The sequence below is a fragment of the Scardinius erythrophthalmus genome (genome assembly GCF_964197995.2).
Source record: "Scardinius erythrophthalmus genome assembly, chromosome: 24".
NCBI lineage: Eukaryota > Metazoa > Chordata > Actinopteri > Cypriniformes > Leuciscidae > Scardinius > Scardinius erythrophthalmus.
Genome location: NC_138244.1, coordinates 8,534,276 through 8,606,364, shown reverse-complemented (window position 1 = coordinate 8,606,364; position 72,089 = coordinate 8,534,276). Strand labels below are relative to the sequence as shown.

At 38.2% G+C, this 72,089-nt stretch overlaps 2 protein-coding genes and 1 pseudogene across 3 annotated transcripts; all 3 read right to left on the bottom strand.

Annotated features, from left to right (window-relative positions):
- Positions 1–14,790: 14,790 nt before the first annotated feature.
- On the bottom strand, positions 14,791–15,721 carry LOC308684257 (uncharacterized protein; the record flags this gene model as incomplete). Its single annotated transcript, XM_081355371.1, has 2 exons — positions 14,791–14,820; positions 14,876–15,721. The coding sequence occupies 2 exons, from the start codon at positions 15,719–15,721 to the stop codon at positions 14,791–14,793; spliced, it is 876 nt and encodes a 291-aa protein (XP_081211497.1).
- Positions 15,722–16,112: 391 nt separating this feature from the next.
- LOC308684256 lies at positions 16,113–21,081 on the bottom strand (annotated as a pseudogene). Its single transcript has 6 exons — positions 21,059–21,081; positions 19,456–19,722; positions 18,854–19,008; positions 17,705–18,438; positions 16,752–17,205; positions 16,113–16,188 (listed from the first exon to the last, which is right to left on the bottom strand). The product of its transcript is annotated as an uncharacterized misc_RNA (transcript).
- Position 21,082: 1 nt separating this feature from the next.
- muc2.1 (mucin 2.1) lies at positions 21,083–60,275 on the bottom strand (the record flags this gene model as incomplete). Its single annotated transcript, XM_081355370.1, has 70 exons — positions 21,083–21,127; positions 21,631–21,762; positions 23,742–23,880; positions 23,977–24,091; positions 24,249–24,320; positions 24,450–24,490; positions 24,589–24,835; positions 24,994–25,132; positions 25,236–25,330; positions 25,899–26,033; positions 28,387–28,456; positions 28,568–28,706; positions 28,797–28,914; positions 29,201–29,326; positions 29,412–29,622; positions 29,844–29,923; positions 30,029–30,116; positions 30,224–30,338; positions 30,445–30,715; positions 30,805–30,843; positions 31,624–31,698; positions 33,864–34,009; positions 34,119–34,242; positions 34,335–34,374; positions 34,481–34,609; positions 34,984–35,082; positions 35,168–35,290; positions 35,423–35,463; positions 35,595–35,699; positions 35,785–35,962; positions 36,683–36,714; positions 36,870–36,970; positions 37,178–37,247; positions 37,407–37,582; positions 37,669–37,879; positions 37,998–38,181; positions 38,282–38,529; positions 38,995–39,169; positions 39,354–39,476; positions 39,538–39,775; positions 39,881–43,292; positions 43,383–44,371; positions 44,488–44,891; positions 44,938–46,034; positions 46,118–46,186; positions 48,552–48,680; positions 48,810–48,966; positions 49,052–49,291; positions 49,420–49,599; positions 49,948–50,052; positions 50,165–50,303; positions 50,751–50,902; positions 51,004–51,104; positions 51,626–51,678; positions 51,775–52,030; positions 52,902–53,028; positions 53,139–53,233; positions 53,772–53,936; positions 54,030–54,167; positions 54,267–54,333; positions 54,881–54,994; positions 55,136–55,274; positions 55,436–55,550; positions 56,080–56,205; positions 56,744–56,969; positions 57,091–57,212; positions 57,388–57,478; positions 58,593–58,707; positions 58,815–59,076; positions 60,203–60,275. The coding sequence occupies 70 exons, from the start codon at positions 60,273–60,275 to the stop codon at positions 21,083–21,085; spliced, it is 14,493 nt and encodes a 4,830-aa protein (XP_081211496.1).
- Positions 60,276–72,089: the final 11,814 nt, after the last annotated feature.

Genomic DNA, 72,089 nt, shown 5'->3' with positions numbered 1-72,089 from the left:
CAGTTAAAGATCCATGAATCCCCAGGCTACAAAAGAAGGTGAACATTAGTGACACTTAGTTAATGCTAGCTAGTTTTGATTATTAATAGGCTGACTAAATTGAGTAAAATGAGTAATGGTTAGCTTGTGGCAATGTAGTTAATTATTAACTGCATTTTCAATCCTACCTTGAGGTACAGTAGGACCCTAGAACAAATAAGTTACAAAAACCACAATCCTACATGGTATTTTTAATGTTGCTTTTGAAGGAAAATGTAACCCACAACAGAGACATACCAGTCTAGGTAATCCATCAGGGCCCATACAATCTACAAGGAGGGATTGATACAAAATTAACAAAAGTATGGCATAAAGAGCATTCATCTATAAACACAGAGAGTAAATGAAGTAACATTTCTTACCGCAGGTAGGTGTACATTTATCTGTCGTTGAACTAACACGATATGTGTTGTCAGGACAGAAACAACCTTCCATGAATGTATTTTGACAATTTTTGTCTTGGCAATCTTTCTCCACAAACTTATCATTGTATCTGGTATTTAAACACAATAGAAGACTGTTACATACTGTAATATTTGGAGCATTTAGTATTACATTTACTCTACACAAAGATGATGTTATGTCATGACTAGAGATTAGACCATTACCTTGTACTGCAGGTTTTTTCAATTTTAGGCCCACATGCCTTGTAGACTTTGTTACTTGGGCACTTGTATTCTGTTATGGAAACAAACAATTAATAAATTCAGAGTCCTCTTGTAAGTGCAAATGTGTTAGGTATGTTTACTATATCAACATAATGAATTGCCACAGTTGAGGAGTATTAAAGTGGAGTATTAAAATGAAAAGATGCCTTAAAAATACTAAAAGAAAATACTCTGCTATAAAGTACTGCAATGGTGGGTTAATTTTTGCCGTTTTACCGCATAGCCCTTTGAGGTCAGCTGAGTTTTTCCAGTCCACACAAACAGACTGCTGGCCACATTGCTGTGCATAAGCGTCCAGGCTGATACATGCAACAGACTTATTTTTAAGGGCACACACATCATATTTGCATGCTTCATAATAGCTTTGATATGGAACAACCCCATGGCATATTTCAAATAATCTGTGAAGAAAATACAAAATTGTTACTTTTTGAATAATAGGCCTAATTGTATGGAAAAGGCAGTTCACAGGCATTGTAAATTTCCTTTTGTGTTCAACAGAAGAAAGAGTTTTTGGAATGACAGCATTTTCATTGTTTGGATGAAACATTCTAGTCAAGTCCCAAAATAGATAAATAGCCCTGGATAAGATGCAGTAGGCATTTTTGAGGAAAAGTACTTCAAGTGTTGTTTCTATATGATTTTTAGGTGCTGAATCCATTTCTGCCGTATAACAAGTTGTAAACATCACTGTTTTGGCATAAACAATAAAAACAAAATGGCTGCCAAAATTAACTGCAAAAATGTATTGCAGTTTAAACATTAAACATTAGAACTAAACTATGCATTCTCAGAATATTTAAACATGTAAACAATGAAAAAACAACATTAACAGTTTTTAATGGCTGCTGGAATTATGCCAAGGTACCAAGGTACACTGGGAAGCATATATCAGTGGAAATATGCAGTTATGCCCAGCCCGAAGGGGGGGACTTGGAATACACATGACCCCAGGGGGCTGCATATTGAGAATCACTGGGGTGTCCAGCCGCAGGTGGAATATTTCAAACCCAGGGGTGGCAAGGTGGCTTGCCAAGGGAAAGACACATGCTCAGAGAGGCTTAACAGTGGAGGTCGCACAGAGGCCATGTTAGGTGTCGCCCAGCCTGCAGCTCTACAGATGTCTGTTAGCGAGGTGCCATGCGCTAGAGCCCAAGAGGATGCCACACTCCGGGTGGAGTGGACCATCACACCAAAGGGGCATGGTCGACCATGCTGCTGGTAAGCCAAAGCAATGGCATCCACTATCCAGTGAGACAACCTTTGTTTGGAGAGAGCCTTTCCCTTCAGCTTCCCACCATGACAGACAAAGAGCTGGTCTGAAGTCCTGAAACACTGCTTTCTGTCTACGTAAGCACGGAGGGTGCGTACTGGGCAGAGCAGTGCCAAGGCTGGGTCTGCGTCCTCCAAGGGCAGCGCTTGCAGGTTCACCACCTGATCTCGAAAGGGTGTGGTGGGAACCTTGGGCACATATCCAGGCCAGGGTCTCAGGATCACGTGAGAGTTAACCGGTCCAAATTCCAGGCACGCTCTGTCAACCGAAAATGCCTGCAGGTCCCCTACCCTCTTGATGGAGGCCAATGCAACCAGGAGCGCTGTCTTCATTGACAGGAACTTAAGCTCCACTGATTGCAGAGGCTCAAAGGGAGCACTCTGAAGGGTAGTTAGAACCACTGAGAGGTCCTAAGAGGGAACGAGAGGAGGGCGAGGAGGATTCAGTCTCCTCGCTCCCCTCAGGAACCTGGTGATCAGGTCGTGCTTTCCTAGAGACTTACCATCAACTGCGTCGTGATGTGCGGCAATGGCGGCACTATACACTTTCAGGGTGGAGGGAGACAGCGTTCGCTCCAACCCTTCTTGCAGGAAGGAAAGCACGACACTGATCGGGCATTTCGTGGGTTCTTGAAGTTTAGAAGAACACCAGTTCACGAAGAGGTTCCACTTCAACGCATAGAGATGTCTCGTGGACGATGCTCTAGCGGAAGTGATGGTAGCCACCACCGCAGGTGGTAGGGTACTCAAACCTGCCTCGTCCCGTCCAGGAGCCACACGTGGAGTTTTCAAAGATCGGGACGAGGGTGCCATAAGGTGAGCAGGTCCTTCCTCAGGGGATTTGGCCAGGGAGGTGCTGTCGCGAGGAGTACTAGTTCTGGGAACCAGGTGCAGTTGTGCCAATACGGGGCAACCAAAATTACCTGCTCCTCGTCCTCCCTGATCTTGCGCAAAGTCTGCGCAAGAAGGCTCACTGGGGGAAACGCATACTTGCAGAGGCCCCGCGGCCAGCTGTGCACCAGTGCATCCGTGCCGAGCGTGTCCTTGGTCAGAGAATGACTCCATATGAGGAGGTGGCGGGCAAGTTGCGACATACAGCGGGAGCACAGACCACCTTGTCGGTTGATGTACGCTACTGTCGTGGTATTGTCTGATCGGACTAATACGTGCTGACCCATGAGCAACGCACAGAAGCGGTGCAGGGCGAGACGTACGGCCTGCAACTCAAGGCAATTGACATGCCAAAGGCGCTGGGAAAACTGAGGTTCGTCCACGGGGTGAAGGTCTGACGGCAGGTCGAAGTCACTGGGACTCGGAGCGTGCCGTGTTGCCATGCCCTCGCTCGTAAGCTGCGCACACATGGCGACCGAGTCAATTTCCATACCATGCACGGAGCAGAGTTTGCTCTTCTCCCAGTCGACCCGAAGGCCCAGACAAGCTAGGTGCCGGAGCACTAGGTCCCTGTGTTCACAAACCTTGTCTCGAGAGTGAGCTAGGATCAGCCAGTCGTCGAGAGGAACAAGGGCTGCTTCGACAACCCTCGTGAAGACGCGAGGAGACAGGGCTAGCCCGAAAGGGAGAACTGCGTACTGGTATGCCTGCCCCTCAAATTATATATTTATATATATATATATATATATATATATATATATATATATATATATATATATATATATATATATATATATATATATATATATATTTAAATATATATATATATATATATATATATATATACATACTGGTATGCCTCATTTGCATATGTAAACATGACATTTTAGAAAACTTGTAATACAAAAAATGTCTGTCTCTATGTAAGTGAAAAACTGGAAAGGTTTTATGGTGATATCTATAACTTAAAAAATTTACCCTATCCACCTGTAGTGTTTCGGCTGTGAATAATGCACCTATTGTTTCGATAACAATTACAAGAAAATGGGACCCTTATTTCAATGTTATACGGTGGATCCTTATTCAGGAGACATTGAACTTTCTAAAAATGTGGTATAACAACTTTTCCTCAAAAATGCCTACAGGGTTACACAATCTTGAAGATTCGGACCTGACTATTCCTTTAAAACACTGCAAAATGGTAACCTGAAAACTAAAGTATATCCTGGTTTAATAATACAAAGTTTAATAATGCTGCTACGTGTTACAATCAAACTATGCATTGTCACATAAATTTAATTTGTCAAATTGTTCTTATGATAAATTAGCTCTGAATTTTTTTATTTATTTTTTTGACGTAGGGTTGTATAAAAAAAAAGTCCCACACAAAGATAGTATATAAATTCTGAAATCATTGTCAGGAATGGTCAACAAGCAAAATGTCTTGATAAACAGCCAAATATGGCCAAAATTATGTATCATAGTAGGCAGCATGATTATATAACTTCTGGACCAGTCTATGAGTCAGAAGCAAGTGTTGGAATAGAGCAATCATGCAGTTACAATTATATTTTGAAAGATTAAAGTTTTGGCTTTGCCTTACTTTCCCTTGATGAGTTCACAGGTGCTGTACATTTCCAATTCACAGATTGTTTTATTTTTAGGTACATCAGTAGGAGGATTGCATCCTGGGGGTACCATCCACAACTGTGCCATGCTCTCACAAGATTCGTCAATTGTTCCGTTAGGGAGCCTGCAGTCATTTGCTGTGCTATTGTCACAAACCCCTTAAAAAAACAAGTCAAATTACTTGTTACATCATAAGAAGAATGATATCTACACTATTAGTCGGTCTATTTCATTCTTATCCCAAGGTTACTGTTATCAGCCGGATCCAGGCCATATCCAGATCAGATATAGGATCTGCAACTACAGTATGCACAACCACAGCGCGTTGGGTAGCAGAGGTGAAATGGCTCCCCGACTAAGCCTGGTTTCTCCTAACGTTTTTTTTCTGTCACCTGATGTAGTTTGGGTTCCTTGCCACTGCTGCCTATGGCTTTCTTAGTTGGGGACACCTATTCAACTTAATTATTGATCTTACTGCATTGACACTATTGTATGAGAACTGAACTGAGCTGGACGATGACATCACCATTTTCTCTAGAGCTGCTGTATAGATAAAATTAACTAAATTAATAACTGAGATTTTTACAACTGAACTGAATCAACTGACTGAATAGTGACATAATTGACATAAACAATGAGTAATTTTCCTGCTACCACTGTAAAGCTGCTTTGAAATAACATATATTGTAAAAAGCGCTATATAAAGGTGACTTGACTTAGGATCTGTACTTACCACATTGTCCCTCAGTATTACCATGGAAGTACGAGAATGGGAGTTTGACAGAGACAGCTAGATTACTGACAAAAATCTCAACTTTAATATCAGACACATTCACAAGCACTGCAATGTCAGTAGTGCTGATGATTATATCTCCCAGCTGGAAGGTTGGTGTTATCATTGTATCATTAACATAGACCTGTGGGAAACAAAAGGCATTTTGGAGTTATGATGAAGTCATGTTCTAGAATATAATGTTATTTTGCCATGTGCCATGAACAACATGACAACTCTAGTTCTCAATCAGTGAGTTGCAGTCCATTAAATGAATCTAAAGTCTGTTTTTGATAGTTGATAGACAGCAGAGAAAAACAATGCTAAATGGTTTGCTTAAAAAGAAAATAATAATAAAATGCAACTAATCATATTATGCATAATTAAGAGAGTGAAATAAGTAACCTCACCACCTTTTAAAAGAAAGAAAATGCTTTCCAAATAAGACAGATGCTAAAATGGATGATATGTTACCTATCCACATTCTTGATGATGGTTAGTCAATCATGAACAAAATTATTCAGGGTAAAAGAAAATACAACCCATTACATTAAATATGGTTTCATATGAAATAATGAATAATGGCTTGTGTGGTCCGCATTGTTTTTTATGCAGTTAACAACTGCCTGCAAGTCGTGGTCAGATTTATTGCCACCTTTGGTAAATATGATCAAAGAAGGCAGTGAAAGTAAATCTGCATTGTTAAAATTTCATTGGTACTTTCAACAAGTAAAACAAATGTGAAAAATCACATTATTAAATACACTGTTGGTCTCCAAAACGTTGGCCACAATTATTGGTACCCCTAGAAATTATTGAGTAAAATATTTTTTAAAGTACTGTATATATTCCCATTCATATTTACATTTTTAGCATGTCAGTTTGTGAACATGAAATTGTCCAGCTATGATGTCTTGTTTCACAGGATATGAGGAAACACAAAGGCCAAATTCCCTTATCAAAGTTCTGATGTTCAGTAAAAGATTGTTGAGCTTCATAAAGTAGGAAGTGGCTATAAGAAAATAGCTAACTCATTGAAAATGCCCATTTCCATCATCAGGGCAATAATTAAGAATTTCCAATCAACAGACAATATTATGAATCTGCCTGGAAGAGGATGAGGTATTGTCTTAATGCAAGGCAAGGAGGATAGTTTAAGTGGCCAAAGACTGATCATGGCTGGAGAATTCCAAAAACGTAAAAAGTATGAACTTTTTGGCCACAAACACACCCGTGTGTTCAATTAAATATACTGCTGTATCTTTAATGCTGAGGGGCTTTTTTGCTGGATATCTTGTTCAGATACTTGGCATCATAGGTTCTATCAAATACCAACAGATAAAAAAAAATTCAAAACCTTATTGCCTCTGCTAGAAATTATATATTGGGCCGTGGTTGGGTCTTCCATCAGGACAATGATCCAAAACAAACATTAGAATCAACAAAACAACAACAATAAATGGATCACTGAGCACAAAATTAAGGTCCTGACATGGCCACCCTAGTCCCGACCTGAACCGAAATAGAAAAGAGTGCATCGACATGGACTTGGAAGGACAAAGATTTGGTATGGAGGAATGGTCTCTGATCTCTTGTCAGGTGTTCTCCAACCTCATCAGGCATTATAGGAGAAGACTCAGAGCTGTTATTAATTTTGTTTGTGAATGAAATTTGTGTGAAGTAGTCATGGCACTCACCTGGACTTTAGTAGTGTTGCTTGTCAGCTTGATTTGATATGATTTGTAATACACAATGACATACTCAGGGCAGGCAAGATTTTCTTTAACATCACAATAAAAGTTTTTAACATGGACACTGATGTTGTATCTTGGGATGATTTCTTGGAACAAAACATATGTGCAGTTTCCTTGGAAAGTATAATATTGTCCATCAAAGGTTGTGTAATGAGGGTCACCCCAGCTGTTGCATCTACCTGTTGTTTGAGAAAAAGCATAAAATATAATATATATATATTTTTATATTACCATTAGGAATAATATTAATACTATTCAAATTTTGCTGAGCATAGATTAAACTCACATTCACACTCATACTTGCAGCAGGAGCCATTGTTATAGTACACTTTCTCAGGTGGAATTCCATTGACACAGTAAAGTGTGGTTTCAAGTATTGGGTCACACTGTATAGGGATTGAGTTGCACAGTTAAAAGTGTACATAAATAACTTAAATATAAAGACAACTGATACATGGGTAGTTGACATAATAGCCTTTGGAAAGCTAGCATGTCCTGGGGTGTGACACTATACTTCATCTAAAACTATTTTAAACAGGATTATGCAAATTATTTATTATTATTGTTATTATACTGCTTTTATAACCTCATTTTGACACAACAAGTCAAAAGTTGTGATTAAAGTTTCAGGGCCCTATTTTAACGATCTGAAACGCAAGTGTCAAAGCGCAAAGCGCAAGTAACTTTGTGGGCGGGTCTTGGCGCTGTTGCTATTTTCCCGGCGGGATAAATGACTCTTGCGCCAGGCGCAAATCTAAAATGGGTTGGTCTGAAGCAGCTTCATTATTCATAGGTGTGGTTTGGGCGTAACGTGAAATAAACCAATCAGAGCGCCATCTCACATTCCCTTTAAGAGCAGACGCGCTTTGTTCTAAAGCGGATTCCTATTGTAACGGCGGATTTGCCAGGCGCGCGCCAGGAGCGGTTCACAGCCGAGGAGACAGACGCTCTCGTCAGGGACGTTGGAGATGGAGAAACTCACTCAAATTAACTTCGGTTAAAAAGGCGTATGATCATTTGGGTAAATGTGTAAGCTAGATGTATGCTTTTATAATAAATTGTCTATCTATCTATCTATCTATCTATCTATCTATCTATCTATCTATCTATCTATCTATCTATCTATCTATCTATCTATCTATCATAATAATGTATGATTTGCAAAAATGAAAACTGCTGCTTCTGTGTAGATGAGAGAATCAAAGTGTATGCGGTATGCGCGTTGTGCACACGCTACATTGATTACGGCCAAGCATGCGCCCTTAAAATAGCATATGAATAACATGCGCAATGCGCCACTGACTTTAAACTATTTTTTCCTGGTTAGTGGCGCAATTGTTTTCTAAACCTGCAAAATAGCATGAAGGAACGTTTGCGCCGTAATACACCTCCTTTTTTGCGCTGAACCGCCCAATGAGCGCAAGTTCATTCCCTAGTTTAGCGACGTGCTTCTGTGGAGGGAAAAACGCACTTTGCGCGGGTGCAAAATAGGAATGATACATGCGTCGATGTACAAAGTCAATTGCGCTGGGTGCAAGATAGGGCCCTCAGTCTGTAATAATGAAATAGGTACTGCAGTCCAAATTCAAAATATCGTAGATTGTTGTTTTTCTCACCACCTGCTCCCCAGACTGGACGGTGCGTTGCCAGTGCAGTTGCTTGAGCAAACAGGCAAATTGACAATGAAAATTGGCAAATTGGCAATGTGCAGTATCACACAGACCAAAACAATTACAGGTAACACTTTAGAATACTGTTCTTTCATTAATGAATAACTACACAGGAAAAAATGAGTAATGCACTATTAACATTGTAGTAACCATTAACTAACAAGAAACTCTGATTAACAAATTAGTAAGTCATAGCATTCAGTCGAATGTGGTAGTTCACTATTAGCTAATCAGTAACTACTATTTTTCATACCTCACTGAAGACTACTAAGAACTACTATATACAGGTTCATAATTAATATTAATAATGCATAATATATAATAAGGTAATGGTAACTCATTAGTAATTAATCAAGTGTTACTACATCCTTCTAAAGGAACTACTAATAATTTGGATCAGTATTCTAAAGTGAAAAACATGATAAATACCTAATATTGACTGAAGTCATTGTAAATTTGAAGGCTTTTGTAAGGTTTTTGATAGTAATGACTCAAGTGTTACTACATCTTTCTAAAGGAACTATTAATTATTTAGATCAGTATTCTAAAGTGAAGATCATGGGAACACACTAGTAATGACTAAAGTGTTACCAAATCCATTGGAAGGAATTACTATTCAAAATCTTACAAAAATCTCAAAAGCTTACCGTGATTTTAGTCAATATTAGATAGTTATCATGTTTTTCACTTCAGAATACTGATCTAAATAATTAGTAGTTCCTTTAGAATAATGTAGTAATACTGGAGTCATTACTAATGGGTTACCATTACCTTTTATTATAAATTATGCATTATTCATGTTAATTATGAACCTGTAGATAATAGTTCTCTGGGAGGTATGAAAAAAATTGTAGTTATTGATTAGCTAATAATGAACTACTACATTCATCTGAGCGCTATTACTTACTAATTTGTTAATCAGAGTTTCTTGTTAGTTAATAGTAGTTACTAGAATGTTAATAATGCGTTACTCGTTTGTCCCTGTGTAATTATTCATTAATGAAGGAACAGTATTCTAAAGTGTTAGCCAAAAACAAACATCCCTGCCTGGAAACGCACATTTCAAAGTAACATAACTGGCTGTAGAAGTATTTTTCAGAGAAACGAGTATGTGATCCTAGCATATTTCCTCAATATATGCAAACATATTATGGTATTTTATGCTTTAGTAGAGTGAAAAAACTTACATACAGCACCTTTAAAATGGCAACAAATTCCTAGTATTACCATCATACTTTGCTACACGTCACTTCACATAGATTTACATAAGCTATACGCTGATTTCACGCAGTCGCCATTTTGAAATCGAAAGTGAGGCTCCGGTGGGAAAATACGCCATCGCATTCACAACTCTCCTGTGATTAAAGGCGACACTTCCGGTTTTCTTCCCACCGGAGCCTGGCTTTCGATTTCAAAATAACGGCTGCGTGAAATCAGCGTATAACCTGAAATCTAGTTTTACAAAATACTAAAAAATATAGCTTTGTTCCAACAGAGGATGAAATGTGTTGTTATCTATGAGTGTTGAGTGATGTAATATAAGTGGACACATGAAAGCGACATGAGACTGAAAGCACTGAAAAGCCCTCGCGCTACTCATATGCTGATAGAGAGATAAGACAATAGAGCTGCATGATTCATCTTTAAAAGACTGTGATATCGATTCAAACCCCCAGGTGATCCTCTTCCAATTCGTCTGTCTGTTAAACATTTGAAAAAATCATATCGCAGCATTCAAATCTGTGTTGACGCAGCCACTAATCCAGAGAGAGTAGTAGGCTAATGAAACCTCTTCATAAACAGTCTTTTCAACCTCATAGTATCATTTGTTTCTGTGATGCAATAGTTCAAATGATCACAAAAGTACTATTATAAAAGTTTATAGTTCAGATATAAACACTGATGTCTACAGTAGCGATCAAAATAGAGTAAATGAGCTTTTGATAGAAACTTGGCGCTTAAAAATAACGCATTTAACGATTACATTGTTTCGCCACTACGTGGTTGCGACAAATGACTGTTAAAATGATTGATTAATAATAATTCGTTACATTTATATAGCGCTTTTCTAGGTACTCAAAGTGCTTTACATGGAAGGGGGAATCTCCTCAACCACCACCAATGTGCAGCATCCACCTGGATGATGCGACGGCAGCCATATTGCGCCAGAACGCCCACCACACACCAGATTATTGGTGGAGAGGAGACAGTGATGAAGCCAATCAGTATATGGGGATGATTAGGAGGCCATGATGGACAGAGGCCAGGGGGAAAATTTGGCCAGGAAACCGGGGTTTCACCCCTACTCTTTTTCGAAAGACACCCTGGGATTTTTAATGACCACAGAGAGTCAGGACCTCGGTTTAACGTCTCATCTGAAGGACGGCTTTGTTATTGAATAATTTATTCAAGAGAATGTATTACTATGCTTCTGAAATACATTCAGAAATATGTAATGAATTGTTTTTGTAAATATGACTCATCTCATACATCATGTACAGTCTGTATAAGTGTATGATTTAGCTTTTCCCCAAGGTCTAGTGTAAAAAAAAAAAAAAATTTCACAATCACAATTGAATCACAATACTTCGCAATTCAAATCGCAATTCTTAAAAAAACTGCAATACATATTGTATCGGCACCCAAGCTGTATCGTGATATTATTGAATCGGGAGATAGGTGTATCGTCCCAGCCCAACTAAATAACATTATTCATTTACATTATATAGTATTCAGTCATTGTATTTTGCTGTGCTTAAAAAGATAATTTAATAACATTTAAAACATTTTTTTTTAGTTGTTAGCTCTCCTGTTCTCATCTGTTAGAACACTGCTATGCTTTTGCTAGGGTTCTTCCTAGTAGCTTACTGGCCCAAATCAAAATAGCCCACTCATTTTAGATCTTAAATGTGACTAGGGCACTTCCTTTAATGTAAGTCTATAACGTTTTTTTAATGTTTCATCCACCGCAAAGTTGTAATTCAATTTGCTTAGCAATAAATAGTGAATCCTAATCTAATAGCGCTCCTCAGAAAGGGCATAATTTCAGGCCCCGTTTATGTCTGAAGACCAAAAGGTATGTAACAAGCCACACACTGAAAATATAGTGAGGGTTGAACTTGGGGATTTGTTCAAATCCTCAGTATTGACAGTAGAAAGCACTAGGTGCTAGGCCAACACACATTTGGTGCTTCGCCCAATAATACATGAAGTGTGTTTCTTTTCTGATTAGGTTACCTCTGGGTTACATGGGGTAGTACTACTGCTGGTTGTGGAGTGTGAAGTAGACTTGGTCGAAGAAATACCAGGTGAAGTTTTGGATTTTGTCTTCATGGATGCTGTTGTTCCAGTAGTTGTTGTTTTGGTGGAAGTGGTCGTAGGTGTCTTTTTCGATGTTGGTGTTGTAGGAACTGTAGAAGGTGTTGTTACTGACACTGTAGGAGTTGTTGTTACAGTAGTTGTTGTAGTGGTGGAAGTGGTTGTAGGTGTCTCTGTTGATGTTGGTGTAGAAGGTGTTGTTTTTGTCTCTGTAGATGTTGTTGTTTCAGTAGTTGTTGTAGGGGTGGAAGTGGTCGTAGGTGTCTCTGTAGATGTTGTTGTTTCAGTAGTTGTTGTAGGGGTGGAAGTGGTTGTAGGTGTCTCTGTTGATGTTGTTGTTACAGTAGTTGTTGTAGGGGTGGAAGTGGTCGTAGGTGTCTCTGTTGTTGTTACAGTAGTTGTTGTAGGGGTGGAAGTGGTCGTAGGTGTCTCTGTTGATGTTGTAGAAGGTGTTGTTTCTGTCTCTATAGATGTTGTTGTTTCAGTAGTTGTAGTAGGGGTGGAAGTGGTCGTAGGTGTCTCTGTAGATGTTGTTGTTACAGTAGTTGTAGTAGGGGTGGAAGTGGTTGTAGGTGTCTCTGTTGATGTTGGTGAAGGTGTTGTTTCTGTCTCTATAGATGTTGTTGTTTCAGTAGTTGTTGTAGGGGTGGAAGTGGTTGTAGGTGTCTCTGTTGATGTTGTTGTAGAAGGTGTTGTTTCTGTCTGTATAGATGTTGTTTCAGTAGTTGTTGTAGGGGTGGAAGTGGTTGTAGGTGTCTCTGTTGATGTTGGTGTAGAAGGTGTTGTTTCTGTCTCTATAGATGTTGTTGTTTCAGTAGTTGTTGTAGGGGTGGAAGTGGTTGTAGGTGTCTCTGTAGATGTTGTTGTTACAGTAGTTGTTGTAGGGGTGGAAGTGATTGTAGGTGTCTCTGTTGATGTTGTTGTAGAAGGTGTTGTTTCTGTCTGTATAGATGTTGTTGTTTCAGTAGTTGTTGTAGGGGTGGAAGTGGTCGTAGGTGTCTCTGTTGATGTTGGTGTAGAAGGTGTTGTTTCTGTCTCTATAGATGTTGTTGTTACAGTAGTTGTTGTAGGGGTGGAAGTGGTCGTAGGTGTCTCTGTTGATGTTGGTGTAGAAGGTGATGTTTCTGTCTCTATAGATGTTGTTGTTTCAGTAGTTGTTGGAGTGGAAGTGGTTGTAGGTGTCTCTGTTGATGTTGTTGTAGAAGGTGATGTTTCTGTCTGTATAGATGTTGTTGTTTCAGTAGTTGTTGTAGGGGTGGAAGTGGTTGTAGGTGTCTCTGTTGATGTTGTTGTAGAAGGTGTTGTTTCTGTCTCTATAGATGTTGTTGTTTCAGTAGTTGTTGTAGGAGTGGAAGTGGTCGTAGGTGTCTCTGTTGATGTTGGTGTAGAAGGTGTTGTTTCTGTCTCTATAGATGTTGTTGTTACAGTAGTTGTTGTAGGGGTGGAAGTGGTCGTAGGTGTCTCTGTTGATGTTGGTGTAGAAGGTGATGTTTCTGTCTGTATAGATGTTGTTGTTTCAGTAGTTGTTGTAGGGGTGGAAGTGATTGTAGGTGTCTCTGTTGATGTTGTTGTAGAAGGTGTTGTTTCTGTCTGTATAGATGTTGTTGTTTCAGTAGTTGTTGTAGGAGTGGAAGTGGTCGTAGGTGTCTCTGTTGATGTTGGTGTAGAAGGTGTTGTTTCTGTCTCTATAGATGTTGTTGTTACAGTAGTTGTTGTAGGGGTGGAAGTGGTCGTAGGTGTCTCTGTTGATGTTGGTGTAGAAGGTGATGTTTCTGTCTCTATAGATGTTGTTGTTTCAGTAGTTGTTGGAGTGGAAGTGGTTGTAGGTGTCTCTGTTGATGTTGTTGTAGAAGGTGATGTTTCTGTCTGTATAGATGTTGTTGTTTCAGTAGTTGTTGTAGGGGTGGAAGTGGTTGTAGGTGTCTCTGTTGATGTTGTTGTAGAAGGTGTTGTTTCTGTCTCTATAGATGTTGTTGTTTCAGTAGTTGTTGTAGGGGTGGAAGTGGTTGTAGGTGTCTCTGTTGATGTTGTTGTCGAAGGTGTTGTTTCTGTCTGTATAGATGTTGTTGTTTCAGTAGTTGTTGGAGTGGAAGTGGTTGTAGGTGTCTCTGTTGATGTTGTTGTAGAAGGTGATGTTTCTGTCTGTATAGATGTTGTTGTTTCAGTAGTTGTTGTAGGGGTGGAAGTGGTTGTAGGTGTCTCTGTTGATGTTGTTGTTGTTTCAGTAGTTGTTGTAGGGGTGGAAGTGGTTGTAGGTGTCTCTGTTGATGTTGTTGTAGAAGGTGATGTTTCTGTCTGTATAGATGTTGTTGTTACAGTAGTTGTTGTAGGGGTGTAAGTGGTTGTAGGTGTCTCTGTTGATGTTGTTGTAGAAGGTGTTGTTTCTGTCTCTATAGATGTTGTTGTTTCAGTAGTTGTTGTAGGGGTGGAAGTGGTCGTAGGTGTCTCTGTTGATGTTGTTGTAGAAGGTGTTGTTGCAGAAGATGTTGTAGGTGTTGTAATGGAAGTGGTTGTAGAACAATTAAGTGGATTATTATTTTCAATGCAACATACACGTATTTCATAGTTAAGACAATATCGTCTCATGCTTTTTGCATTTTCTTTATTTAAACATTCCAGGCCATATGATGCATTGCAATGCACAGTTTGCTGCAATTCTTTCAAAGCCTGGTTTGGATAATTTACTGCCCTGCATTCAATTTTTTCTGGTTTCTGGCAGGTTATCTTTTGAGAAGTCCACAAAGCATCAATGGATTCGTTTTCAAATCCACCTGGTCCTATGATGGGTTTGTGGCTGTCAAACCAGACTGACCAGTTACAACTTGTAACAACTGAGAAGTTACAACTGAGCGGTGTTGTTACTGACACTGTAGGTGTTGCTGTTACAGTAGTTGTTGTAGGGGTGGAAGTGGTCGTAGGTGTCTCTGTTGATGTTGTTGTAGAAGGTGTTGTTTCTGTCTCTGTAGATGTTGTTGTTACAGTAGTTTTTGTAGGGATGGAAATGGTTGTAGGTGTCTCTGTAGATGTTGTTGTAGAAGGTGATGTTTCTGTCTCTATAGAGGTTGTTGTTTCAGTAGTTGTTGTAGGGGTGGAAGTGGTCGTAGGTGTCTCTGTTGATGTTGTTGTAGAAGGTGTTGTTTCTGTCTCTATAGATGTTGTTGTTTCAGTAGTTGTTGGGGTGGAAGTGGTCGTAGGTGTCTCTGTTGATGTTGTTGTAGAAGGTGTTGTTTCTGTCTGTATAGATGTTGTTGTTTCAGTAGTTGTTGTAGGGGTGGAAGTGGTTGTAGGTGTCTCTGTTGATGTTGTTGTAGAAGGTGTTGTTTCTGTCTGTATAGATGTTGTTGTTTCAGTAGTTGTTGTAGGGGTGGAAGTGGTCGTAGGTGTCTCTGTTGATGTTGTTGTAGAAGGTGTTGTTTCTGTCTCTATAGATGTTGTTGTTTCAGTAGTTGTTGTAGGGGTGGAAGTGGTCGTAGGTGTCTCTGTTGATGTTGTTGTAGAAGGTGTTGTTTCTGTCTCTATAGATGTTGTTTCAGTAGTTGTTGTTGGACTGGAAGTGGTCGTAGGTGTCTCTGTTGATGTTGTTGTAGAAGGTGTTGTTGCAGAAGATGTTGTAGGTGTTGTAATGGAAGTGGTTGTAGAACAATTAAGTGGATTATTATTTTCAATGCAACATACACGTATTTCATAGTTAAGACAATATCGTCTCATGCTTTTTGCATTTTCTTTATTTAAACATTCCAGGCCATATGATGCATTGCAATGCACAGTTTGCTGCAATTCTTTCAAAGCCTGGTTTGGATAATTTACTGCCCTGCATTCAATTTTTTCTGGTTTCTGGCAGGTTATCTTTTGTGAAGTCCACAAAGCATCAATGGATTCGTTTTCAAATCCACCTGGTCCTGTGATGGGTTTGTGGCTGTCAAACCAGACTGACCAGTTACAACTTGTTACAACTGAGAAGTTACAACTGAGCGGTGTTGTTACTGACACTGTAGGTGTTGCTGTTACAGTAGTTGTTGTAGTGGTGGAGGTGGTCGTAGGTGTCTCTGTTGATGTTGGTGTAGAAGGTGTTGTTTCTGTCTCTATAGATGTTGTTGTTTCAGTAGTTGTTGTAGGGGTGGAAGTGGTTGTAGGTGTCTCTGTTGATGTTGTTGTAGAAGGTGTTGTTTCTGTCTCTATAGATGTTGTTGTTTCAGTAGTTGTTGTAGGGGTGTAAGTGGTCGTAGGTGTCTCTGTTGATGTTGTTGTAGAAATTGTTGTTTCTGTCTTTATAGATGTTGTTGTTTCAGTAGTTGTTGTTGGAGTGGACGTAGGTGTCTCTGTTGATGTTGTTGTAGAAGGTGTTGTTGCAGAAGATGTTGTAGGTGTTGTAATGGAAGTGGTTGTAGAACAATTAAGTGGATTATTATTTTCAATGCAACATACACGTATTTCATAGTTAAGACAATATCGTCTCATGCTTTTTGCATTTTCTTTATTTAAACATTCCAGGCCATATGATGCATTGCAATGCACAGTTTGCTGCAATTCTTTCAAAGCCTGGTTTGGATAATTTACTGCCCTGCATTCAATTTTTTCTGGTTTCTGGCAGGTTATCTTTTGTGAAGTCCACAAAGCATCAATGGATTCGTTTTCAAATCCACCTGGTCCTGTGATGGGTTTGTGGCTGTCAAACCAGACTGACCAGTTACAACTTGTTACAACTGAGAAGTTACAACTGAGCGGTGTTGTTACTGACACTGTAGGTGTTGCTGTTACAGTAGTTGTTGTAGTGGTGGAAGTGGTCATAGGTGTCTCTGTTGATGTTGGTGTAGAAGGTGTTGTTTCTGTCTCTGTAGATGTTGTTGTTTCAGTAGTTGTTGTAGGGGTGTAAGTGGTCGTAGGTGTCTCTGTTGATGTTGTTGTAGAAGGTGTTGTTTCTGTCTCTATAGATGTTGTTGTTTCAGTAGTTGTAGGGGTGTAAGTGGTCGTAGGTGTCTCTGTTGATGTTGTTGTAGAAGGTGTTGTTTCTGTCTCTATAGATGTTGTTACAGTAGTTGTTGTAGTGGTGGAAGTGGTCGTAGGCGTCTCTGTTGATGTTGGTGTAGAAGGTGTTGTTTCTGTCTCTATAGATGTTGTTGTTTCAGTAGTTGTTGTAGGGGTGGAAGTGGTTGTAGGTGTCTCTGTTGATGCTGTTGTAGAAGGTGTTGTTTCTGTCTCTATAGATGTTGTTTCAGTAGTTGTTGTAGGGGTGTAAGTGGACGTAGGTGTCTCTGTTGATGTTGTTGTAGAAGGTGTTGTTGCAGAAGATGTTGTAGGTGTTGTAATGGAAGTGGTTGTAGAACAATTAAGTGGATTATTATTTTCAATGCAACATACACGTATTTCATAGTTAAGACAATATCGTCTCATGCTTTTTGCATTTTCTTTATTTAAACATTCCAGGCCATATGATGCATTGCAATGCACAGTTTGCTGCAATTCTTTCAAAGCCTGGTTTGGATAATTTACTGCCCTGCATTCAATTTTTTCTGGTTTCTGGCAGGTTATCTTTTGTGAAGTCCACAAAGCATCAATGGATTCGTTTTCAAATCCACCTGGTCCTGTGATGGGTTTGTGGCTGTCAAACCAGACTGACCAGTTACAACTTGTTACAACTGAGAAGTTACAACTGAGCGGTGTTGTTACTGACACTGTAGGTGTTGCTGTTACAGTAGTTGTTGTAGTGGTGGAAGTGGTCATAGGTGTCTCTGTTGATGTTGGTGTAGAAGGTGTTGTTTCTGTCTCTGTAGATGTTGTTGTTTCAGTAGTTGTTGTAGGGGTGTAAGTGGTCGTAGGTGTCTCTGTTGATGTTGTTGTAGAAGGTGTTGTTTCTGTCTCTATAGATGTTGTTGTTTCAGTAGTTGTTGTAGGGGTGGAAGTGGTCGTAGGTGTCTCTGTTGATGTTGTTGTAGAAGGTGATGTTTCTGTCTGTATAGATGTTGTTGTTTCAGTAGTTGTTGTAGGGGTGGAAGTGGTTGTAGGTGTCTCTGTTGATGTTGTTGTTTCAGTAGTTGTTGTAGGGGTGGAAGTGGTTGTAGGTGTCTCTGTTGATGTTGGTGAAGGTGTTGTTTCTGTCTCTATAGATGTTGTTGTTTCAGTAGTTGTTGTAGGGGTGGAAGTGGTCGTAGGTGTCTCTGTTGATGTTGTTGTAGAAGGTGTTGTTTCTGTCTCTATAGATGTTGTTTCAGTAGTTGTTGTTGGAGTGGAAGTGGTCGTAGGTGTCTCTGTTGATGTTGTTGTAGAAGGTGTTGTTTCTGTCTCTATAGATGTTGTTTCAGTAGTTGTTGTTGGAGTGGAAGTGGTCGTAGGTGTCTCTGTTGATGTTGTTGTAGAAGGTGTTGTTTCTGTCTCTATAGATGTTGTTTCAGTAGTTGTTGTTGGACTGGAAGTGGTCGTAGGTGTCTCTGTTGATGTTGTTGTAGAAGGTGTTGTTGCAGAAGATGTTGTAGGTGTTGTAATGGAAGTGGTTGTAGAACAATTAAGTGGATTATTATTTTCAAGGCAACATACACGTATTTCATAGTTAAGACAATATCGTCTCATGCTTTTTGCATTTTCTTTATTTAAACATTCCAGGCCATATGATGCATTGCAATGCACAGTTTGCTGCAATTCTTTCAAAGCCTGGTTTGGATAATTTACTGCCCTGCATTCAATTTTTTCTGGTTTCTGGCAGGTTATCTTTTGTGAAGTCCACAAAGCATCAATGGATTCGTTTTCAAATCCACCTGGTCCTGTGATGGGTTTGTGGCTGTCAAACCAGACTGACCAGTTACAACTTGTTACAACTGAGAAGTTACAACTGAGCGGTGTTGTTACTGACACTGTAGGTGTTGCTGTTACAGTAGTTGTTGTAGTGGTGGAAGTGGTCGTAGGTGTCTCTGTTGATGTTGGTGTAGAAGGTGTTGTTTCTGTCTCTGTAGATGTTGTTGTTACAGTAGTTGTTGTTGGAGTGGAAGTGGTCGTAGGTGTCTCTGTAGATGTTGTTGTTTCAGTAGTTGTTGTTGGAGTGGACGTAGGTGTCTCTGTTGATGTTGTTGTAGAAGGTGTTGTTGCAGAAGATGTTGTAGGTGTTGTAATGGAAGTGGTTGTAGAACAATTAAGTGGATTATTATTTTCAATGCAACATACACGTATTTCATAGTTAAGACAATATCGTCTCATGCTTTTTGCATTTTCTTTATTTAAACATTCCAGGCCATATGATGCATTGCAATGCACAGTTTGCTGCAATTCTTTCAAAGCCTGGTTTGGATAATTTACTGCCCTGCATTCAATTTTTTCTGGTTTCTGGCAGGTTATCTTTTGTGAAGTCCACAAAGCATCAATGGATTCGTTTTCAAATCCACCTGGTCCTGTGATGGGTTTGTGGCTGTCAAACCAGACTGACCAGTTACAACTTGTTACAACTGAGAAGTTACAACTGAGCGGTGTTGTTACTGACACTGTAGGTGTTGCTGTTACAGTAGTTGTTGTAGGGGTGGAAGTGGTTGTAGGTGTCTCTGTAGATGTTGTTGTTACAGTAGTTGTTGTAGGGGTGGAAGTGGCCGTAGGTGTCTCTGTTGATGTTGTTGTAGAAGGTGTTGTTTCTGTCTCTATAGATGTTGTTGTTTCGGTAGTTGTTGTAGGGGTGGAAGTGGTCGTAGGTGTCTCTGTTGATGTTGGTGTAGAAGGTGTTGTTTCTGTCTCTGTAGATGTTGTTGTTTCAGTAGTTGTTGTAGTGGTGGTGGAAGTGGTTGTAGATGTTGTGGTTGTACCACAATATTGGACACACTTCATGGTCGTCTCATCCAGATATGGCTTATTGAAAGGGCACTTAGGAAAACATCCTAGTTTAATAAAAGGAAAGTAGCAATAGACAACAAAGAGACTTGGTTATTGACAGGTCATCTATAAGCTATCTCATTTTAAAGGGCACCTATTATGCAAAATTCACTTTTATAAGGTGTTTGAACACAGCTGTGTGTCCACAGTGTGCGTAAAACAACAAGCCTATAATGGTAAAAATCTACCCAATACTTTTTTTTAGAATCCCCATATATCATTATCCATCTCTCAGAACGAACTGTTTCAAATTCAAACCGTGTTGCACAGAAGCCTGGCTCCTATCCCCAGCAAAGAGAGTCACGCGAGAGTGGAGCTTCCTTTAAAATATTAGGTTAGCTAGGATACTCCTTCACGATCAATGCATTTCTTATCAACAATGAGGAAATCAAAACTAGCCAGCAGCCAGCCACAAGCTAGTCCAACTATCAATAGCGATTTCACTCGCTATCATTGGATTTTTTTTTTCTACTGGGCAGGGGAAGGCAAGGTGAAATGAAAACAAAAGTTTCAAAGTAGTTTCAAAAAGTTCTTTGCATTCAGAACAGGTTCAGCCCAATATTGATATAGCACCGTATGGCCAATATTACATGTATTTTGTGTATTGTTGATATACAAAATACATTTTTTTTTATTCAATATATTTTACTCATAGTATTTTCTATTTTATTTAGATATATTTAAACTGAGGTATTTTGTATTTTTATTTGAAATACATTATCATGTATTTGTGCTCATCACTTGTTGCAGCCTTAGTTTCTTGCTAATTGTGCAAAGTAAAAAAATAAATAAAAAAATCCTCTGCTGTTGGACATTTATACAATATGTTCTTAGATTTATCAAATCTAGTTTGTTTTGTAGTTCACCTGGAGAGCAAAAGTAAATGTAAAAATATAACCTTCAAGAAGAGGAATTTGATCAGAGTAATTTCCTGATGGGTTTCTGCAGGTTTCTATGCGAGCTGATTCACAGGATTTATAGTGCCAATCACATTCATCTTTGGGGTTGTAATAGTCACAGAATAAAGCTGCAAAAACAAACATTTCAGTGAGCACTATGACAATGTTTTTAAAGATCATAGAAGATTATGTAGATCTGTAATATATCAACAAAAACTAAGTTCTATGACACTGTGCAATTAAAGTTTATAGATAAAAGTAACCAAAGGGGTAATTTATTTTTAGAAAATTTGTAACTTACGGCAAAAGCCTGGGCTCCGCCATGTCACACAAACTCCTTTTTTACGGCATTCAGCAGCATAAGCTGCCACTGCAGTACAGAGACAATCACAGTCACCTCCAGTGTCACATGCACAGGTGTCCCTTTCACAGGCATCATAGTATGGGCCAGAGGCCACCTAGGAACAGAAAGACAAAATATTTTACAGCTTCCATCATGCTCTTCATGACAGAAAATTAATGAAAGTTTTTGCTTCCTCTTCCTCAAGGGGTTATTAAATTAAATTAAATTAATCTACAGTATTAAGAAAACTATTTTCACTAGCACCACAAAATGAAATTGCAAAAATAATGATTGATTTTAAAAAAGTTTCCCAAACACTCCTACTGTCTGTCACTGGTCAAATAATTTATTTCAACATCGAAAAAATAATAAACCTTTAACAAATCACCTTTGTCCTGAAAATTGTTTACACTGATACTTACAGATGCATGACATGCTGCAAAGGTATCGCTTTTAATGATTTGGCATTTTCTTTCAGCCCAGGCTTTCCGATGTGGATTTTTGTCACAAAGGTCCACTGTGTTTGTCACATCTGGTAAGTTGGGATCCACCTTCCAGCTATTCCCAAATTCCTCTGGATCCGTCACCTCTTCTCCATTGCGCTTCATAAAGTCATTGTTCGCATTGCCATCAAAGTTTCCACACAGTCCACACACCTTGCCCTGTCATAGAGATCATGTGGGTTTTTAGGTGAGGAGTTGTAAGTGGTTTTGTGTGTTTGTGTCTGAATGGCTGTACCTTTAAGGAATGCATACCTTTAAATCGGGATGGAGCTGGAGCATCAGACTTGTTTTATTGTCCCAGATTAAGTTCAAAAGACCTTCGACCTCTGTGACAATATATATCCCCGCAGAATAAATCTGATATTGGTAATCAGTGACATTTTCAAAAACGCCATCCTCTGATAAAAGTATCTTGCTTCCCTGCAGGATTTAAATAGTGAGTAGCAAAACATTCTCCATGAAACTGATATAGGTAATTGGATATCTTTCTATTATGATATTATCACAAATGACAAATATTTTTTACAGATTTTGCATTTATAATTTTTACAAATATCTATCCTCATTATATAAATTATACACGTTTGTGATTTTGTTGTTTGTTGCACATTTTTACACATTTTCTAATACTACATTCATGCTTAGTTTGAGCTATGAAATAAACTCACCCCAAATGAGAGACTGATTGACTTGCAGATGGTGGTCCCACAGAGTTTGTTCTCTGTGACAAGACGGAATGGGAGAGTCTGGTCCATATTGCAATCATCCTAGAGGGGTTACACACAGTAACTGGTCAGGCAGTGAAGAAGTAGACATGGAAGGGTGAATTCACTAAACAGTTGTGTAACACTTTATTTTAATGCTCCCTTTTGAACATTCTTTTGACTATAAGTAACTTTGCAACTAGGCCTACATGTCAACTAACTCTCATTAGAGTATTACACCATGTCCTAACCAGACGTGATGCGATAAGATACAAGACAAGCAATTTATCTGTTCACACCAGATGTGACGGGGATACAAGATGTGACAAAATCAATCAAAAACCACAGTCAATCAGAACAGTGTGTGGGCGGGGTCTCGCAACAAGTGCACGGCACCAGAGGTTAATCTTGTTGGCACTCGCAAGGAACTGGATAGGAACAATCAATTATAAGTGTTTAATCATTTATAAGCGATATATACTTGTTACGGATAATGCATCATTAATCAGCAGGTTTTCTTTTACAGGTAAAATGGGCCAAAAAAGAGATTTAACTCACACTGAAAAGTAAAAAATGATTAAATGCTCATAAGAAGGCTGTAATACTAATACAATACTAAAAATTGCAAAATGAAGGCATGACCACTAGACAGCAAAACGTTTGTTGGTTCAGCAGGGTCATACAAGAAAAGGACAAGAAGAAAAGACACATGCTAACTGCAAAATAAAAAAATAAAAAAAAAAAAAGTAATTAAGTTTGAAACCATCAGGAACGCTTTAGTCTCCAGTGCCACCATTTTCCACAATGGCAACCTACCCTGGAGTCTCCAGAAGTAACAATAAGCGTCCATTGGTCTCACCTAATTTAACAGTTTCTAGTATTGCATCCTTCTCATGCGCATTTAATCCTTTTTTACTTTTCAGTATGTGTTAAATCTCTTTTTTGGACAATTTTACCTGTAAAAAAAAATCGGCTTAATAATTATGCGTTTTTCACTTCCAGCCTTCCTTAATTATATATCACTTATAAATGATTAAACACAAAATTAATAGTAGTTATTAAGATTGATGTGGTTTGGAATTGGTAAAATGTGCTTGGAAAAAAATATGATCAGAATATCAACTTGTATAATAATTATGCAAAAACACTTTACACTTTTTATATGTAAATCAAAATAAAATAAAATAAAATTGAAACATGGGTTGATATAATGCCCACTCACCTCGGGAGCGCATTATTTTCTAATAATTCAACAGCCTGGAGTCTATTATTCCTTACATATATTCATATTTTATTTCGGTATGTAATGAAATAAAGGCTGGACTCTAAAATAAGTACAGATACTTGAAAATCTACTTAATTAGACTACAGTAACAAAGTAAAAATACTTAGTTACTATCCACCACTGAGTGACACAGACAAGGAAAAACATACATGGGCTAAGGTGTGTTCACGGTCTCCATGGAAGTAATATCTCCTGCCATCAAAAGTCTTGAAATGACCTTCACCGTAGATGGTACAGGTGCCGTAGCATGGCTTTTCTGTACAATTCCACATCCCGTCTATGCAAGTGCTAAAATATGAATTTTTATTAAACAATTATCATCATTGTTAACAACACACTATAACAACATGGATTATCTATATGATGATTGGGTGTCTGGCTCACCAGGTGTTACAGTCCTGCTGAACTTGCTCTCCTGGTGAATAGTTGCCTCCATCGTGGGTACAGTTACAGTTTTCCCTCTCCACACAACCACCTTTGCCATCAGCCAGAAGGCCGTCTGGACACATACACCCTGATACACACCCTGTGCTCACCTATTGACAAGACAAACCAAAGATATGTGTATATATATTATTATTTTCATCCTATTAATCATGTATCCTTATCCATCCATCCATTCTAACTCACACAATTGTTTGGGTCTTGTTTCTGACATGTCCTCTGACACTCTGTCCCTCTTGTTCCTGGATTTGAGCAGTTGAAGAAGACCATTGGATCTCGACAATCTAAATCAGAATAGCACATGGATGAGGAGCAGAAAACTTGTACACATCATGCCAATGTTGCTGTATCTCAGTAATGTCTTAAGTTTGAATTTGGCAGACGGTATTGCTGAAGAGGTATTTTCTGCTCACCTTCTTGGCTGGAGCAGTTCAATTTGCCATGGTTACATTTGCTGTAACATGACAAAAAAGGAAACATCAAGAGTAACTACAGGGTTTTTATCAATAATGAATGAGTCAATAATGGGGTATGTTGAACTACTATTTTTACCATTTAACACCATTATTGTAGAATATTCCTGATGCGTCTATGACCTTGTCACCATTGTAACAAGGACACTGGTCAGCAGGTACACAGCTGCCTTTGTCATTGAGGTATGTTCCCTCAGGACACACACAGCCGTCTACTGGTGTGAAGGACCCTTGGCAGGTGTCATCATGTACACTGAGAGATCGGCAGGTGCTTCCACAGCTGGTCACTCCGTAAGAGTACTTCATGTGTTCTGGACACTTGATCACTGTACAGATAGATTACACACTTTTGTTATGATTCATTGTTTAATTTCATGCAAAATCAACACAATGTGATTCAAATGCACGTTAATAATATAAAACTTGCATTCACATTTACATTTCATGCCATACATATAAACAAACAAATAAATGAAGTTCTCACCACAGGGTTCTGAATCCATCCAGCCCTGGAGAATGACTCCTTTGGCAGCACATGCGTGGGCATAAGTGGACATGGCCGCACTGCCCGCACACATACACTTATCTATATCTGAACACCTGCATATGTCATAGACGCACCACTACAGAGGATGAAAACCAAATTACATTAATAATGGGGGCTCTTTAAATTTATGTACCATATAATTTAAATGAAAAGAGTCTGTTTAGTGCAAAAACACTCACTTTGTAGTAAATCTCAGGACATATTTCCGAATGACATGGGGAAAAGACTCCGGTTTGGTTTGTGAGACGGGAACACTGGTCTTTAGCTGTTGTCTCTGAATGAAATGGATAAAAACATTCAGCACAGCTTAATTTTAACCCTATCCTGTCCTTGTCCTCTAGTATCCCAAATAACATGGATCAAAAACATCAGGAAGGGGAAAGCAAAGCCTCTACTTATACTATGAACTATTTTTTTATATTCTCTCAAAAACCTTTTATCAGTGCATGTTGTATTAATGCTTATAAAACTGAGTACCTCTCTGCGAAATCACGTTACAGGGATTTTCTGGGAAAAATGTGACATCTGTACAACTGTACAAGTTTTTCGTCCAAAAGTTGACAAATGTTGTTGGTGTGCCCTCTGGAATGCCTGATTCCGTTTTAAAATCGTCTTCTTGTATGTCGTTATAGTTTCCACATAGACCTGAGGAGCAAGGTGTAGAATTAAAAGAAGTTAGAGACAGTCATAACATACTCTTTTATTAATTTTGTCTATATGATTCATACTTTGTTTAACAAGTCTTTTCCTAAAATATATGTGCAGAGGGTAGAGTTATTACTTACATTAGAGGGATCATTACAATCAAAATTACAAAATGATTTGATGTCTTCTTTACTAACCACTCATTTTCCCTTTCTTTTCAGTGCTGGCTACAATATACAACTGCATGACTGGAGCCAACTGGATCTCTAGACGAAGACTCTTCATATCAGCAATAATGAAGGAGGAAGAGGGCTGGAAGATGCTCACAGGACCTGCATGGGACAATGAAATGAGTGGGTAAGAAATAAAACAAGACGCAAAAGAGTTTTGCATCTCAATCAGGTCCCTAATTCAGTAGTCCTTAGTTCGCAGTAGCATTGACCAGGAATTTGGCCATTTTAAAGGCTGTCTCAATCGCAAAATCCTTCTAGTGTACTGAAACGTTCGCTCTCTAAAAAATCCCACAATGCACCGCAAAAACCAGGGAGCGTCGATACTCACTATTTTCCCTTAACGTATATTCTGTTACATTTTCTGAAGCGCGAAACATAAATTGCACGAGCCGAATACACATTACACATCATGAAACGCGATAGAAGTTTTGAAAAAACAAACTGCTATTAAGGCCCTGTTTACACCTGGTATTAAGATGCGTTTTGGTCGATCGGATCACAAATGGACAACACTAAACACAGGTATAAATGGGGTCTAAAACATTTTGAGCTTGTCCACTTTTAACCACTTCCAGAGCCAGTACGGGAATTTGTGTACACAATATAGTGATTCACAAGCTAGGAAGGGAGCTGATTGAGAGGAACCCCTCAATGAAGCCTGAAAAGGAAATGTAAATTAAGTAAAACTTTATATTTTAAAGATTCACATTCATACATGGAGACACCAAAATAAAAAAAATAGTATGAGAAAATCAATAATAAAAATAAATGAAGATAAAAAAGAAATAAAAAAGAATAAAATACTAAACTACATAAGGAGGGATGATAATTTTGAGTATTAATAAATTCTGTAAGACAGGTACTGTATACAGTGAAGTGATTTATATGACCCAGCTTACAGGACAGTCATTCTTACAGTTCTGTTGGTTGTACAGAGATCTGATGTGCGAGACATATTATTTGTTGTACACTAACGTTAGATGAGCATTTTGTGTTTGCTGGGGATAACCCACCTTTAAGGACAGGAAGCAGATACAGACTTCCATTCAGTGTAACGGATCCACTGGAGGAAAAACTAATCTGTTTTGAAAGTAAAACAGCAACAAAAAAAATTAGTTCTATTGTTTTACTGTGAATATAATGAATTAAATAAATAAATAAATAAAAAATCCTGATTACTAAAATAAAATGTACATAAAATAATCACACAAGACTGCATGCTAGTATGAAGTTAATTAAATAGAAATAGTTCACCAAAAAATATAATTCTGTCATCATATCATCCTTGTGTCGTCCTTGTGCCAAACCAATATGATTGACTGATTGACTTTCTTGGGACACAAAAGGGAACTTTTTCAAGAATTGTCCAATATCACCCCCCCCCCCCCTTTTTTTTTTTTTTTTTTACTTGTGCACTACAAGTTTTCTAAAGCCATCCAATTATTTTAGTGAGAAACAGACTGAAATCTAAGTAATTTTTCACTGAAATGACAGCAGTTAACGGCTGTGATCAAACCATTGTGCAATTAGTGCAGCTAAATCATTCTGGTTCATGAATGATTCATTCAGACTGGTTTGTGATCCGAATAAAGATCTGACAATTTCTTTCTGTTCATCACAAATCATACAACAGCACATGGGTCATTGTCATCTAAATTACTTTTACTTTCATGGTGCTTCTGCATGCTTTTTGAAGCTTGAAAGCTCCATTCTTTGTCACTGTATTAAAAAAGCAACCAATACATTCTTCAGAAACCTGTATGGGTTTGGAACAATGGGTGAGTAAATGAAGACAGGATTTTTCTTTTTGAGTGAAAAATTCCTTTAAATTGATTAGTTGCTGCCTTAAATTTTTAAGTACAATTAACTTGGATGTCATTTCAACTTAAATTACATTAAACTGACTTAAAAAACATGAGCTGAATCTTGTATAAAAAAAGTTGAAAATTGCTTAACTTATTTTGATGAGTTAAAGCAATGAAAACGCATATGTTGTCATATTGATCATATAATTTCTTTCAACATGAGGTTCTGAGTCAAAAGTTCAATTATACAAATGCTTGTGTCCTCTAGCAGTGATTGCTTGTTTTCTCTAGCAAATTAGTTCAAAATCCTCTTAAATTAGAATAATTTCTGTTAAATCAGAAAAACAATGAATATTTTTGTAATTGCGGTTGTGTAAACAGGTGATTTAAACTGAAAAGGTAAAAAAAAAATGTTCCTGATGTCAGAGTTGTGCTGTCATTTAGAGTTTATAGAAATGGAATGTATTCATTAACAAGGGCTTTTTTTTATTACTTTTTTCATGAATTGACGTTTTTCGTGATTGTTTTACTTTTTAAATTTAGCTGAAAACCAGTATCTACAGTATACCAGTAACCAGTATAAATATATGAATAGTAAACAGAGCTTACAGTGGTCCCCGAGGTGACAAGGGTCACTGAATTTAGACATGCGTCTGTTCGGCCCGGGTTACACACTGCCAGATTTCCCACGACAGCAATATCACTGTCATTAGAGTGCTGAAAGCAAACAAACAGAACAATAAAATTCATAATTTAAATAATTGATCTTTTCAGTGAGTCTCTTTTAGTCCAGGTTAAGGTGCATTTGCTTTATTGAGAGTCGCAGACCTTAGTGAGGATGTAGTCACAGTTGCCATTAAAAGTAAATTTTTTTCCATCATAAGTGGTGACGTGAGACCCTCCCACAACAGAGCAGATTCCGGGACATTTCAGATCCGTGCAGTTCCAATATCCAGCAGCACACACACTGAGACAGTATGGAAGCAGTGTTAGCATATGTGTATTCTGTCAAATGTTAGGTCTGACTGGTTCATGTGGTCTATTACAAACGACTCACCATGTTTTACAAGCTTGTGTGTATGACTTTCCTGATGAGTATATGTTGCCATTGTGCTCACATGGGCACTCGTCCACAAGAACACATCCATTATTACCAATGTCATCCTCAACGGTGCCTTCACAAAAAGTAGGTAAAATTCATTGAGAACATAATAAACCAAACAGTTCTGATACTTAAGCTGCTGGCATCAAATGTAATACTTTAAGCATGATAAGGTTATTATTCTTGCAAGGAGAAGCTTCATTTGAAAATAGACCCATCAAGTGGTAATACTTAGGTGCAAAAAACCACCTCGTAGCATTTTGTAAATAATTTCTCATGAGAAAATTATCATTTTTAATATAAAAAATGCAGCCTTGGCGAGTATAAGACTATAAACCTTGTCTCTTATAAATTGTTACCTTCAGGGCAGAAACAGCCGTCCACACAGTGTTCTTTACAATTTTGACTTGCGTTTGGATCTTTGCAGGTGTTCTTGCACGGACTTCCACACTCCAGGTATTGCATGTTTAGAGGACATGACTTTGCTGCTCCAAGCAGAACACATTATAAGTCACAAATCTATCTATTGATTTCATTTGTTTATAGCACGCTTCCAGAAATGATACTCACGACAGAGCTGCTCTGTCCTCCATGTTCCTGGTTTTCCTCCAGCATGTGTGCACTGTCGTGAAATCTCCGTGAGTGTGTTGCAGAGACAGTCGTGATTGCCGTAACATCGACACAGGTCGTTCACACAGGCTTCTTCAAATGACCTCATGTCCATCACATTGTTACAGTTTTTAAACCCTGGACTGCTGAGATACTCATGGCAAACACTTGTCTGGGAGATTTAAAAAAAAAAAATCATAGAAATCCACTGGTGATTTTTTGCATTTTTAAAGGTTCTTCAACTAAGCAATATAGAGCCATAACAAATTTGAACAAATACTAAAATATTATAAAATTTAAGAGAAGCAATAGAATATGAAAAAGAAATGTTTCTATTTTATTTCAAGAAATGTGAGCACAGCCCAAAAATCTGTTACTAATTTGTCATAATACCTGATTTTCGCACTGATCATTAGGAAGAATGACGTCACCACAGGATTCAGGTGAAGGCACCTTCAATTTGGCCAGATAATCTATACATGTTTCAAATTGTATCAAAAAAAGATTTCATCAAAAATAAATATGAAATAAAATATGAATTACTGAACTGCAGGTGATTTTATCATAATGAGGTTTACCACCGTCAACTGAATCATCAGCCTGGTTGCCATTGAAGTTTCCACAGAGTCCACAGGTCTGACCTTTGTACTTCTCAGAAAGTTCGATCTGGAATATTATATAAAAATATAAGATTTTTAGAGGACTGAGATCTGGCCTTTGGGTTACAAATATATTGTACAGTAATTGCATATTTGAACAGAGAAATAGCATACCAATAAAGATTGGTCCTTCTCCCAAAAGACAGTCACTCCTTGTTTGTTAGAGATCTTAACAACTGATGTGCTCAGTTCCACAGTAATTCCATTCTTATAGGTTGAATTATACAACCTGATAGAGCAAGTTGCAAAAAGAAAACATTCAATAAAAGAAAGATGTGTTTAGGGAAAATCATGGACATTTGGACGTAGTCTTAAGTTAATAAAAATAAACTCACACTTGATCGTCCATCATGATGTCGTTGTTGGTGAGTTTAATGACTGCCTCCAGTAGATCTATTGTGATTTTGCTAAAAACGATTGAGCCATTCACAATCTCTCTTTGCATTTGGATGTTAAAATCAGGTGGTGTGCTGTGACACATGACCGCCAGAATGTAGTTGCACGTGTCTGGCACTTGAAAGAAATGACCATCAAATGTCTTGAAGTGGAAATTTCCCCATGTACTGCAGATCGTGGACTGATGATCAGGATTCGGATTTGGTTCCGCTAAACCCAACAGAGAGAATATATATCAATAATATATCTGTACTAGCACTGTTTCATTTATTCAAAAAACACTATAAAAGACTTCATACCTCTAGTTACCATCAGAGTTTTTATGTTAGGAGGGAACACTAAAAAAGAAGACAAGAGAAGGTGTTTGTTTTTAAGATTTCTGTTGTTATTACTATCAATATTTAAGTAGTGAGGGTATTTATTGTAGACAATGTGTAGGTTCATTCAGACATTTATTTGAAAAAATATTCAGATATTTATCAAGATATATTATTATTAATAATTATTATTAATATAATTTTTATTATTATTTAATAATTGTATCATTTTAATTCTTTGTAAATCAATTCAATTAGTACTGGAGCTAAATGTTTTCATATGTCAATTAACAGGGCTGTGAATCTATTTAAAACATTTAACTTGATAATTTAATCATTTTCCCTGATTCATTGTGATTAATCATGTTAGGTGCAATTAATACATTTAAACTTATAAATGCTGTTTATTTACAAACCAAAGCAAATGAATGTGGAATCAACATATACAGTAGTACACTGTGTTTTAAAAAATATGTGTAATGGTATCTTTTAACTTCTATTATTATTCTGATTATTCTAATAAATACACACTCCCCCATACATTAATCTAAGAAATTAATGTGCTAATACAATTCATAAAAAAATGCATTAAATTGACTCCCTCAATTAATACCTATAATACATAACACACATGAAAATGAAATATTTACCAGCTGCTGTTGTCATGAATTCCACTACAGGGCCATCCATACCTTCCATATAATTTCCTATATTAACATAAAAAACAGAGATACATATTTACTGTAATATTGTGCATTGTGAAATGAGAACAAAACTGATTTATATGTTTAGTCTTCTTACCTGCTTGTACAGACTGCAGCCCCGCCAGTAGAATGACCCATCTCAGCATCCACATCTGGGACATCCTCACAGTCCCTGTGGAGACAAGATCCATCCTCAAGAGCTAATGTGAGCTGTCTGTCAGCACTTGCTCTTTTATAGTGAATTTTAGATTTCGTTGGAAGAATGTAATTTGTGATCAAAAGGTGGAACCCGGCTAATGCATTTCGACAGGATCCTATCTTTTAATCAAACGAATGTGTAATATCAAATGGCTGTATTTGAGAACGGTTATGCAAACCTTGATGAGAAACACTTTCTCATGAACAAAACTGCATTTATCTGTGTTATCATCTCAAACTAAACAAGGATGTGAGTTTTGACAGTGGGGATTTAATTACTAATAATTTATAGATAAATATACACAGCATGATGCACAGTAAACTATTCAATAAATATCTACCCGTCTACTGCTGCTAGTTCTGGGTTGGCAAGAGATTTGCATTTACATTTAAGAGACCCTGTAAGACACAATATTGGCATCTTTTGTCTATATTTCACTCTACAAATGAAAATAGTTTCAAACAAAGCCGAAGCAGGATCAACCGTTGCATGTCACAGAGCAGACTGTCTGGAACGCCACAAATATTTCTGATAGAATACAATGTAAGATGACTGGAACAACCAACTGATCCACTGTTGCTTATAATGCGTTTCTATTTAATCATTTAATCTTAAAGGTTTCATGCCTGATGTTCCTTGTTTCTGTTGCACTGCATGCAAAGAAACAGTACTTAAGGATGTCTGGTAGTCAGCTGATGCGAGCTTGACTAACTTGACCTGCCAGAACTAACGCTACGCTTGATTTAAGAATGTCTGGTATTATCAAATAACTTGGGTACGTCATATGGCCATTACAATTATTACATTAACCCCCAGTTTCACAGAAAAGGCTTAAGCCATATCTTAAAATATGTCAGTGCCATTGTTTTGTCTCAAGATGCACACCAGTAAAGTTTTTCTAAGGCATATTTATAAAAGCTGCAAATGTCCTACCTGAACCTAGGTCTAATCCTGGCGTAATCTAAACCCTGTCTAAGCGAAACCAGGACTATATGTGTATTTACATAATAATAAACCAAACCGATACAGAGTGGTCTTCCATCACCCAAAAGACTACCATGTTTGTTAGAGATCTTGATACTTGATTAACTTGGCTCGATTTTAATTCCGGTCTTGTAGGATGCATTAGACATCCTGTCAATGCAAGTTTCAGTCTGGTATATTACAAATAAGCATTTTTTTTTTAATAATTTTTCATGATTAATCCATGCATTTTTTAAATACGGGGGTCTTTAATCCACTGCTAAAGATTAGGAAGATCTCAGACAGTGAAATCTGCTCTTTTAACAACAGGATAACACACCGACCATAACATAAACATATCATTTTAGTCAACATACCGACAATTCATTTTCCATGAGATAGGAAAATTAAGACTTAAGTAACTAAAGATCATTGTTTTTGTTTTTTTATGGAAATAGCTAAGCTGAAATGCCTGTCATGCTATGACAATGGACAAACTGTCACATGAATGAATGACTATAAAACAACATTATTATAAAATACAAAAATGATATAAGCACTAAGCAGTAGATGATTTCAGCAAGCCCAATTGTGCACTCAATTTTACATGCTTTGATGATCTTAACATTTCAAAGCAATTTAATTGTATTATACAATTTCACTACCAGTTAAACGTTATTTAAACAGCTGACTACATTATTTGATCATTTACTTTTATAGCCTTCCTGTAGCTCAAACAGTAGATCATGGTGCAAGTGACACCAAGGTTATGGCAAATGCTGTATATGTAAATATACAGTATCTGTCCGGTTTGTTTTCTAGAGGGAATATATAAATATGTGAACAACATAAACAAAATATAAAATTGTTTTCAGTGCAAGACTCAATAGACATGTGTTTAGTTTTAACATGCTTTTTTTATTTCTTTTCATTTCAAACAAGCAAAGAGTACACCTTTATCAAGCAAAGAAAAAAGAAGAGACCTATAGATAAAACGCAATAAATGTTAAACAAAGAATGTGCCATTTAAGTTAATTTCCGATTACAAATTTTCACTAAGATACTTGAGAGACATTTAGTTTTTGCTTGGGTTTGATGATTCACCACTGCTGCTCACGGAAGTCCCAAGCTACGTTTTCTTTGGTTGTTTTCAATGAGTGCGTCATTTACGTGACAGTTAGTTCTGCTACAGGAGCACTCTTCAACATGGATGTACGAGTAGGTTACTATGTCTCCATTTACGCAACCAAGATTCACTGTGCGATTACTTGAGCGTGTGGCCTGGCAGCAGCTACAGGAGGACAATCCAGGTGCATTGTACCTATGTATGAAAGAGAAAAAAACATGTAAAGCATTTCAAATCGCTCACTTATGACTGTCTGTTTCAGTTAGGATGCTGCTTGTAGGTTTCGTAACAGAAACCTACTCACCTGCTAAAACTGGTACAGTCTCCACTACAAAATGTCAGGTCCATTTTCTTCTCTGACTGGCAGTCCATGTGATTTATGTAATCTCTAACAGTCTGTATTTTACATCCCTTAATTTGGTCCACACCTACAAACACAGGCAATGAACGCACAAAGACACGTTAATAATGGACTCAATTCAACAAAAAATGTAATCGTTCTCTTTTTAAAAATACTCACAAACACGGCAGCAGCCATCAGCTGACAGCTGAACGGTACCCTGTAGAGCGAATCACAAGGGCAGAATGTCATCAATGTGATTTAATCACCATGACTGGTCAGTATAACATGTAAATGTGTGTTTGTGTGATATATGAAGTACTGACAGGCTGGCAGTTTGAAACGTTGAAAGGAGGGCACTGGACTGTGTATTTGTCAGTGATGAACTGTCCATTAACTTTAGTGCAAGTGATTCTGTCACAGCCCTGGTTTGTAGTGGGCAAAGAGGCTCCGTCCTATAAAGGAAAAGAGAACAAGTCAAATTCAGTTAAAGGACATTGCAAAAACATTAGATTTAGAATCAGGGAATAATTGCTTAAATTTAGCTGTTTCTTACACACATTCCGAAAACTTGCGATATAGTGCACAACTAATTTTATCATGCTTTTTTGTCCAGCTTCGGGGTTTTTTTATTTATTTTTTCATGACAATTCACTTCTGTTGTATGGAAAAAAGCAGCACGAACGGTTTCATTTCGTGTCCAAGGGCAAAAAAATCGTTTTTGACATGAGGATAAGTTAAAAAAAAAATTTAACATTTATAATTATTTACATTTTTGTCCTTTTCAGCCAAACCTTAAGATGACTGAGCTTTTGACGTTTGACCTTACCTGCAGTATATGCTCGACACCATTGATGTTGATGATGCAGTGAGTTTGCACACACTTTCCACAGCATTCGTCCGAGCTTGTTTCAATATATTCATAACCCTGGGAAATATAAACATCAAATGAAGTCAACAGAATTAAACTCGTTCCTGAGACAAGCCGATCAGAAACGCGTCAAACAACTTACAGGTTTACATTTCTCATTGCACTGCACAAATCCACATTTGATCTTGAACCACTGTGTTTTAGGATCCACATCCCATGTACAGCTACATTCCTGACAGGCAACGACGGGGATGTCGGTACCAGGCTGTGGGAAGTGAGGGAAGAGAGTTGAGTGTGCAAAACTTTCATTAATAATTATTTAAATATAAAAAAAAGAAAGAAAAAAACTTGGGATATTTGATTTTTAAAATGGTAATATTAGAGTCATTTTAGTTACCTCATACTCTTTGTTTTTGTGGACACAAACTTTCTTTGGCTCTAAGGAGGCAAACAACAAAATATTACAAAACTATATAGAATGATATTCAAGGTGATACAGACAGCAACTGAGATGAAAACAGGCATAAGAACATCACAAAAATGAAGTGAAGTGTGAATAATAGTGATACCGCATATGATTTCTGGACAGCATTTTCCATTAGGCACTTCCAGGACCGGCGCATATCCGACTCCACACTTTTTATCCAAAGGTGGGCAAATGCTGACATCACAATCTACATCACGAAACATAGTAGAGGAGACTTAGGCGATGCAAACCTAAAGCAAATCCCTTTAAAAACTGTAAGTAACTCGTCTTACTGCAAACTTGTTTGCTGCAGCATGGATCTGAAGGATTGGTGACATTGACCAGCACAAAGCCGGGCTCAGTGCAGCTCTCAGGATTCACATCAGGACACTTCTTGGGCTTACAGTTCACCGATTTGCTGGCCTTTTCACAAATACACTCTTCGCAGTTGTACTCGAAAACCTCATCAAACTGCCACAAAAAAACAAGAGGATTCAGTTAAAAGTCCAGTTCTAAAGTCCTGGAGGTAATTCTTTAAAGTTGGCATTAAATATAAATTCACGAATTGATTTTGTAAATGCGCGTTATAGATTGTATTCTAAATGATTTATCCATGCTTACAGTTCATCCCCTTCACAATGAAGTGCAAGCTTGTTTCAATCCAATCCAATCCAATTAACAACTGATGATAGAACCATTTACCCACCCTACATATTTTCCTTTAAATTAATCCGTTAAACTCTGATGAAAATAATACATAATATGGAAGAAAAGATCAGTCACTACTTACGTTTTATTTACACTATTGTAAATCTTTGTTGGTTTACCAGTGATAGAACCTCATAAGTGACCGATTTGAAGTTCTACATAGGCAGCTACTACAAATAGCGCAACTCGCATAAAGAGTACTCACATTAGTATATTGCTAAGCTAAAATTTAAATCTAATAAGCATAAAAATTCATATCACACAAGAATACTGGTACAAATATAGTTGCACTATTTTATGGAGGCTTTTCAGTACTGAATGAATTATAAGGATGAATTTAAGTCACAGTTCTCTCTCCAGTTCTATCATCCGCCATCTTGGATGAATTTTTTCACTGAGATTGTCGGAATGCATTCTGGAATTAATACATTTAAGAACTATGAAATGAAATACTCATATTGAGTATTTTAAACACCGCCGCACCTCACGTGGTGTCCCAGAGGCATCCAGGCATCCTAAAAATAAAAAGGGGAGAAGAAAATCAAAATAAGTGTTTTCAAAAAGTGGCCAAGACATGAGGGATGATGCAGAAAGGCACATGGTTTTTTTATACATTTGAATTTGAATGCCTAATGCACGCACACACACACTTGAATTAGAGGCTTCTTACCGCATTTGTTCACACAGACTCCTGATTCCTTGTTGAAGAGCAATGTTCCCTCAGGACAGAAGCAGCCCTCCGTATGCACTGTAATGGTGCTCCGTTCAGGTCTGCAATTAAAATACATCACCTGAGATTCATTCCAATAAACGTTTAGGAACAAATTTGCATAACAGGCTTTATTAACTCTTAAACTGCATAATAATGTTGACAATTTTTAAGTACATATCTGCCATGTTCCTCAATACTGAATAAGCACTAAACTTTCATTTCCACAACTGTCTAAATTATTAAAAAATGTGAATTAATGGGCATACATATCATCACAGCTTGGTGGCTCAGCTGGACCACAAGGATTGAAGACTTTATTTGCTGGACATTCAATATCTGGGGATGAAAAGACAAATAAACTTAAATAACCTCCATAGCTTCGAAGAATATTGGGTCCAAAAGTCTGAGTCTAAAATATAAAAAAGGAATTTAAACTATTTGGGGTTTTGGAAAATGAAAAAAAAAAAAAACAATATGATATCAAATGCAACTTACTGCAAAGGTTAGTGTAGTTCCTCCAGTGTATGCAGATCCCTAATTGAGAGCAAGCCCTTGCGTAGCTCTGCAGACTGGTACACACCACGGCAGGGTTGCTCATATGACAACTATCATATTGACAACCTAAAAAGAAGTTGTCAGGGGACACATGGGAATGGCATGCTTCGAACAACCTGAGGAAGACAGTAGTTGTAAATATCACTTTGGAAGCTCCGTTTATTGAAATTTATAGTTAAAACGCCAAACAGAATCAACTCACTCGCTACTGAGGAGGTTGCATTCAGGATGGGCCTGGCATGGGATATGTGTAGGTTTAAGATCACCCCCAACTGTAGGCAATGCAGTAGGTGGAGTGCAAATTTCACCATTCACACCACTGGCTGGCCAGTAATCTGCCATCACTGCACAGTCGTTCACCAAGATCCCTCCAGGGATCATGCAGTCATCAGCTCTGTTGTTGTTGCATGTTCCTTAGTGAGAATTATTTGGAATAATTTAGATGAAAAAATGCATAAAAACAAACCCCTTGTACACCATCCACATTGTGATGTCACCATCCATACAAAAATCAGGGGGTGGCTAACTTACCACAGTGACCTTGTGTGTTGTTTCCAAAATGCTGGAATGGCAGGTTGATGCCAAAGCCAGTAGCTCCAAATGTTATATCAACACCCAGCTGTGGAATACTCAGGAACAAGTCTAGGCCTGAGCTTATAACCCTCACACCATTAAAAGCATATGGCAGAGTTAACTTAACATTGTCCTTAGTAGCCTGTTAGGACAAGATATAATTACAAGAAAAACATAAGATACTTATGCTGCAATGCACAAAAAAAAACATGTTTCATCATTACAAATCTAGAAAGTCTCACCTCTAGCTCTGCACCTCCGATGAGATTATGATTAGTTAGTGTTATGACTTGATTGTTGTAAGACACAATAATGGATCTGGGACAGGATACATGCTCAATAGGGTCACAAAAGACATTGTCAATGTAGATCTTTAAATGGTATTGAGGCCTTATTTCCTCCATTAATATATAAGTGCAGTTTCCTTGATAACTGTAGAAAAGTCCATCAAATGTGATGTAATGCGGGTCACCCCAGCCTTCACAAAAGCCTACGAACAATAACAAAAAGCCTTCAGATATTTGAACTGAACAAGTTACCTGAATTTGGTCAATACTGTGTATATTAACTGTTGACATTTGAAGAGCTGAAAATACAACCACTTTTTCATTGTAACCTGTGACAGGCAAGCAGATGCCAATTACAATTCATTTTATTAACTTGTGCCACATCAAAGCAGAGACTTAATGAAACCTAAGTAAATCACGCATAATAGCTTCAGTGTTTTCTTTGGAAATGATTTTTGAAAAATATTTTTCTTCCTTTAAAACGTTAGATGTTCAAGGTGGAAAAAAACAAGCATTTTCAAGTAATACACTAAAAATTTAAAGCACTTTTGAAATCATGAAAGCATAACCGTTCACATCAAGCACATTGGGCTTGGAAGGACATCACTGCTATTAATTTGAATGATTAATGAATCAAATATAAAAATTGTGAAGGCCAGTATACTCACAGTCACATTGGTAATACTGGCAGCAGTAATGCTCATCATACACAAGCACAGGTTTTTTGCCATTTTCACAGGTGATGTTCTGCAATGGAGGGCATTCAAATGGGATAATTTCAATAATGTTGTCTTCTATGCACCTCGCCATGGTGCAGTTACACAGGATGAAGGTCTCGTTTGTCTGGTGATAATGAAAAATGAGCTGGGATTAGAAAGACTGATACATGCAAAATCACAATGTAGTCTATGTTGTTTTCTTGGAAATTTAAATGGAATCATGGATAGGCTTAAAAGTACTTTAGAAAAAAAATTCACACCACTTATATTTAGGCCAAAATTAAATGAAATTATATTTAAAAAATTACGTTTTTGTCCCATTCAGGGCAGTCATAGTGCGGAGTTGGAGTTGGTGTAGGTGTAAATGTTGTAGATTTTATGGTAGTTGTTGGGTTAGGTGATGTGGTGGATTCTGTTGTTGTTGTAGTAGGCTTCATGGTAGTTGTCGGTGTTGGAGTAGATGTTGTGGTAGGTCCTGGTGTTGTAGTAAACTTTGTGGTAGTCGGTGTAGGGGTAGATGATGTGGTAGGTCCTGGTGTTGTAGTAAACTTTGTGGTAGTCGGTGTAGGGGTAGATGATGTGGTAGGTCCTGGTGTTGTTGTAGGAGGCTTTGTGGTAGTTGTTGGTGTAGGGGTGGATGATGTGGTAGGTCCTGGTGTTGTTGTGGGAGGTTCTGGTGTTGTAGTAGACTTTGTGGTAGTGGGTGTAGGGGTAGATGATGTGGTAGGTCCTGGTGTTGTTGTAGGAGAATTTGTGATAGTTGTCGGTGTAGATGATGTGGTAGATTCTACAACTACAGGTTTTCCTGTAATAGTAGTTTTTGTTTCTTCAGTACCAAGAGGAAACTCTGTGGTAGTTGTTGTGGTAGGTTCTGGTGTTTCTGGTGTTGTTGTAGGAGGCTTTGTGGTAGATGTTGTGGGAGGTTCTGGTGTTGTTGTAGGAGGCTTTGTGGTAGTTGTTGTGGTAGGTTCTGGTGTTGTTGTAGGAGGCTTTGTGGTAGTTGTTGTGGTAGGTTCTGGTGTTTCTGGTGTTGTTGTAGGAGGCTTTGTGGTAGATGTTGTGGGAGGTTCTGGTGTTGTTGTAGGAGGCTTTGTGGTAGTTGTGGTAGGTTCTGGTGTTTCTGGTGTTGTTGTAGGAGGCTTTGTGGTAGTTGTTGTGGTAGGTTCTGGTGTTGTTGTAGGAGGCTTTGTGGTAGTTATTGTGGTAGGTTCTGGTGTTGTTGTAGGAGGTTTTGTGGTAGTTGTTGTGGTAGGTTCTGGTGTTTCTGGTGTTGTTGTAGGAGGCTTTGTGGTAGATGTTGTGGGAGGTTCTGGTGTTGTTGTAGGAGGCTTTGTGGTAGTTGTGGTAGGTTCTGGTGTTTCTGGTGTTGTTGTAGGAGGCTTTGTGGTAGTTGTTGTGGTAGGTTCTGGTGTTTCTGGTGTTGTTGTAGGAGGCTTTGTGGTAGTTGTTGTGGTAGGTTCTGGTGTTGTTGTAGGAGGCTTTGTGGTAGTTGTTGTTGTAGGTTCTGGTGTTGTTGTAGGAGGCTTTGTGGTAGTTGTTGTGGTAGGTTCTGGTGTTTCTGTTGTTGTAGGAGGCTTTGTGGTAGTTGTTGTGGTAGGTTCTGGTGTTGTTGTAGGAGGCTTTGTGGTAGTTGTTGTGGTAGGTTCTGGTGTTGTTGTAGGAGGCTTTGTGGTAGTTGTTGTGGTAGGTTTTGGTGCTTCTGGTGTTGTTGTAGGAGGCTTTGTGGTAGTTGTTGTGGTAGGTTCTGGTGTTTCTGGTGTTGTTGTAGGAGGCTTTGTGGCAGTTGTTGTGGTAGGTTCGGGTGTTGTTGTAGGAGGCTTTGTGGTAGTTGTTGTGGTAGGTTCTGGTGTTTCTGGTGTTGTTGTAGGAGGCTTTGTGGTAGTTGTGGTAGGTTCTGGTGTTTCTGGTGTTGTTGTAGGAGGCTTTGTGGTAGTTGTTGTGGTAGGTTCTGGTGTTGTTGTAGGAGGCTTTGTGGTAGTTGTGGTAGGTTCTGGTGTTTCTGGTGTTGTTGTAGGAGGCTTTGTGGTAGTTGTGGTAGGTTCTGGTGTTTCTGGTGTTGTTGTAGGAGGCTTTGTGGTAGTTGTTGTGGTAGGTTCTGGTGTTTCTGGTGTTGTTGTAGGAGGCTTTGTGGTAGTTGTGGTAGGTTCTGGTGTTTCTGGTGTTGTTGTAGGAGGCTTTGTGGTAGTTGTTGTGGTAGGTTCGGGTGTTGTTGTAGGAGGCTTTGTGGTAGTTGTGGTAGGTTCTGGTGTTTCTGGTGTTGTTGTAGGAGGCTTTGTGGTAGTTGTGGTAGGTTCTGGTGTTTCTGGTGTTGTTGTAGGAGGCTTTGTGGTAGTTGTTGTGGTAGGTTCTGGTGTTTCTGGTGTTGTTGTAGGAGGCTTTGTGGTAGTTGTTGTGGTAGGTTCGGGTGTTGTTGTAGGAGGCTTTGTGGTAGTTGTTGTGGTAGGTTCTGGTGTTTCTGGAGTTGTTGTAGGAGGCTTTGTGGTAGTTGTGGTAGGTTCTGGTGTTTCTGGTGTTGTTGTAGGAGGCTTTGTGGTAGTTGTTGTGGTAGGTTCTGGTGTTTCTGGTGTTGTTGTAGGAGGCTTTGTGGTAGTTGTTGTGGGAGGTTCTGGTGTTGTTGTAGGAGGCTTTGTGGTAGTTGTTGTGGTAGGTTCGGGTGTTGTTGTAGGAGGCTTTGTGGTAGTTGTTGTGGTAGGTTCTGGTGTTTCTGGTGTTGTTGTAGGAGGCTTTGTGGTAGTTGTTGTGGGAGGTTCTGGTGTTGTTGTAGGAGGCTTTGTGGTAGTTGTTGTGGTAGGTTCTGGTGTTTCTGGTGTTGTTGTAGGAGGCTTTGTGGTAGTTGTTGTGGTATGTTCTGGTGTTGTTGTAGGAGACTTTGTGATAGTTGTTGTGGTAGGTTCTGGTGTTGTTGTAGGAGGCTTTGTGGTAGTTGTTGTGGTAGGTTCTGGTGTTGTTGTAGGAGGCTTTGTGGTAGTTGTGGTAGGTTCTGGTGTTTCTGGTGTTGTTGTAGGAGGCTTTGTGGTAGTTGTTGTGGTAGGTTCTGGTGTTGTTGTAGGAGGCTTTGTGGTAGTTGTTGTGGTAGGTTCTGGTGTTGTTGTAGGAGGCTTTGTGGTAGTTGTGGTAGGTTCTGGTGTTTCTGGTGTTGTTGTAGGAGGCTTTGTGGTAGTTGTTGTGGTAGGTTCTGGTGTTTCTGGTGTTGTTGTAGGAGGCTTTGTGGTAGTTGTTGTGGTAGGTTCGGGTGTTGTTGTAGGAGGCTTTGTGGTAGTTGTTGTGGTAGGTTCTGGTGTTTCTGGAGTTGTTGTAGGAGGCTTTGTGGTAGTTGTGGTAGGTTCTGGTGTTTCTGGTGTTGTTGTAGGAGGCTTTGTGGTAGTTGTTGTGGTAGGTTCTGGTGTTTCTGGTGTTGTTGTAGGAGGCTTTGTGGTAGTTGTTGTGGGAGGTTCTGGTGTTGTTGTAGGAGGCTTTGTGGTAGTTGTTGTGGTAGGTTCGGGTGTTGTTGTAGGAGGCTTTGTGGTAGTTGTTGTGGTAGGTTCTGGTGTTTCTGGTGTTGTTGTAGGAGGCTTTGTGGTAGTTGTTGTGGGAGGTTCTGGTGTTGTTGTAGGAGGCTTTGTGGTAGTTGTTGTGGTAGGTTCTGGTGTTTCTGGTGTTGTTGTAGGAGGCTTTGTGGTAGTTGTTGTGGTATGTTCTGGTGTTGTTGTAGGAGACTTTGTGATAGTTGTTGTGGTAGGTTCTGGTGTTGTTGTAGGAGGCTTTGTGGTAGTTGTTGTGGTAGGTTCTGGTGTTGTTGTAGGAGGCTTTGTGGTAGTTGTTGTAGGTTCTGGTGTTTCTGGTGTTGTTGTAGGAGGCTTTGTGGTAGTTGTTGTGGTAGGTTCTGGTGTTGTTGTAGGAGGCTTTGTGGTAGCTGTTGTGGTAGGTTCTGGTGTTGTTGTAGGAGGCTTTGTGGTAGTTGTTGTGGTAGGTTCTGGTGTTGTTGTAGGAGGCTTTGTGGTAGTTGTGGTAGGTTCTGGTGTTGTTGTAGGAGGCTTTGTGGTAGTTGTTGTGGTAGGTTCTGGTGTTTCTGGTGTTGTTGTAGGAGGCTTTGTGGTAGTTGTTGTGGTAGGTTCTGGTGTTGTTGTAGGAGGCTTTGTGGTAGTTGTTGTGGTAGGTTCTGGTGTTGTTGTAGGAGGCTTTGTGGTAGTTGTTGTGGTAGGTTCTGGTGTTGTTGTAGGAGGCTTTGTGGTAGTTGTTGTGGTAGGTTCTGGTGTTGTTGTAGGAGGCTTTGTGATAGTTGTCGGTGTAGATGATGTGGTAGATTCTACAACTACAGGTTTTCCTGTAATAGTAGTTTTTGTTTCTTCAGTACTAACAGGAAACTCTGTGGTAGTTGTTGTGGTAGGTTCTGGTGTTTCTGGTGTTGTTGTAGGAGGCTTTGTGGTAGATGTTGTGGTAGGTTCTGGTGTTTCTGGTGTTGTTGTAGGAGGCTTTGTGGTAGTTGTTGTGGTAGGTTCTGGTGTTTCTGGTGTTGTTGTAGGAGGCTTTGTGGTAGTTGTTGTGGTAGGTTCTGGTGTTTCTGGTGTTGTTGTAGGAGGCTTTGTGGTAGTTGTTGTGGGAGGTTCTGGTGTTGTTGTAGGAGGCTTTGTGGTAGTTGTTGTGGGGGGTTCTGGTGTTGTTGTAGGAGGCTTTGTGGTTGTTGTTGTGGGAGGTTCTGGTGTTGTTGTAGGAGGCTTTGTGGTAGTTGTTGTGTGAGGTTCTGGTGTTGTTGTAGGAGGCTTTGTGGTAGTTGTTGTGGGGGGTTCTGGTGTTGTTGTAGGAGGCTTTGTGGTTGTTGTTGTGGGAGGTTCTGGTGTTGTTGTAGGAGGCTTTCTGGTTGTTGTTGTTGTGGAAGGTTCTGGTGTTGTTGTAGGAGGCTTTGTGGTAGTTGTTGTGGGAGGTTCTGGTGTTGTTGTAGGAGGCTTTGTGGTAGTTGTTGTGGGGGGTTCTGGTGTTGTTGTAGGAGGCTTTGTGGTAGTTGTTGTGGTAGGTTCTGGTGTTGTTGTAGGAGGCTTTGTGGTAGTTGTGGTAGGTTCTGGTGTTGTTGTAGGAGGTTTTGTGGTAGTTTTTGTGGTAGGTTCTGGTGTTTCTGGTGTTGTTGTAGGAGGCTTTGTGGTAGTTGTTGTGGGAGGTTCTGTTGTTGTTGTAGGTGGCTTTGTGGTAGTTGTTGTGGTAGGTTCTGGTGTTGTTGTAGGAGGCTTTGTGGTAGTTGTTGTGGGCGGTTCTGGTGTTGTTGTAGGAGGTTTTGTGGTAGTTGTTGTGGTAGGTTCTGGTGTTGTTGTAGGAGGCTTTGTGGTAGTTGTTGTAGGAGGTGATGTAGTAAATACTGTTGTTGTTGTACAAATGACACAGCAGTAAACCCGTATTTTATAGTCAAAACATTTATAGGGGCGGACATTCTGTTGTTCTTTCTTACAAATTAATCCATATGAAACATTGCACTGGGCAACTTGTTTTGTATCATGAATATATTCTTCAAAGGTCATGTTAGGTTGGCCCACAGCCCTACATTCAATATCTTCTGGCTGTTCACAGATCGTTTTTCCACTTCCTGCTATATTTTCATAAGTCTCCAAGTCATCCCCTCCTCCTAAATCAGGATTATATACATTAAACCATTCAGACCACTCACATGTGGGGAGACATTCTGTCGTAGTCTTAGCTGTTGTTGATGAAAATGTGGTGGGTTCTGGTGTTGTTGTAGGAGGCTTTGTGGTAGTTGTTGTGGGGGGTTCTGGTGTTGTTGTAGGAGGCTTTGTGGTAGTTGTTGTGGGAGGTTCTGGTGTTGTTGTAGGAGGCTTTGTGGTTGTTGTTGTTGTGGAAGGTTCTGGTGTTGTTGTAGGAGGCTTTGTGGTAGTTGTTGTGGTAGGTTCTGGTGTTGTTGTAGGAGGCTTTGTGGTAGTTGTTGTGGGGGGTTCTGGTGTTGTTGTAGGAGGCTTTGTGGTAGTTGTTGTGGGAGGTTCTGGTGTTGTTGTAGGAGGCTTTGTGGTAGTTGTTGTGGGAGGTTCTGGTGTTGTTGTAGGAGGCTTTGTGGTTGTTGTTGTGGGAGGTTCTGGTGTTGTTGTAGGAGGCTTTGTGGTAGTTGTTGTGGGAGGTTCTGGTGTTGTTGTAGGAGGCTTTGTGGTAGTTGTTGTGGGAGGTTCTGGTGTTGTTGTAGGAGGCTTTGTGGTAGTTGTTGTGGGAGGTTCTGGTGTTGTTGTAGGAGGCTTTGTGGTAGTTGTTGTGGGAGGTTCTGGTGTTGTTGTAGGAGGCTTTGTGGTTGTTGTTGTGGGAGGTTCTGGTGTTTCTGGTGTTGTTGTAGTAGGCTTTGTGGTAGTTGTTGTGGGAGGTTCTGGTGTTGTTGTAGGAGGCTTTGTGGTTGTTGTTGTTGTGGGAGGTTCTGGTGTTGTTGTAGGAGGCTTTGTGGTAGTTGTTGTGGGAGGTTCTGGTGTTGTTGTAGGAGGCTTTGTGGTAGTTGTTGTGGGGGGTTCTGGTGTTGTTGTAGGAGGCTTTGTGGTAGTTGTTGTGGGAGGTTCTGGTGTTGTTGTAGGAGGCTTTGTGGTTGTTGTTGTGGGAGGTTCTGGTGTTGTTGTAGGAGGCTTTGTGGTAGTTGTTGTGGGAGGTTCTGGTGTTGTTGTAGGAGGCTTTGTGGTAGTTGTTGTGGGAGGTTCTGGTGTTGTTGTAGGAGGCTTTGTGGTAGTTGTTGTGGGAGGTTCTGGTGTTGTTGTAGGAGGCTTTGTGGTTGTTGTTGTGGGAGGTTCTGGTGTTTCTGGTGTTGTTGTAGGAGGCTTTGTGGTAGTTGTTGTGGGAGGTTCTGGTGTTGTTGTAGGAGGCTTTGTGGTAGTTGTTGTGGGGGGTTCTGGTGTTGTTGTAGGAGGCTTTGTGGTAGTTGTGGGAGGTTCTGGTGTTGTTGTAGGAGGCTTTGTGGTAGTTGTTGTGGGAGGTTCTGGTGTTGTTGTAGGAGGCTTTGTGGTAGTTGTTGTGGGGGGTTCTGGTGTTGTTGTAGGAGGCTTTGTGGTAGTTGTTGTGGTAGTTGTTGTGGGAGGTTCTGGTGTTGTTGTGGTAGGTTCTGGTGTTGTTGTTGGTGTAAAACATTCATCCACACAGATCTGGTTTTTTTCATCATAAATAGGCTTATCCTCTGGACATTCTGGATAACATCCTGAAAAAAAGATTATCCTCTGGGATTAGAAACTAATCATTCCACTGCTATTTTGTGAAAATGCAATGCAAAATGAGAAACTATATTTCATAAGAGTACACAAACTTTTCTAAAGTTCAAAAATTTTAAACATGAAAAATGCTGCCCCAGTTTATAAATAAGATGTCTACCAGTACACAGGGCTTAAAGTATTCCGGCACCGTGCCGGATCTCCGGCATGCGGCCGTGAGGAAAAAAAAAAAAAAAAGAAAAATTGGAACTTACATGTGGTTTAATATTTTCGAGTCAATTGATTTCACCTACCAATCATATGAAAGGAACGCAGCTCTACTAACGTTACAAGCCTATCAGAAGCAGAGCAGGGCGGGGCCTGGCAACACAGTGTGATTGAGATTTATATGTCACGTTAGCGTTGTCGGTGAAAGAAGCGCTAGTTCATGAAGCTTAGGGATGATGTCCTACCCACGGGCGTAATTTCCTATGGGGACACTTTCCAAAATCCCGTTGTCCCCCCACCCCCACTCAAATGGGGCACAGACAGCGATGAAACGCCAGAAACAACAACAGGTGACTTTAATGTCATTGTGGATGAAAAGAAAGAAAGGAGATGTGAGTTGGTTGATTCAGTAAATTAGCTCAGGTCAGGATAATCATATTTTCTGTCTACACCTGTTGATAACTGAGCTAACGTTATTACACTGCTGCTTGGTAACTTCAGACTTGGCTAAATATTTAATTTTAATATTTAATTAAATATTCTGTGTAGGGCTACCATGAAAACGAGTCCACTTTAAACCGCAGCATTTTCTGTCAGTAATGTATGACAAGTAGCCTAACGTTAGTGCTGTCAATGTAAACGCATGAGATTAATTTTTGTCCAGCTTTAAAGGCCCTTTCACACTGGACGCGATTTTTACGCACGAATAATTCGCGCAATGGTTTTATTTTTTGATCAGCTGTTTATGTAATGAGTGCTTTCACACCGAATGCGAATGTGCTGCGGTTTTTTCGGTTTTGATGTCGATTTTTTTTTCCTTTTGCGGCGACAGAAAAGACTTCAGCCAATCATATACTACAAGGACAATGATTGTGTGGCGTAGCATTGCCAACCAACTCGGTTATCACGACTGTGAGTATGTTGTGTGATAGTTTTAGTTGTTGTATAGTCCTGTGCTGTGTAGGCCAGCAGGCTAAACTACATTTGGGATAGAAAGCTAATCGTCAAAGATAGAGATAGAGACCGTGTTTACGCGGCTCATGTGATGGGTTTTGATGCAAACTATTCACACACGAACTATTCGCTTTTTCGTTACGCATCCGGTGTGAAAGGGCCTTAAGGTGTTAAAATATTTATCGCAGCGTCCGTTCTTTCTGTCATCCTTTGGGTTATATGATCATGCTCTCCTTCACGCAAATGTTTTAAACTATCAATGCGCGAGAAGACAAAAGAGAACATGTCAGTGAATGTCCTCCTGAAACTCACACACACACAGAAAGACGCGCGCCAGTATCGCAGTCGACAGCGCGCCATCGAGTTCTCTTTCGCGCTTGAACGAACCATAACACACACATTTATGCCAAAATGTCAGTTTTATCGAGTATCTTCACAACAGTCAAATGAGTTAAATACAATCTTAAATGGAAGTAAAGAGTAGAAAATGAGATCCTGTCAGCAGCGGCGGGTATTAAAGTGACAGCAATTCTCTCTGTTAGTAAAGTTAACCAAAGAACAATGGGAACAGAGAAAATTACTAACTGCTCAACGCTTAAGGATTAATCTATTTTTCATTTATAATTTATGCAGTGTGGACTGTTTTATAAACAGTAAATTTCTATATAATTCACATCGGTTAGACAGGTAAGGTACAGGTAAATATGACATTTATTATGGGTTTAAGTGAGGATTGTTTTAAATTCACTTAAATTAAAAGCCTAATAAATGTTTCAAATTTTGGAAAGATAAATTTTCATCGAGACATAAGTAGCTATATCAGTGATACTGGTCTTCATTCATAAAAATATGCCATTAACATGCTTGAAAATAAATGGTGCCAATGAAGCCCCCCACTTATGCATAACTTCACTTATGCATAGCACTGTACATCTGAAAGGTCATTAAAAGTAATAAATATTTTTTTCTAAATTAGAGTCCCAGCCATTTCCAGCCCTGTTAGTTACTAGCAATTAGAAATAATACCTTTACAAAAACAAAATTTCTATTACTTTCCACCAAACATGTTTTTATTCTTTTATTCCTTGAACCATTTCTAATCCCAGTTTAGCACTAAATATACGCTGCTAAGGCATAGAGATATCCAATGTGTGTACACTCAGTCTTCAGAAATGCAAACTAGTGTGCACTCACCTTCCAGGTTGGGTAAAGTGTTATTGCAGATGCCATCAGGGTTGAGACAGGTTTTGTAGCAAGGTGTATGACAAGGACTGTAGTGCCATGTGCATTCTCCTGGTTCATTGTAGTAGTCACAGTACACAGCTAACAGAGGAACATGAATATAAGTATGAACATGTACAAACAGACTAAATGAAATGCAATAAAATGGCAATGCATTGTTCAAAGAAAGGTTACAGATTTAAGATGTGCACTAGAATTAAAGATGCTTACGGCAGATCTCAGGTGTTCTCCAAACGACACAAACACCCGCATCATTGCAGGCTTGAGCGTAAGCTGCCACAGCTGTACAGAAGCACTCACAATCTCCACCTGCATCACACGAGCACGAGTCCTTGACACAGTTCTCATAATATGGGTTTGGATCCACCTGTGGGAGCATGTTATGTTGGATTCTTATATACCAGATTACAGGAAACTTCAATTTATTAACTCAAAATGCTTTCCATCTGTACCTTGTTATGGCAGTCTTTGAATGTAACTTCCTTTATGATGCTACATTGTATTTTTGCCCATGTCTCTCGATTGGGGGTATCAAAGCAGGGGTCAAAGTCTGGTTTTGCATCAGGACAGGTGCTTAACACTTTCCAGCTGTCCACAAACTCCAATACATTTGTAGTTGGCAAATTTCCTTGAGTAGTAAAGTCATCTTTTGCATTTCCATTGAAATTTCCACACAAGCCACAAACGTCTCCCTGCAAAAATATAAGAAGCACAGAGGTTGCGCTACAAATAAATTATATTGAGGGCCCTATATAATTGTCTGGAAATGTCAGTGCAAAATATGAAAAACTGCAGAACATGATTCATGACTTCAACTCACCCTGTGCTGAGGTTGCAGAATGATGCGGACGGTGGTTTTGCGGTCCCACAAAATGGTCAGTCCGATGTCAGCATCAATGACAAGGTACATCCCAACGTTTCTCTCATTGTACTTGATCTTTGGACCACTTCCAGTATCAGTGGCTGTCACAGTCCCATCAGAAAGCAGTAGCCAAGTCCTCTGTGTGTGAGTGTGTGAGAGAAGTTAGAAAAAAAGAAACAAAAATGACACTGTATGATAGATAAAATTAAAGAGTCATGAAACACCCCATTTCAGCACAGGTCAGTTCTGAAAACAGATATTGCATCCAGTGACTGACATTCACTCGATATTGCTTTCAAATGTTAAAGAAAATAGGGCAAAAATACTTTATAGGCCTTTTAAATGAAAAATTGATGCGTGTCATTATCTTATACCATATGTAAAAATGTTAACATGCTGAACAGCTTGTGTTAGTATTTAATGACCCTTTAGAAACATCTTTTATTTTACTCTGAATGAGCATGAGACCTATGCCTGCAGCCTTACCCCCAAAAGTATCCCTACAGCCTTTGAACAAGTGGTTCCTGTTGTTCCACAAGGCATGTTTTCGGTAATCACGTGAAAATTGCCAGTTTTATTTCCACACTTATTCTGTAAAACAAGAAAGCGTGACCTTTTACCTCCTGAAGGAAGAGGTTTATTTGTAACTTTATTTTCATGAAGTCTGTGACCAAATGCTGTTGTGTCCACCCATAGATCATACCTGAGCAGCAATATAACTGCAGTCTCCCCTGAAGCCAAATCTTTGCTGATCGAAAGTTTTATAGTGTCCGCTGCCGTATATGGTGCATATGCCTGGACACTTATTATTTGTACATTTCCATTTTCCCTGTCGACAAGTGCTGCAAATATAGAGGTAGAATTAAATCTTATGTCATTCTACAGTATAATACTAATAGATCATAAAAAGCTAATTAGTGTATTAACTCATTGTTCAGGTTTTTTATAGCAATTTAACTTTGATGTGTCAATGGGTGTTTTACGCAGGCTTACTATCATTAACTAAAAGAATAAATAAATAACAAATATTTTAAAAATTACTTTTTATTCCAGCTAGTTGCAACATTTCTAATTTCCATATAGTTTAACTAGTTTAGTACTAAAATAAATAAAATTGAATAAAAACTATATAGATAAACAAAAACAAATAAAATGATAAAAACACAAACCCAAAAATGCACAAACCTTTAACTAAAATGAAAAATACATCAATTAAAACTAATTCTAAATATTAATAAAAATATATAATATTATATAAATTAAACTAAAATAACCCTGGCTTTACACACCACTTATTGCAATCTACGGTTATCTCAGATCCTGGTGCATAAAACTGTCCATCATGTTTACATGGGCAGTTATCCGGTTTAACACAGTGTCCTCTGCCATCATCCAATAGACCTAAAGGACACTGGCAGCCAGATTGACAGTCCAGAGAGAACTGGAAAGAAGGGAGGAAAACACAAAAATAAGACCACCAGCAAAATCAAGCGATCGACTTTGGGAAAGAAAGAGAAGAGATGCTGGAAACTATGGACTCACACAGTCAACTTCCTGTTGCGAACAAGTCTGTGCACACTCCAATCCATGTTCATCTTGACCTGCTGTACTGCAGTTGAAGAAAATCTTTGGAGAGGAACATCCTGCAAAAGACATCAGACACAGATGATGCACCATTCATGTACTTTTTATATCAGAAACCATATTTAAAGAACCTTTATGTTGAGCAATTTACTATAATGTACTATTAGTGCTAGACTGATACAACAAAAAGATTTTGAAAATTTCAAATTGGTTTAATTTTTTGTAAATATATGAAATCATTTATGATTGTTACATTTGTATTTATTATTATGTAAAATTAATTGTATTGCAGCATTGTTATTTACAATCTTTAAGTTAACTTGCGTATCATCATTTATATCATTTCTCTAACATATTGGCAATGGCCAATAAAAATAACCCATATCAGTTGACCACTGTTTACTGTTTGTTGGTTTTCAAAACCTTGGTTAGTCAGTTAATTCCAGTTTCACATTTGACTAGATAACTCTATAAAGCCTTACTAACAGATGCCATGATAGCCCTGTATTGGTGATAGTAGTCCATGTAAACCAAAAGCATACTTATTTAACATGCAGTAGATGAAAGTCATTTTTAATACCAAGAATTTGGGTTCTCCAGGAACGACAGCGGAACTTTCCATTGATGCAAACACTGGACAGAGAAATAAGATCAAACTGTCAAACTGCCTATTACATTTATAGTTTGTAAAGTTCTAGGGCACTAATAATAATACTATCATCCACTTACCAGTGTTCATCCCTAATGTTGACAGATTTGCCGGGTAGGATTTTCTGTCCGTTGTGGTAACATGAACATTTTTCCATAGGTACACACAGACCATTCTCATCCTGGTAGAGTCCATCTGGACATGCACATCCATCAACAGGCACAAAGTCGTCGCTGCAGCTTTGGCGCTCAGAGGCGAGAGACAGACAGGTACGCTGGCAGCTCTGCAGCTGATAGGAGTAGTTCTGCGATGCCGGGCAGTTCTCTGCATACTTCTCTGTGGGGATCAGTTTGAAGGGAATGCATTGTAAAAGTGCATGTAGCAAAATGGCAAGCATTCTTCTAATCTACTAGCTTAAATAAGGGGTTTACAAACTTTTTCAAAGACATCCAAATATGATTAAGGACATATGAAGGATGCCCTTCCTAAACTATAAAAGCATCTATAGATATATTTTATATCCTTACAATGCTCACCATTTTTCACATAATATATATTATTGAAGCCATGTTGTTTTCAAAATTAAATAAACAGCTTTCATATTATCATTGTACTAAAACTAAACCAAAAGAATTATTAAAATAATATCTGGAAAATATTTACTTTACTTTTAATGTTAGATGCAAACCTAATTCAAATGTATTTTATATGACGTTTTTATAATAAACTTTGCTATCAAGCAGTTTTACAGAAAATAGTGCCAAGGAAAAACTCCTAAGAAATATGTTCCAAATACAAACTATTGTACACTGCAAGGAATGAGGGATGAGCATTTTTCCTCACAAAATTATATAGATTTCTTTGTTAGTGTGAAAAAACAATTCACACTGCACCGACAGATGGCATCAATCGTCAGATTAGAGACATTCCACGATCCGGCAAATGCCTTTTTAACATAACGATTCAATCCGCGAAAACGAGAGACAATCAACGCCGAACACATCTGACAAAACCCGACGAAAGTCTCTGTTGCCGTCTGTCGGTGCAATGTGAATTGTCCTTAAATAATCACAATAATCACATGGTCTATAGAAAACAATGACAGTAATTTACTTTTTAAATAGACTTAAGAAATTTTCCACAGACCACAACCTGGTTTGAAAACCCATCATCAGTCTGCCAAATAAACAGCTTTCAGCCTTCTTACCACACACAATTCCTCGCCAGCCTTGGAGGAATACTCCTTTAGCTGCACAGGCCCGGGCGTATGAGGAGAACACCGCACACAGACAGTCCTCACTCTTCTCACAGGTACAGGTGGAGTATTTGCATCTCTGAAAACACATAGACATGTTGTGTCACTGCTTATTATGAGAGGATGGGTAACATTCATTTCAATAAGGAAAATTGTACAGTTCTCAAGGTTTCCTGTTTCAGATCATACTTTGTAGTAGCTGTCTGGATTGACAGTGGTGTGACATTTGGCAAAGAGGCTCTCCTTGTCCTTCATCTTGGAACACCAGTGCTCAGCAAAGTGCTCTAAAGGTATTTAATGCAAAACTTTTACTTAACAACAAAATGCATATACAGTATAGTAACTTAAAAGTTGCACCAACTGATGTTAAGTGGCAATACTTGCTGATACAAAAGTACTGGAAGTATACTATATCAGAAGTATATTTATATACAGTATGTATAAGTGTGGTTTTCAGTCACATGAAAATGCACAGTGGTGCTCCTATGCACCTTTAAATTAAAGGGAACCTATTTTGCCCCTTTTTACAAGTTTACCCTTTTTTTAAGTCTCAGATGTCCCCAGATTGTGTCTGTAAAGTTTGAACTCAAAATACCCCACAGATCATTTATTATTCCACGTATTATTCCATTTTTGAGGGGAAGGAAAAACATGCTGTATCCGTACATGTATCTTTAAATGCAAATTAGCTGCTGCTCCCTGCCCCACTTTCCATAAGAGGGCGGAGCCTGTACAGCTCGTGCCTCGGATACGCTGCCAAAAACTAAAACATCTGTTCGGTTTTGATTACCATACTGACTTAGGATGCAAAAAGTCTCTCACCGCTGTCAGTGTTGTAGGAACAGGGGTCGTCCATCCTCTCAGAACGGTCGGGGCAGTTGGAAAGGGCCTTCCAGGCGTTTGCGAAGGAAACAGCTGTACCCTCCACCACTCCCTGAGGAGTCTTCAGGTCATCAGACAGCACTTTGTTAAAATTTCCACAGAGACCTGTACAAACACACAAATGGTGCACCATTGGCCATCGTGATGGACTTACTTCTTAGTTCAGATTTTTCTTGCTTTTTAAGACAGAGCTCTCACCACAAGTCTTGCCCTTGAAGATTTGTTCCACAGTGATGTACACCTGCATAAGAGGCACCAGCTGTATCTGCACTTCCAGCCCAAAGGTGGTCTGAAGTATGATGTAAAATGATGACGGCTTGAACACTGTGAAGTCAGCTGGAGGAAAAGAGTCAAAGAGTTTGAAAAATATTTCATATATATCTTTAGCACACAGGCTTTAAAGCACAGAAACAAAAAGAGCTTCTTATTCCTCACCTGTCATGTAAGGAAGTGAAACTTCTGCATTGTGTTGTACCGTCCCATCAGCTTTAATAATCAGAGGCTGAAGAAGAAAGCACACAGTCATAGTTTTATTTTGCACAAGCTACATTTCTGTTTAAGTGTTTGGAGTATGAACAGTAAAGAAACAGTAACAGTAAAGTAATTTAAAATTTGACAAAATATTTAGTTTAAATCTAGTTTAAAGCTGTTCTTGTGAACTTTCTATTCGTCAGAGAATACCAAATCAGCTTATTAGAATGATCTCTGAAGGATCATGTGACACTGAACACTGAATAGTCAGCTTTGTCATTACAGGAATAAATTACATTTTAAAATACATTAAAATGAAAAATAGTTATTTAACAATTTTACTGTTTTTTTCTGAATTTGTGATCAAATAAATGCAGCCTTGGTAAGCATTAAATACTTTGAACTTTCAAAATATTTTTTCAATCATTTTTTGAAAAATCCCAAAACTTTTAGTGTATTATGTAGGCTACATCTCATTACTTGTTCATATTGCCTAAAATGACCTGTTTGCTATAAAGGCAAATATACAAGACTTTTGTGTTGTTGTTGTTGTTGTGGAAGTAGATCGTTATACACACATTTTTCTTGTCGTTGTCAAACAGCACGACAACAGATTTCAAACAGGTGTCCGTTTCTTGAGTAAAACAAGGAACAATCTGAGCCAATATGATGAACTTGGACTCCTCACAGTCCTACAAAAACACAAATGCAAAAGTTGACTTTTATAAGGATTTCACATATTCCTAATGGATGCAAGCATGGATACAAACAAAATAAATCAGAAATGTCTATGCAACAACAGAAGATGTAATTAGTAACTACAACACGCTTACTTTTGAGAGCACATAGTTGCAGTCTCCATGGAAAGTGAATTCGTTCCCGTCGTAGGTGGTGAAGTGAGATCCTTCCTCCACTGCGCACAGGCCAGGGCCAGGCATACTCATACAGATCCAGTTTCCCTCCTCACATATACTGAATTACACAATATAATGACAAACAGACACAGTAAACAACAAGCTTTAGATGCCAGGATGGTAAACCACACTTCTGCTAGTTTATTATACATTTTTATACAAGACACACACATTTTACTTAGTTATCCTCATATTCCTATTACAGATACGTTTCATTACCATTCTTCCTCGTCTTCGCGAAGAACCTCTCCTGTGTTGTAGACGCGGTCATGCTTGCACTGACACTTTTCTGCTAGGATGCAGCCCGTGTTTGAAATGTCATCAAACACAGTTCCTATTACAAAGACAGTGCATTAATATCAACTTTATGTGGTTCTTTATTTAAAAACAACAACAACAACATACATTTGTAGTCAAAAGTTTGGGTTTTTTAAGATGTTTTAAATGTTTTTGAAAGAAGTCTTATTAATCACCAAGGCTTCTTTATTTAATTAAAAATACAGTAAAAACAGTAATATTGTGAAATTACTCCATTCTTCAGTGTTACATGATCCTTCAGAAATCATTCTAATATGATGATTTGCTGCTCAAGAAACATTTCTTATCATTATCAATGAAAACAGTTGTCCTGCTTCATATTTTTGCAGAAACCGTGATAAAACATTTCAGGATTCTTTAATGCACAGAAAGTTAAAAAGAACAGCATTTATTTGAAATAGAAATATTTTGTAACATTATAAATGCCTTGTCACTTTTGATCAATTTAATGCATCCTTATTGAATAAAAGTAAAAAAAAAATAATCTTTCTGACCCCAAACTTTTGAGCAAGATGAATAAACACTTTTTTATATTATATAAATACCTGGTGGGCAGAAGCAGCCATCGATGTTGTGTTCCTCACACAGTGTGTTTGTGTCTTTGTGTGAGCATGTGTCCATACAGGGGGAGCCGCTTTCAGAATGTACCATATTGTAGGGGCACGTCACAGCTGCATGGGAATACAAGTCATACAGAGACTTAAACTGTGTCAGTGCTGGATGTGACAGTTGTCATGAGGCTGTCTACACAGGATGTGACAAAGTGACCGCTGCGTCCTTCGTATCAGAAGTATCGCGAGTGCTGGAAGTACGTATAAAACGGAGCATCAGTTTACTGTCTGGAATTTGTCGTCGCAAGCTCCTGTCGCATCCAGTCTAGACAGCATCTGATTATAATAGGTTCTATTTGTTTTTGTCATGTCGCAACACTCGCATAGACACTGTGGTTTTTTTTTTTTTTTTTTTTTTTTTTTTAATGATTACAAAAATTATAATTTCAGAACTTTTATTCTATTCTTTCAATCTTTGAATGTGTCTATCTATATTTTAAATTCGTTTTTTAAACATTAATTCAAAGAGGAAAATTGCCTGGATTCCTCTTACTGTAGCTGTGTAAACAATTAAAAAGGATTATATACAAAAGGATACAAAGCAAAGAAAACACTCAAGACAGAACAATCCTATTATTTCCACCGTGGTATTTCTTACCGCAGAACTTTGGCGTTCTCCAGTTCGGCGGAGATCCTCCAGCATGCGAACACTGACGTGAATATTCAGACAAAGTCGCACAGAGTGCGGAGGTGTCTCTGTCTTCGTCTTCAGGTTGACGTGAACAGATATCATTTGTACAGGCCTTGATATATGGCTCAGGGTTCAAAACCCAGCTACAAGAAGACCACTTTTCATCCTCCAAAAGGTCTGCACAATCTGCCCGCTGTTGTGAAAAGGACATGGAACATCTTGAATCTCAAAGGTACGAATTAACAAAACTGGAATTCTGAGCTGGAGTGATTAATAGTTTCATTTGGAATAAAAAACTTTTTTCTGTATCTTACATATTTTTCACATTGGTCCACCACATTTTGCTCATCGATGTTTTCAAAAGGATCTTCGCAGTTATGAGTTGGGTTGGGAACTCTGTACTTATTTCCAAACTCTGTATATCCAACCCTCCGTCCTGTATTAAATATAGTAAGATATAGACACTTGATCTTCTTAGATATTCTTAAACCGCTTGTATTTTTCATCAGATTAGGAAAGCGTGAGGATTAGTCATTACTGTATTTGGTAATCATTATTGGGGGTCAGTTATAAGCACTAAAGTAAGAAATCAGACTGTAAAAGTAACTTACCGGATTCAATGAACTCATTATATACTGGAACTCCATTAAAATCGCCACACAGTCCACAAGTGCGATTGGAATATTTGGAGTCAAGTTCCACCTAACACAATACCACACAAAACTTCTTGGTTAGATCATTTGACTTGGTATTTTTGGCCAAGTCAGTACTAATGATAGTTGATCAAAAACACTGGAAAATGGAACAGACATCACTAGTATTCAGTCTTGTGTAAAAAAAAAAGCCAGTGCAAGCCCTTGGGACCAGTAACAAGGTATAATGATAGCCTCAGTTAATAATACTATGTTACTAAATTATTACCACATACTGTACATATACCATAATATTTGCATGGTACTCCTTTTTGTAGGTATACACCAGTGAATATTGCAAACTTGCAGACTGAAATTCACTGTTGGTAATAACCATGTCCATAAGCATATAAAAGCAGATTTTTCAATGTGTAACAGAAAATTGCCTTATATAGCATTTCACTTCACATGTTGCAGTGTTTGCACAATATGCTAAATCATTTACTGGTTAGTCACTCCCTTGAAAGGTCTGCTGGCAGTTTCCTGTGGATTAAACTAGTTTTTCCTCAGTTAAACAGTCATATTGTGTAATAAATACTCAAAATAGTGCTTTACGAATATAATTTACCGAATCAAAAACTGTATTATTCGAATATTTAGGTATGACACATGGTTATAAACATAAAATGTAATGTCTCACTTAAACATCTGCTTCATTTACATTTTGTCTCCGAAATACAAAAACGCCATCTACAGCATGCTCTAAAAGTTCTCTCAATCATTTATGTCGCCCGCGGCCCGCCTGTTTGAGCGCTTAACCAATCATCATACAGAGAAGCCTGGCGCTCACGTAGGACACTTTTTACAGTCTATGGTAGAGCATTGCACAGTAAAAACTTTTTTTTTTTCTATCCAAAAAACAGCCATGTACACCAAGTCTTACGATTTCAAAAACAAACTTTTTAGTAAATCAAAAACATACATCAGCAGTGTCTGATTCAATAACAGATTACTCGTACTGAATGAGCCAGTTTTATTCATCAATCATTCAAAATAGACTCAGGTCAATGTTTTGAAATGAGTTTAGTGTATTTTAGGTTTGTAAAACTTAAATCAGACTAATATCCATATAAAAATCTATAGTGAAATTTGTTTTGAACTCATATCGAGCCACATAACCTCACCATAACTGCATCCTCTTTGTTCCATGTGACAGTGATGCCCATTTTGGAATAGAGCCTGATGTAAACTGCGTTTTCTTCTACAAGGATCCCTGAGATATGCACGGGCAGTGTTACTCTGAAAAATGAAAAAAGATTCAAATGAAAAATTGACAAAACAGAACACATTTTAAAACCTTTGCTGTGGGAGCAAATAAGCAGCAGTTGGGTTCCCCAGAATCTTACTTTTCTTCATTGATCATGACCTGTGTCTCTGTCAACTCAACGGCGATGTCATTGATACTAACTGATACCCTGCTGATCTTCGGGTCATTGATCTGTTCTGTTCTCTTCACATGAACCGTGAACTGGCGAATGAGGCTTTGGCAGTCAGACACCAGGTTATACTCGCACATGCCTGGGAACTGATAAACGTCCCCATCAAACGTCTTGAAGTGGAAGTTTCCCCACATGCTGCAGATGTTGTTGACATGGTTACTGGGAGAGACTGCAAAAAAAGGGAGAAAACAAAGATTTGCAATTTAAAGAAACGTGAGTTTTTAATATAGAGATAAGAAATTATGTAAGTGGCCTTTTTAAAGGTTGATCAACGATATAATCTAAGTGTATGAGAACGAATATGCTTCTGCTTATAGTAGTTACATGACTTTATTTCCATTTTAATGTCCTTAAACATTCATTTGAATTACAATTACGCTTTCTGTTTGTAAACTTAATTCAAATTCAGGGATTCCTGATTTGTTAACTTTTACATTTATGCAAAAACATAAAATTGCAACCTGCGAAATTTCACAAAGATGATCAAGCCAAATTTCAAGTTATCATGAAGGAAAGTAAATGAAATTTTGACATTTTTACAACTAACAATATTTAGTAACCTCTAAAGCAAGTCATCAATGGAGCTGATAGTATCAGGTTCAAGTGATGAAACTAAGACGTTTGCAAATGTTATCAGGTGGTTGGTTCCCTTTTTTTTCAGATGCTGAAACTAATGCTGTTTCCAACCCCAGCATCATGCTATTTGACAAGATAATTTCAGGTTTAATTGAGTTTAAAACACATTTCAGATATTGGATCTCGAGTATAAAAGCTTACAAATGAGAAATCGACTGCCAATACTACTTATTAATTAAAAAAAATAAACTGAAATAAAGAAGTCTTTTTAAGAGGACACCAAATGGTAACTCAACTTTTTTTAGTTTGATTAAGTCATTTCTGATCGTTGTTTAGTTGCAGTAACATAATTAAAGTCATAAGAACAGGATTTAATTAAAACTATTTTAAATGAAATAAAATATTAAAATAAATAATAAGGAAATAAGAATAAGGAAACTCAAACTTATTCTAAACTTAAACGTAAAAAAAAAAGGAAACCCTACTCGAAAACCATTTTAAGTATTGGAGGTTTTTAACTAAAAGTTAACTCTTACTCTTCTTTGAATGAACCTGAATTAATTAAATCATTTCTGATATTTGTTTTGTTGCAAAAATACAGATATATATACACTGGGAAGTAATTTAAACAAATATTATGTTAATAAAAATAATTAAAACCATTTTAATAACATAAGGAGACACCGCCTTGAAGAACTCAAGAAAAGTTAAACTCTTACCGGTCATTGAATGCACCTGAATGCCGGTAAGCGCCAGAAGTAGTATGCAGACTGCAGATGTTCTCCACTCCATGGTGGGAGGTGAGAAAGGTCTACAGCTTGAGTAGTGTTAGATTTCTTTTCATACGCTCTTTTATATCATTTCTCATTTACCACCCTGCAGGGAGGGTCTACCAGCCTTCACATGTCACAGAAAAAAAAAAACGCTGACCTTTATTACAAAAGTTCAGTGATGGCATTGTGTGTGTGTGTGTGTGTGTGTGTGTGTGTGTGTGTGTGTGTGTGTGTGTGTGTGTGTGTGTGTGTGTGTGTGTGTGTGTGTGTGTGTGTGTGTGTGTGTGTGTGTGTGTGGCAGATCGGCCTCTCTGAACGATGTTTGATGAAAATTTATGTAATGAATTTCATATTTACGGCAGGGTGTGAATAATTTACAGCTTCTGTGTACATGTATGAGGAGGATTAGTAAAACTAACATTCACTACTAAAACCTGCAAAATAAATATACAAAACATGATTAATAAACCATTTAGCAGCTGATTTGGGGAATGAAATGAAGACTAATGGTTAAAATGATTGTCTTGTGTAAATACTTAGTCTTTAGTGTCCTGAGCGGACATATGGTATGAATTTATCAAGTAGGATATGATCATAAATGTCAAATGAATCAAATTTTCCATCAAGCTGTTTCTTGACAAGGTGCAGCCAAATGCCAGTACATTTCAAGTGAACACGTATGATTGTGTGTGAGCTTTGAACATCCTGTCTGTGATGCAGACAATTTGACGTGCAGCATCTTTGCAGGTACACAGGTGTGTCTCAAGCTCCTGAATGCCACCTGTGCTTTCATGAATTAAAACAAACTAATCACTGACCATCTGGCAGCAGTCATATCCTGATCCTTTTCTAGTTAAAGATTTTTGCCTTGTGAGGAATGTGATGTCATCTATAACTATCTGTGGGTATTTTTTTCTAATAATGCTTGACCCTGTGGACCTTTAGAAATATGATCCATTCAAATATTAAACATTTGTCATCAAAAGGCTTTACAGTATTTATACAGTAGTAGATGAGTCAAAAGGTCTGAAAAAATTGGGGGGGGGGGAGGTTGCTATAGAATGCTAAGATATATGCACAATATATGTGTACAATAAAAATGTTTGAAAAAATAACATTATTATGTCCAGAAATCAATTTCAATAGTACATTGGGTTTAATTTGCCATTTAATGAGATCTACTAATATATATTGTTAGTGCCGAGAATTTTCACGTCTTTTCTTGCCAGAAAGAATTTTCTTGCCAAGCGTGTCAGAGGTTCTGGGTTCTAATCCTAACTCATAAATGTTTTTTTTTTCTCATCAAAACCGAGTAGATGAGTAGATGTAGATGAGTCAAAAGGTCTTCTCTTTTTTCTCATCAAAACCAAATATGTTAATCAGTGGTTGTATATCAGTCTATAAAAAACAACACATTTCAGCGCTAGAACGCCTCTTGTTTGACAAACGAACAAAATTAATGCCCTGCTAGTTAATTGGAGATGTTTTATTTATTTGCGTTATGTACATCTGTGCTGCAAGATGTTTCAAAAAGTGGTCGGCACAATATCGACCCTGGCAAAAACCCAAATTGCTCCGCGACATGTCTGTCACCGATGGTCGCTTTGGCCCATAGACAGTAAAAGAAATGGACACCGCGACCCCATTGGATTCAACGGAGAAAAGTGAAGTCAATTAGAAGCTCTCACTTCCTGATGGCTGAGCATACTGCGCAGACTCAAACTGAGCTTGATGACGTAGATGTGACGTGAGCAACCCGTCTGTCTTCTAGTAGCTGTGCCAAGAGAAATCTGAATCATTCCCTTCCGAAACTTGCAGAGACGGAGAGTGTGAGTAGGAGGTGTCCATGAGCTAGGAGCAGGAGAAACTTTTGCTAAGCATTCTGATTAATTTCTCTACTGTGCGACAGAGAGTCGCGTGGTTATGACACAATCGTTAGCCTATTTTTACAAAAACGGCTTCTACGGGGCCATAACGTAAGATACAAGGTAATGGAGCCTTTTATACATTTTCGTGTTTCTTTAGAATAAATAATGGACAAATGGAGTCTTTAAACGCCTCAGATGTAAAGTTATTCGCTGTCAAAGTGACGCCAAAATGAATGGGAGTCAATGGAATGCTAACAGCAGGTGGGGGTCCGCTAATCAATGGCGGAGCCCGGGGAAGCTTCAATGTTTTATGAAACATTGGCCCCCTGCTTTGGCCAGGTGAAATTTATAGCATAGGAGGCGGAACACTTAAGATTCTAGAGAGCATTTGATTGGACAGAAGATTTGATGAGAAGATGAAGTCCGCGGTGACGTCATTAAAATCCATGATCCATTTTAGAGGAAGTGAGAGACTGTTAGGCCGTGTGTCCACCAAAGCGTTTTTAGCCAGCTGAAAACGCTAGGCGCTCTGCTGAAAATGCTTAGCTGTGAGTGCTTGAGAGCGTTTTGGCAGCTTTGCGTTTTTTTCAGTTGAGACACTTTGCATGTTATAATACGGAATATCCGCGAAAGTGTTACTAGTATCTCATTTCACACATATGTTGTTTCTGTGTTGATTCCAAGCGTGCCGCACAAGCCCTGAAAAGTGAAGCCAAAACGTCTCGATCGCCCCCCGGTGACTGGTCCTAGTATAGGTCATAAGCCCCGCCTCCCCATGTTATTCAACGGGACGCGAGACCAACTAAACAATTAAATTACACTTCAAATATCTTTTTTCCAAAGGTGGTTTCTTTCATTTGCTGTCGTTTTTATCACGCTGATGTAAGTTCTAGTATCTGTTTCCAAAATAAGTTGGTTTTTAGTTAGTTACGTGATGCGGTGGTGTAACGTCATGATTGACAGCTGTGATTGACAGGTTCTCCGAGCGAAATAGTCACTGAAGCACCAACAGACATTTTTTTCGGGATCTTCAGAGGACTGAGGAGATTGTATTTACTTTATTTTAACAAACCTCTTGTCGTACTACAATCAATTTTTTAAAAAAGTGTGCAGAATGCACTTTCCCTGCGAGAGTGAGGGTGGAGCTCTGGTGGAGCGTTGATTTCGCGGCTTTACTTCCTGCTCACTACTGCGCAGGTCTGGTCCCGAAATCGCTACTGCGCAGACTCAAGTTCCAATATGTCAGCGCCATATCGGGACTCTGGCGGCTTCAGTTCTCACCAATGGAAGAGAGCGAAGGGGCGTCGTCCATATTTTTTTACAGTCTATGGTTGATTCTATTAAAATGTCAATACAATGTAATGTATTTTCTCTGGCTTTTGTTTTAAATGATTTTGTTCCGTTATTATGCTTGTTGTTGTCATCTGTTGACGTACGTTGTACAAGCAGAATGTGGTGGACGCGGTTGGTCGGTGTGGTATTAGTCCCGCCCCTCCTCCACTGTGATTGGACGGTTGGGTAAAAAGTGACAGTGATGAGCGCTGCGTTTTACCAAAAGTTGAACATTCTTCAACTCTCGGCGACCTGTAAAAAACGACGAACGCTCAGCGCTCCAACTTGAAAAAGAAGCTCAGCGCCTCGTTACGCTCATGGTGTTTTAAAAATGCGGCGCTCCCATTGAAAACAATTGAAAAAAACATGCCAGCCGCGTGAAAAAAACGCTTTGGTGGACACACGGCCTAAATGCGAAATTTGTCTTTGGTTTGGAACACACCAGCTTATTCACAACCTTAAGCCTGACATATTCATACTAAAAGCTAAAAAAACTAACTTTTGATGCCAGGGGGCCTTTAAGCTGACTAGCTGAAGACATTAAAGGAATACTCCACCGTCTTTTCATATTAAACTATGTTATTCCCTTAACTAAGACGAGTTGATACATACCTCTCTCGTCTCAGTGCGTGAACTCAATCGCTCTGGCGCGCGACGAAACTTTGTTCACTCAGTTCATTCAATACGGGCCAAGCAGAAAAGCTACCAAACACCTCCACGGTTTCCCTATTTAAACACAGTTACTCGCGTAGTGTAACTCGACCTAGGACGGTGACACAAACAAAACGTTGCGCTTTTCTAAGCGTGTAAAATGGATAACTATATTGTATGGCGGAATACCATAGCAAGTGCTTGTAAGCACTTCGTCTTGGCGGAGTAATACCTTCACCAGAGGGAGCGGGGGCCGGTGAGAGGATTTTTCACGAGTGAAGATATTACACCGCCAAGTCGAAGTGCTCATAAGCACTTGCTATGGTATTCCGCCATACAATATAGTTATCCATTTTACACGCTTAGAAAAGCGCAACGTTTTGTTTTGTGTCACCGTCCTAGGTCGAGTTACACTACGCGAGTAACTGTGTTTAAATAGGGAAACCGTGGAGGTGTTTGGTAGCTTCTCTGCTTGGCCCGTATTGAATGAACTGAGTGAACAAAGTTTCGCCGCGCGCCAGAGCGATTAAGTGCACGCACTGAGACGAGAGAGGTATGTATCAACTCGTCTTAGTTAAGGGAATAACATAGTTTAATATGAAAAGACGGTGGAGTATTCCTTTAACGTTACTCTAACTGGGTCAATGACGTATAAGGATTTTCAACAGGCCAATTTTAAAATACTAAAAATAATAATATCTGTTGCAATTGTTCAAACATTAAGGATGTTGTGTACACCTAAATTCATTTTAAAAATTTTATTTAAGTGATTTTAGTGTTTTTTCATCTAGATGAATTGTCCGTAGCCTTAAAAAATGTCATGTGGTGCGACCGTGATGTATCTTAAAATTTATTAATTTCCTTAACATGCTTAAACATTATTTTACAAGTTCTTAGTAATTAAAGTGTTTAGAAAACAAGTATTTGCATTTCTTTTGAGTTTTTGTAAATAATGATCTCATTTTTTGTTCTATAATTTCTGAGTTGCTTTCTTAAATCTAGTTAACAGACTTATTTTTCCTGTAAATCACATAAAACTGATAGAAATGTTTTAAAAATATAATTTACTAAAGCATACTGTATCTGTGATTCATATTTCAGCCACAGAAATAAGATATTTTATTTTAAATTTAATACAGTGATTGCTTTTATTGGTCGCACCACATGATAAGTGGTCGCTCCAAATGACACGAAGACCTTATATAGTTAAAAATCTATTTAAAGAGATCAATGAGCAATACATTTTATACAAAAAAATTGATTTAAACCAGATTTTATACAAATTTTACAGAATTTTTCTTTTCATAAACATTTAATAAACTTTTTTTATAAAAATCACATCACAAACACAAGTGCACCATTTAATTTAACTTGACTTAGAATTTCTTTCTAACAAATAATAATGTTATAGATATAAATTATTTCATAAAAGTATTGTATACAGTTAACATTTAGGGTCAATAGTTTTTTTAAGTAATTAATACTTTTATTAATCAAGGACACACATTCAGTGTCACATTTAGGCGCAGGCTATAATGTTACGAAAGATTCTATTTCAAATAAATGCTGTTCTTTTGAATGCTGTTCTTTCTATTCATCAAATAATCCTGACATATAAAATGTATCACAGTTTCCACAAAAATATGAACATTGATAATAATCAGAAATGTTTCTTGAGCAGCAAATCATTAGTGACTCGCACAGGGTATTTGTGGCAATAGCCAACAATACATTGTATGGGTCAAAATTATCGATTTTTTCTTTTATTCCAAAAATCATTAGGATATTAAATAAAGATGTTTTATATTTTGTTAATGTCCTACCATAAATTTATAAACATTTATTTTTGTGAGTGAATATAGCAATATCGCAAACATAAATGGACAACTTTAAAGGCGATTTTCTCAATGTTTCGATTTTGTAGCACCCTCAGATTCCAGATTTTCAGTTGTATCGGCCAAATATTGTTCTATCTTAACAAATCATACATCAATAGAAAGCTTATTTATTCAGCTTTCATATGATGTATAAATCTCAATTTAAAAAAATTGACCCATATGACATTGACCCATTGAGTGGTTTTGTGGTCTAGGGTTACATATTAGAATGATTTCTGAAGGATCATGTGACACTGAAGACTGGAGTAATGATGCTGAAAATTCAGCTTTGATCACAGGAATAAATTACAGTTTACTATATATTCAAATAGAAAACAGATATTTCAAACTGTAATAATATTTCACTCTTCTCCTATCAAGGTACTCCGCTCTTGCTGCAGGGTCAGAATTTTTTCGCTTGGCAGGCAGTGGCATCTGGTAAAATAGATTAAAATAGTTTTAAATAAATAAATAGGCAATAATAAATACACTACAAATAAATGCAGTATTACTAAACTGAAATTACATGCTCTAATTTTTTTTTTTACATTTTTCTCATATTGTACAAAGAGTGAACATAAACTGTCTGAAATATATAAAAAAAAATTGCATAAAAATCTATTCCAAATGATACTAAAGTAAAGTACTTTTTTTATATAAACCGTCGATTGAATATAAAAGCATAAAACTGCCAATCTAGGACATATATCTATCATTGAAAACAGTCTGCAGTGGTCGCACCACATGATATTTGGTCGCACCACATGATATTTTCAAATTCAGTCATAATTTACAGGCACAGAATTGGCCACCTAATCAAAACAAGCTAGCTTGCCAAAAAAGGTCACTATGAAATTTATAATAAAAATATATATTTGTAGAAATAACTTTAATATTACATTTTTTTTAGGTCATACCACATGACATCCAAATTTGGCAACTACATACCAACCATTAAAGGTTTATTTTTTTTCCAATTTGAGAGAATTACAAACCTGCTTGCTGCTTCCATGGGTCCTTGGTAAATTGGTTTATGATGTAACTTCCTGTGTTTGAATAGTTTTCAACATATAAGTCCCAAAATGGTAGTTCTTTGATGATCGCACCACATGATATTTCATAAAATGGACATCATTGGACAAAGTTTGTTTGTATATTATGATGGAAATATAAATGCAAATGCTTTGAATTTTTTTAAAGGATTACAAAACATTTTGGAAATCATGCCAAATAGTGCAGAATATAAATTTGAATAAATTCAGAGTAATTTCAAAGATGTTTTCAAAACAGAAGTTATGGCCGGACGGTCGCACCACATGATGTTTTGACACTTTAAATAACAAAAAAAAAAAGTAAAGTAAAGGCTTTTGAAAAGTTAAAGTGAGTACATACATGGGAGAGGTACTACAAATATGCAGTATCTTTTTAGGCATTTAAACCCATTTTTGCCTAAAAAAAATGCAGTCGGACAGAAAATGTAGGCGTCACGTCATTGACCCAACTACAGCCATTAATATAGACACACAATACTTCCTTGAAAATAAATTTCTACACAAACCCATAATGAAATGACCCTTTGCAGTAGATAATGCTTTACAGAGTTACAATTTTATCTGTTCAGTAAAATTACCTTAGGGCCTAACTGTTGAGTAACCGCAATCTCCGCATCGTTTTCAACATTTCAAGTCCCTCAGTTCGCGCCATCTCCGAAAAGCCAAGCCACTGTTGATTCTCGTTTTATTACGAGCTCTTGTAGCCTCTGTTCGGTGTTTCTTTTAAACGGGTGATTGGAGGTTAAAGATTTAGCGAGTTCCTTGTGTCAACCTTTCTCGCATGTTGTGACGACTAACCTATACTAATCCCACACATGAGTCAAATGTAGCCTGTAGCTACCTGTCCACCAAGGTATTTTTTTCATTAGACTAGCGTATTTTTTAAATTGTTACTATTGTTTTCAGTGGGAGCGCTCGGCGTTTTTTTACCGGTTGCCGAGAGTTGAAGAACGTTCAACGTTGAGAAAAACGCAGCGCTCATCACTGTCACTTTTTACTCAGCCGTCCAATCACAGTGGAGGAGGGGCGGGACAAATACAACACCGACCAACCGCCACACTCTGCCTGAACAAAAGCAACAGATGACAACAAGCATAACGGAAAATAATTTGAAACAAGAGCCAGAGCAAATACTTTACATTGTATCGACATTGTTGATATTGCAACAGTAGCCTACAGAAACAAACTATCTGTGAAATGAGATTAGGCCCGTTCACACCAAGGACGATAACTAGTTATCGATATCGTCCTTGGTGTGAAGGACGTGAAGGACTGCTATTCTTTAATATGAGAACAGTTTTTAGAACTATCTTTATCGTTATCTTTATATATAAAGATAACGATAAAGATAGTTCTAAAAACTGTTCTCATATTAAAGAATAGCAGTGTTTACACTACAACTATAACCAGGGGTTAAATTGGGATTTATTATGTGGGGGGGGGGCTCTCCCTAGGGGGGTCCGGGAATTTTTTTTGAAAAATAAACTATCAAATGGCATTTTCTGGAGAGTTTTGTGCAAAGAAATTGAGAAATTGAGTCTAACATGATATGCGAAAAACTGCAAGGTTAAGAGCACATTTGCATTGTTGTATCAACAGGTATTAGGACATTTAGCATTTACATTACTGTTAATCTGCAGTGGTGGAAGTAACGAAGTACAAATTGCAAATCGTTTCTGTTGGCCTACTTTAGAATCAATAGTGCATACTTTTGACTTTTACTTCGTTACATTTTGCAGCAATTATTATACTTTCTACTCCACTACATTTCTACAACGTTTCGTTACATTTTCTGATCAGTTTTTCCCCTGCCAAAACAGGGATTGAAAAAAATCTCCTGTTTTCGGTGCTGAAGCGGTGGTGGTGACACGTTCATGTAACATGTAAGGGTGGTGCTGCCAATAAAGCACCTAAAAGCTGTCACAAAGAACCGGCAAAAGTAATGATTATGAATATGTAAAATATAGCAAGGAGACATTTTAATTGTTTATTAATAAACAAGAGTTTTCTGTGTCAGTGCCCTGCATAGATGAAGTTGACGATGTTATCCTCGCGATCTTCGCAGTAGTGAACTCGCCAGAGAGAAATGCACATTTCATACGGATTAGGCTACACAAGCAGCGGTCTGTTTTCTTTCGTTTTGAATTGTTCTGTTTAAAAGAAGACCTTCAAGCTTATAGATATATTTATCAGGTCTGTGAGGCGAGTAGGCTCCCTTATTCGCTGAGTTTCGGTTCATTTATGCGACGAGAGTCCAGTTCACTCGTCGGCGCATCCGTGTCGTGATTATCTATTGTCTATATACTATATTTAGGCTACTTCTTATTTATTAAATCATCCAGGCAATTGGGTGATGAAACATTGATTAAAATTAAGATACAATTAATTCAAAACGAAATTCGAAAGTCTCAGTGAAAGTCTCAGTGAAAGTTTTAAACAGTCTTTAGTGCCGCTTTCAGAGCGGTCCCGTCCGTAACATTGTTTTTTCCTCATAAATGCGAACATGAAAAATAAAATAAAATAAAATAAAATAAATGTTATGTTCTGTGGAGAGCCAACCCTTCTTCATCCGGTGGGTAGTATTACTTTGGTTTGCAGTGTAATTCACAGAATTACAAAAAAATATTTTGGCACCTAAAATTTAAAGATTTTTTTGTGTCACATCAACGGCGTGTCTAGCCTATTTCCCTCATATTAAATATAAAACGCTTGATTACACATTGTATTACCTTGTTATGATAGTGACCCATACAATGTGCCAAGCATTTTTTCCTTACCTTAAATGTCATTCAAGGCCAGGGAACTTTTTGTACAACCAACAAACTTGACGAAATTGATCTGTTGCTGCAGCGGCGGCCAGCAGCTTGGGTTTCCAAGGCAGTAGAAGGTTCTGGAACTTTTGCGCGCTTCCACATCCCGCGCAACTACGGATATCCCAGGAACATTCATTATTTCTGCGTACATTTATCCGCAATAGCCTACCTAGATGCACATGGCATGCGCGAGCGGTGCGCGATCATGGTCGACTGACAACGAGATTAGCAGCTGAACAAGAATACGGCCGTGTTCCGATTGTTCTCATCTCAGCTCCACCGAGACAAAATAGACATGCCATTTCAAAATCTTTCATTTATAATCAGAAATATGTTTTCAAAAGCATCACTTTCATCAAATTTTATGTGACATAATTTCCAGTAGGCAACTGACTGCAAACGAGCAGGCTTATGTGCCGGGGCTGAGCCCCGGAGAGCCCCGGCCCAATTTAACCACTGACTATAACGATAAAGATATGGGGAACGATATCGTTGGAATCACTTTCAGAACGATTTTTTTCAGCTGTCGAATTATAAAAACCCTGACAGCCAATCAGAATCCACTCGAATTGAAAGGGCTCGAGCATTTAAAATGGCATTTAAAATAATCGCCGAGGTACAGAAGAAACCAACACTGTTAGACAAGTCAAACCCCCTTTTCAAGGATAGGCTACTTTAAAAAATGGATATATGGAAAGCAATAGGTCGTATCCTTGGAATAACTGGTGAGAAGTATTAAAGATGAGATCGTTATGCAGGCTAGCAAATAATGTAACAAAATTACAGGTATCCAGCAGTTTCAACAACATTATTGCTTCCTTTTAAGTTGCAGTGAAAAAGGCGTTGAAGGCTATATTCGACTAGGCGTTGTTTTTATTCCACTATTGACTTCGTCAGCTAAATTCACTGTTAGATAAGATTGTTTACTAGACTAGATTCACTGATGCGCTCGAAACGTAGCATGCTGAGGACATGATGTTAGCGTGTTAAAATGTTGTAAATGCAACAAACTGATATTGATTCATTTAAAACAATGAATAATAGTCTTTAATAGACGACAACTCTCTAATCAGTGTCGGATTCTCCCAACTCCTCTTGTATCATGTACCCAAAAGCATGATTTTCTTTTGATGTTTTTAAAGGTAAAGCAGCAGCAGGTCATCCATTTCCGCAACTTTGAAACCACAGCGCGGGTCCGCGCGTGCTTAGAATATAGCCTATTATCTTTCGTTGGTGTGGGCGTCGCGAATATAGTTATCGTTCATGGTGTGAATGGGGCTGACTTGCCTCGCTAGTCGCTTCCTTATAGGCAATGATTTTGCGGGCAGAGTTTGTGCACGACTGTTCCTCACGAAACTGATTTCGGAGTTCGGACAGATTTATGAGGCAGGCAGGCAGCATAAACGGTTTAATGATCTACAACAAAGAGCGAGTTTTGGTGAGAACTAAGCGAATATTTAATTACTATATTAGTAAACTCTCGTTAGAAATGACATCAGAAGCGGAAAACGTTGGTCAAAAACGTAGGCATATTAAGGCTACACACAACTTCACAAGACGCCATCTTTCCTTTCACAGAATGGAAAGCAAAGCACAGTGAGTGCAAGATTGTGGGATATCAAAGGCATCGGAGGAAACAACACGCTGCCATAAAAAATCGGATCAGATGATGAAGGCGTATCAGGAGACAGGAATTCAGTGAAGCCAACATTGGACGTGCCTTAATTCCTACCTTGTAAAGCAGCCTCCGAAAGCAATATTTTTAAGTTTTCGGAAGCAGCCAAAGTAGTAGGCTAGTAGCAACTTTTCTCTAATTACAGATTTTTATTTTTATTTTCAAAGTCAATCTTCAGTCAGAACATCAACAATAGGCTACATACAGCCTAACAGACAGACAGGGGAAGGCTCTAACATTACAAACAGACATATTTGATAGCCCATGTATTACACACACACACACACATATATATATATATATATATATGTACTCTTATTTAATTATATAATTTTAAACTCACATCAGTAATAAATATGCATTCATCTGTAAACATCCATCATAATTGAAAAAAATACTTTCCTTTTCAAATTAAGATATACAAAAATAAAACATGAAACACCTTTTTATCTAAAGGCTTTTAAACATATTGCCTAATATCTGTAATTTAACTCAAAAAGGAAACATTGAAAGGGCCCAATTTATTACTAGACACAGTAGATACTAAGACTGATAGGCCATCAGA